A 55,803-nucleotide genomic window follows, 5' to 3' on the forward strand; every position below is an offset into this window, starting at 1 on the left:
CATTATATATTTTTGTGATAAAAAGTACTTCACGTTCTTCTGTGTTGTTTTTTTCGTTTGTACTCCTCCATCTGTGGCTCATTTATTTATTTTTATAAAAGTAATAATAATTGATATCTTTATATATTTAATGAAATTATTATATTAATAATGCAAATCACAAATCTAGATGTTAAAAATGCGTGCATCAATTGTTAAATTTGAACTTTGTACACACAAAATACGTTGTATATGATAACATGAAAGCATGTTTTAGTTTGATAGCAAATCAATCACCTAAAAAGCAAAAGCATGTCTAACGCAAAAGTAAAAAATGGTGGTCCACTGCATATGCAAAAACAGTGTTAGATAGCCATGCAAGAACTTTGTTTTCATGCCAATGGGTCACAACATGTGGAGAACCAAAGATAAATGACAACAACAATGTCCAAATCAAAATGTGGATTCTTCACACAATCCTTTTAACTTATTCTCGGATAACTATCTTCTGTGCAACTTTCGTAAACAACAAAAAACTGAAAACCATGAGAGTGAATTTCTATTTACATGTACGGAGTATTTTGTTTTCCTTAGGATTATCTCATAGAAATTGGTCATCCATTTGTTTATTGTTCTATTTTCTCTTATAAATGTAACGACATCAATGTCCAATTTACCATAACATTGCTTTTATTCTCATTCTTTTAAACATTTTTTAATATTATTTTTTAAAATAAATTAAAACCCAGTTTAGATAATTTTGTATAAAAAATGTTAATATAAAAAATAATAAAACTTTTTTCATAATTTAAAATAATTTATGAGTAATCTAACGACTTTTCTAAGATTTTATAGAATGAAGTGCCAGAAATTGTAATCTCTCTCTCTAGTCATGACTCTTCCCCACCCTTTATGAGACCCACATCTACTCAAACACAGCACTACACCCTCTGTTCATCTTGCTTAGACCTTAATGCATGTGGCTGCTAGCTAAATCATGAACTTGGATGCTAGTCATCACATCACAAATAATCTTGGTCACTATACCTAACAAATTGGTACATGCACACAATCAACTAATTATTTGCTGATGCTTCTGCCTTAAACACCACTCACATTAATAAAATTAGTGTTGAACTAGGGATAGGAAATCTATTCATCTGATTCAATATAGTTAAAATAAAAATGTTCTAACTACTTTAGTTTAGCTTGTAAAATTTCAGGTATATATTATTTGGAAGAGAGTTTTGAAGGAAAAAAGAGATTAAGACATACTTTTTAATTTTAAAAAATATTAATTTAAAATATAAATTTTGTTTTTCTCAAATAATTTTGTTCCTTTTTCTTCTTCTTCTAAAACTCCATTCCCAAACAATAAGAAAATTAGCAACTCAAGAAAGAACAGATCGAACTTTTAAAAATCTCAAGAACAAAACTTCCTAAAGTTATTTATATGTATGAACTTCCGATATATTTTCAATTAGTTTTTCAGTATGTTTGATTGTACACTTCTACTCATTAAGAAAAGGTTTGATGTCTCCATATAATTTCCAATTCAAGTATTTTTCATTTGGGAGGGGGAAATCAGTTACTAATTGTTTCCCCAATTGTTTCAAGTCTCTTGTGATAAAGAGACAGTATTTTAAAAGTGCAATTTAATCATTAAACTAATAAAAAAGTAATTCATGAGCCATTAGTTTGACCATGGTCAAATTAACAACATTTAAATATACATTTTAAATACTATGTAATAATTTAACTAATAAATTGCCATGAAAAAAACATAAAAATGAAATTAAGTAAAATTTATAATTAGCATACAATAACCATGTCATATGTTCCTTAAGACAAAATAAATATTAAAAAGCAAAAGAGACATTTTAAATTTTCTTTGAACTTATAAAAATTAATTACAGTCAATAATGGGTTAAACCTGAAGTTAATATGTATTTTTTAAAAAGATTATCCACAACGAGTAAGTGAAATCGAGTCTGACTTTAGTTATGGTAATTATTAAAAAAAATTGTAATAAAATTCTTGGTTTAATATTTTTTTAAAATAAAAAAAGGACACAGACGAAAAAAATTGACCCAACCTGGTTAATGTAATTAATTTCATTAAAATATAAGATTTGATATACACAATTTTTATTTTTTACATAAATTAATTCGATTTATTTACCAGTAAATTATGAGTTTAGAGTTTTATTTTATAATCAGAATAAAAAGTGAATTTTTACTTGAATTAAAGTTTTAATTAAGCAGTTGATTAAATATTCGAATTTATTATTATTATTATTATTATTATCTCTAACGTCTAATATTAGTGAAAAAAAAAGGTTATAATCAGGCTCACGAGAGTTGAGAAAAATACTCCTTTTTTTCGTCTCTAAGTTTTAAATTACTTTTCATCATTATAAAATTTTTTTTATGTATTTACTTAAAAAAATATATTTAAAAGAGCCAAAACTGAAAGAATAAAACAAGACATCGTTTTCAGAATATTGGGGCGTTTTTCATTGGCATTGGAACATGACTGCGTAATATCTGGCATACTCCTCTTTTTTATGCTTCAATTGTTTCATTTCTCGTTTTTTCACTTTCAATCCACCAAATTCAAACTTTTTCTTTTTCGATTTTGGACTTCCAACCAACAGTGCCTTTAACAACTTCTATGCTCTCCAACTCCAATGGAAGCAACTAAAGAAAGAAAAAGTTATTCACTTTCCCTTTCACCAAACTGAGGGGAAAAAAGAAGAAGCAAAAGTTAGTTAAAGTAAAAATTTTTCTGTTAGATTCCCCTCCACTTTGATCTCTTTGGCCCTCTTCCCCTGCTGCAAATCCTTCATTGGTTCTGCAGATTGAAGTCACAAGTGAATTTTCTCTCTCTCTCTGACATTTTATGCGCTGATTTGGATGAATCAGCTATACTGTAAGTGGTCACTGTTTTTATTTGTGTGTGTGCGTGTGTTGGAATCTTTCGTGGCCATTTTTCTATATATTCCTTGGTTTATGCTGAGCTGAAGGGAGTATAGAGTAGGGTGGAATTGTTGAATGCTTTTCCTTTTTCCAGGAATAAAAATCTTGAATTTGATTTTGTTAGTGGGGATAACCCATTAATCTTTTTTCATTTTTTCTGGGAAAGACCGTTGTTTTGAGATTGACTATTCCGTTTCTTCTAAAAGAGGGACACAAAGGAAAAAAAAGAAGAAAAGAAGTGATTTTGCTTTCTGGGGTTGGGAATATTTGAATTGAAGGTCGTGTAATGTGACCTGCAGGTAGAGGCTACTGTTTTCTCTTTTGGTAGGTCTGCTCCTTTTATTTGACCCCAATTTGTAAAAGTTTAATTTTGAGGAGGAAGCATTATAGTGGAGATCTGGGACTTGTTTCGTCTCTTATGCCCTATGAAGACTTTCTTTACTGCAGAATCCTGTAAAGAAGCACACCCTAATGCTTTAAATCCACAGTCCTGGCTCCAAGTTGAAAGGGGGAAGCTTCCCCAATTGTCATCATCCCAGTCCTCCACTGCATCAATGTAAGTTTCTCTCTTCAACATTTTTAATTCAAAGCTTAACTTTTAGCCAATTCACTGAATTTAGTTGTTTGGTCATTGGTGTTAATTGCTATAGAGAATCTCTGATCAAGGTCCCGCAACCACCTATACTTCCATTCTTTAAACCTGTTGATTATGTGGAAGTTTTAGCCCAAATCCATGAAGAACTTGAGTCGTGTCCTCTGCAGGAGCAGTCAAATCTGTTTTTGCTACAATACCAGGTCTTTAGGGGCCTTGGGGATGTTAAACTAATGCGCAGAAGCCTCCGGTCAGCTTGGCAGAGAGCAAACACTCTTCATGAGAAAATTATTTTTGGGGCATGGTTGAAGTATGGGAAGCAAGGGGAGGAACTAGTTGCTGACTTGCTCACGGCTAGTGGTAAATGTGAAAAGGAATCTGGGCCCATAGATATAGAATCTCATATTCCTTTTGGTATGAATGTAAATTCCCAGGAGAGAGCTGCGATGAATGGGAACCTCACTTCACAGTATGTTACTTTTACTATCGGAAATGAGAAGATAATCTGTGATAGACAGAAGATTTCTGAACTTTCAGCACCATTTCATGCAATGCTAAAGGGGTATTTCAGGGAATCACTTTCTGAGACTATAGATTTATCTGAAAACAATATCTCTCCCTCGGGTCTGAGGGCAATAAATTCCTTTAGCTTGACAGGCAGTTTACCTGATGTCCCTTCAAATCTTTTGTTGGAGATATTAGTTTTTGCAAACAAGTATTGTTGTGAAAGACTAAAACAGGCTTGTGATAGAAGACTTGCATCCTTAGTTTCCTCCAGAGAAGTTGCAGTGGAACTCATGGAATATGCTCTTGATGAGAATTCTGCTGTCCTTGCTGGGTCTTGTTTACAGGTCCTTTTACGTGATATTCCCAACTGCTTGAGTGATAATCAGGTGGTGGAGTTATTTATTCATGCTAATAGGCAACAGTTGGCAGTCATGGTTGGACCTGGCTTATTTGCACTTTTCTGTTTCTTAAGTGAAGTTTCTATGAACCTTAATTCTAGTTCAGACACAACAGCTCATTTACTGGAACGGTTAGTTGATTTTGCTGAAAATGACAAGCAGAGACTGCTGGCATTTCATCAGTTGGGATGTGTTCGACTCTTAAGAAAAGAATATGATGAAGCCTATTGTCTTTTTGAGAGGGCTGTAGATGCAGGTCATATTTATTCTGTTGTGGGTTTAGCTAGACTGGACTCTATAAAGGGAGAGAAGTTTTTATCTTATGAGAAGATCAGCTCAGTCATTTCTTCTGTTACACCACTTGGATGGATGTACCAGGAAAGATCACTATACTGTGACTGTGATTTGAGGTGGAAAGACCTTGAGAAAGCAACTGAACTGGACCCTACTCTTGTATATCCCTACATGTATAGGGCTGCCTCATTAATGAGGACAGAGAATGTTCAAGGTGCACTGGGTGAAATCAATCGGATTCTTGGCTTCAAACTTTCATTAGAGTGCCTGGAACTACGGTTTTTTATCTATCTGGGCCTTGAGGACTACAAAGCAGCTCTCCGTGATGTTCAAGCAATTCTTACCCTGTGTCCATATTATAGAATGTTTGAAGGGCGTGTGGCTGCATCTCAGCTCTGTACTCTTGTGCGTGCACATGTTGACCATTGGACAACGGCAGATTGTTGGGCACGATTATATGACTGTTGGTCTGCTGTAGATGATATTGAGTCTCTATCTGTTATCTACCAGATGCTTGAATCTGATGCAGCAAAAGGTGTTCTATACTTCAGACAGTCATTGCTTCTCCTCAGGTATATTATGAATGTTTGATATCTGTTTTGCATAGTTGTAATAAATCCGTCATGCCAAAGCAATGTGTCATTTTTGTTGTTTTTGGACCAATGATGGATATTTTGTGAATAAAAGTTACTTTTACTGCCGTACTCTAGTTAATTGTAAAAGGATCTTAATTCTATGTAACTTCACCATTGAACCATATAGAGAATCTGGCGCGGTAATTGTTGTTTCACATATACATGTATTGAATCATGCTGTGAGTATCATAACTAAAAGAATAGGTAAATAATAGCTGTTTTTAATCTTGTTATCTATATATGTAGAATTCTATGTTCATTTATAAGTCACTACTCTGTCAATTAACATGACTGCAAAGGAGGGAATACCCACAACATAAAATTTTATCCTTTGACACCTAAGTTTGCCCTGTGGAAGAATATCTGGAAATGCAGATTCCCCTTCTTCAGGATACTCTTTCTTGTATTCTAATTCTAATGCTGACAGGAACTTATGTACACTAAGGAGTCTATAAATCTTACATTTATTTATAGGTTAAACTGTCCAGAGGCTGCTATGCGGAGTTTACAGTTAGCTTGGCAACATGCATCAAGTGAGCATGAAAGACTTGTATATGAGGGGTGGATCTTGTATGATACAGGTCATTATGAGGAAGGGCTCCAAAAAGCTGAAGAGTCTATTAGTATTAAGAGGTCTTTCGAGGCCTATTTCCTGAAGGCGTATGCATTGGCTGACTCTAGCATAGATTCATCATATTCTTCAACTGTTATTTCACTTTTGGAAGATGCCTTGAAGTGCCCTTCTGATAACCTGCGCAAAGGTCAGGTATGGTTCTTCAATTTGTATCACATTTTGGAAATATTTTCTTAGTCAACAACCGGTAACTCAAATCATATCTGTATAGATATGCTACTTTGGCTACCAACTATCAGCTTCTTGTTTTACTATTGTTTTCTTCCATTTAATTGACCAGGCCCTAAACAATCTTGGAAGTGTTTATGTTGATTGTGGGAAATTGGACTTAGCAGCTGATTGCTATATCAAAGCCCTTAAAATCCAGCACACCCGTGCCCATCAGGGCCTTGCTCGTGTTCATTTTCTAAAAAATGATAAGGCTGCTGCATACAAGGAAATGACCAATCTTATTGAGAAAGCAAAGAACAATGCATCGGCCTATGAGAAAAGGTCTGAGTATGGTGATCGTGAACTCACAAAGGCAGATCTGGAGACGGTGACTAGATTAGATCCACTTCGGGTGTATCCTTATAGATATCGGGCGGCAGGTTGATACTTTACTTGTTTCTCACCTGCATAGACATAAGAACTTGCTCTATTGATCAGCTCAACTATTACAAACTTGTATGTTAAAATTTCAAAATATTGTATATTCATTATTATTGTCGCTGTTGTGGATGCTATAGCTGTAGTCAATTTACTCATATCATGGTATTGCAGCTGTATTTGATATTGTTGATAATATGTATATGGTGTATGGTTGCAGTTTTGATGGACAGCCATAAGGAAGAGGAAGCTATTGCGGAACTCTCTAGAGCAATTGCATTCAAAGCTGATTTGCACCTTTTGCATCTGCGTGCAGCATTCCATGAACACAAGGGGGATGTCCTAGGTGCACTAAGAGACTGTCGAGCTGCACTCTCAGTAGACCCAAACCATCAAGAAATGTTGGAACTTCACAGTCGAGTTAATAGCCATGAGCCCTGAATCAAGAACATGATTTTTGTGAGATGGAAATGCAGTATACCTGTGGCTGGCAGAAAACTCCTAGGCACTTGAACCTCAGCCACACTACAAAGAATGAAGAGGGACCCGGCATTTTTGCAACAGCCATCAGCAATCACAGAAAGTAAATTTGTAAATGGAAGGTATAGTTAAAATGTGAGATGTAACTATCTGTAGACTCTAGTAATGAGCATGTGATGATATTAATCATTTTCATTTTCCCTCCTAAAAGGGTGCCAAAATTTTGTAATTAATATTCTATCTATCATTTGGGGGATCTTATAATATACTGCTTTTCATCCATTAGTTTTTCATTTGTCCCCGGCTAAAGTTTTGGAGTTAATGCTATGCTGCCAAGGCGCATGCTTATTCAAAACCGATAGCACATGCTACTGCCTCTATATTGTGTTCTTCCGTTTTTTTTTTAAGGCAAAACTAGTGATCTAATCCTCCTAACATTATTTTTGGTTTTGAATTTGCCTTATAATTTTTTTATTCAATTTAAACTTCTAATTTTTATTTTTATCTTAAATTATGTCGTCTTGATCCATCTATTTCTGTGTATAGGTCATCAAATGTAGTAAAATTTTAGGACAAAAGTCGTATATTAGTAATGAGTAAAAGCTGTGAAGAAATTTGAATAATCATTGTCAAAATATATAAATTTTATTATTGTAGCAAAAGTAAGTCTTGAAAAATAATGTTTTTATCTCTTATTTTAGTTAATGAAATTATGCAAGAAGTTTGTTGAATTTCAGCATCTTGCAGAATCCCCAATCAATTTTTATAATTGTTAAACAAACTGAGTTTCCAAAAAATGAATTTGATGAAAATGACCTTTTTTTTTTTTTTTAAATACCAATATCTCATTTTAAACATACAATGACTCAATTTTTCTATACACTGTAATACCATATTTAGAGGAATTCCTTGATTAACTTAAACAATTATTGAAGATAAAAATATCAGATATCCAACGAAATTTAATGATATTGTAAAGAACGTTAGACTTGATTACGGTGTTCACAACTTTAAATATAATTTTCGGTTGTACATGATATATAAATAAATTTTATTTAATATACATTGACATACCCCTTGCTTAATTAAAATAATAATAATTGTATTGTACAGTATTGGATACTTAACCAAATACATCCTTCTAAGAGCTTGTATGCAATTGTTAGATTTTTCAACAGCCGCATCCTCTTTACCTAAATGCTTTAGATTTTGGTCCTGTAATCCAATGGAATTTTTGAAAGCTTGACAACTGAAGAAGTCCGTGCCTGATATGGCATCCAACCAGGGCTCATACTCGGCATCTCCGACCGAATTTGTGGCAATCGCTTTTCTAAGCAGAGGCAGTATCGATTTATCCGTAATAGTTTCCTTATGATGAACTTTCATGAAATTGAGGTCCTTATTTAGCATCAACTGCCTTGCTTGGGTCCAGCTTCCATGCACATTATAGACATGCTGTTGATGTTGCCCGTCAGAATTCCACGTTTTTGGATGTCCTTGAAGAGGCAATACTTTCAGAATGGAGTGTGCGCGGAATAGAAGGAAATGGAATGAGGTGATATAATAGTCATTAATAACGAGTCCACCAACCAACTAAAATTAAGGATAATGATGCATTATTCTTCATGTCAAGCCTAAAGAAAAGCCCGGAATATTTAGTTCTTTTTTGTACTATAGTTTGTCATAATACAGGTAAAATCAGCAAAGTTCGCTGAGAACTTGTTTTTTCCATTTCCAGAGGGAGAAGAAAACGAAAAAAAATATTTACAGAACCTGTCATTGATATTGTTTCCGTTCTCTCCCAGATTGTAATATATTTATCACCTCATCCCATAAAAAAAACTACCATCAGAATATCAAGTTTTTTTATATTTCAAAATAAAATATCAAGTATGCAAGGTTCATCTGGTGCTCAGGGTCAGTCCTAGGATTTTGGCAGCTGTTAGTAGTTCATACTTTTGGTACGGTCAGTTATTTTGGCATAAGCTTGTCAGGCTTAATATATGAACGTCAATGTATTTTGTATATACACAACGTACCTTATTCTGCCCCTTTTCACCCCAGCATCTACTTCTGTTTGGTGGAACCAGTTCAGGGACAGAAGATATAGTATGTTTGGTTTTGTGATCAAATGCAAGTGGATCCACATTTACTTCAATGGTACTAGTTGTTGTTTTTGCATTGGATCCATGTTTACAGGTTTTTAGACGTGTTTTCAAACACACGCATACAATTTTAACTATGGATATTCATTCTTTAGGGAGGTATTAAGAAAGTTTTTACTGAGCTTATTTGGATTTATGAAAATGACTTGTGATCCTTACAAACTCTTTTTTAGTTTATTTCAATATGCTTCATAATCAAATTTATGACATAAGTTATTGTGTGATAAAAACGAATTAAATAAGCAAATTGTTTACCCAAATCCAAATGCACTTTAAATTTAATCTTGAACTTACTTCCAATAGAGCCTCATTGATTAGGAATTTTCAAAATCAGTGACATGGTGATCAGACTAATTTACCTGAGAATGAATAAATTAATGTGGATGACAATGCGGTTGTTTCCTTAAAAATCATCCTCTTGGGGTAGGTTGGAAATAGGGGTGTTGCAAAGCCTCATCAATACTTAGCCGATCCTCCTACAGTTTCAACAGAAGCCTTCATTAGATAGAGCACTACCCAACCCTAGCAGTGATTACCATTAGCCGTATCCCGTATCTATTCCCTTCGTCCCCCCCGTGGGGTGGGGGATATATAACAAATTGTAAATTCGAGTAAAAGCTCAACTCATGAACTTAGACAAGAATATTTCAACCAAGTTTGAAAAATAAAACTGTCTCGTACGCATTCATTTCTCTATCAACAGGCTTGTTCACAGAGACTATTAAGAGCCTGTTTGTTCTAGATATTTTTCATGAAAAATCACTTTTAAATATTCTGTCTATATGTTTAAGCTTTTACAAAAAAATGGAAGTCTAAAAAAGACCTAATTATTTTAAGAAGATAATTTGAGTATCTTCTAAAAAAACTAATTATAACTCACTTTTAAAATAAAAATTGCTTTTTTGTAATTGTAACCAAACAAAAAACAACTTACATTTTTCATAAAATCTCTAAAAGTAAATCACTTTTTAATATATTCTTAAAACTATTTAAAAAAAAAAAAAAAAACCTTAAACAAACAGACCCTAAATTGACAGTGGAAAGTGTACTTTGAAAAATGACAAAAACTAATTTTAATCAGGCAACTTACTGGATCCCAGTGTAACAGACGACGCACTAGTCGTAAAGCCCAGATGTTTGAAAAACTGCAAGACTAAGAAAAATATTATAACAGGAAAGCAATTGCAGAAGACTATAGGTATGTCAAAACATGATAAAAGTGAAAGCATCAGAAATACGAGCTAACCCTATTTTCAGAGGATCTCGATTCTTAATTTGATGAGAAAAGAATTCTTCAGAGCATTTCCAGGAAGCAGGTGAAACTCCAACCTACATTGACACGGATGAAAATTTCACTAGGTCAATTTATACTCAAATAAGAAAGTTGGAAGGAGGCATCTTTCCAAGAACCAATATTGTGAAATCCATTTGGCCTAAGGGAATGAAATCCAATAGTGTGATCCATGTGGTTAAAATTGGTGTTTAAGACAAAGATGAACAGATTGCCATGAACATGAGGATATCAAATTATGTTTTATTTCTAGAGAGGAAATTGCGTAAGACAATATATCATATTAGCTATATCTCATCATTTGTAGTAAACTGAATGTTCGTTTCATATTCCTAAAATAGCACAAGGCAATATAGCTGCTACTAGGAAGTTGAATATCAAACCCAGTTATGGAATGGTCCTGCATTGTCATCAAACCCAGTTATCAGACCCAGTTATTTTCTTTGGCATGTGAGAGGATTTGATGCAGGAGATCCTTCTTCTATGCTCCTTTTTTTTTTTTTGTTATTTGTTTCAGTTTGTTTTGTTTTAGTTCTGAACGGTTTTCTGTGTAGTCCCTTTGCTCCTTTTTACAAAGCACCATCTAGTAAGGAAATTATAAATTAAAACTAGCAAGAGAAGAAGCAAATTTTCAGAATTAAAATATTGATAGTGGGGTTAAGTATAATAATATTAAACTAGGGGAAATTGACATGTTGTGGTATATTTTTAAAAAATCAAGAAATGTAACTTTAACTACTTTTATCGGTCTATATAAATTTGTTCAGGATGTCATGTAAAAAGGAAGAGAATAATAAATAGTCGCATACTCGCATTCATGAGGTCTAGAAATCTGAGGTTCGAAAGATGGGGCTGCGCATGGCATGGTAATATGTTAATAACATTGAATGGTCCTAGGGGTCTGTATTCAGCCACCTCTAAACTGCATTATGAAAATTCCAAATCTGAGGTTTCTAATCCCTAGAAAACCTCTTATAAATTTCTGCTTCAATCTATCCTACTTCTCTTCCCAAATTCTATTTATCATCTACTTTCAATCATCTGTCGTATTAGAATTGGATTAAGCATCTGAGCATTAGTTAGATAGGGAGATATCTTTGCCATTTGAAAATTAGCTCAGTGTAGAAGAGTCACTAAAACCGTATATTTATTTATAAAATAGAAAAATATTTTCCATTAAGAAAAATATCAATCAACAATGTGTATTTAACACAAGAAAAATTTTGAACAACATAACTAGCTTTTGACAAGGTCAAGGACCAAATGTTAAAACTGTAAACAAGGTAAACTCACTTGGTTCACTGGGTGATACTTTTTTGAGGAACTGCCGGAAATCCCAGGGATTAAAATGCACAATTCCATGAATGATCTAAGTCTGTAACCACATTAAACAAACGACAGTTACAATTATACAGTACAGAAGTTCAAAATTTTGGCTGCATTTCTTGCTTGAGAGATAGAGAGAGAGAATATCACAGAGGCCATCTTAAGTTCATGCCTTCAGCTTCAAGGTAATAAACAAGAGTAAGATTACACCTTTCTAAAGAAACATGCTTACTTATATGCTAGCTCCTTCACACCCTCATTCCAACCTTCAAGATGCCGGTCCAAAAGAGCACGGGTTAAGGCATTTATCTGAAAAACATTTGGTGTTCCTAAGACCAACTCTAACATCACAACACCAACACTCCACATGTCATATCTGTGAAAGCAAAAAGACTGCTTCAACAGTTGCAAGTAATAAAGTCTAAATCTATGAAAAGATCAAGCCAAATCTTGTAAGGTAAAAAAAATGAGAACAAGATGTTGACTTCATGTATAATGTTACATACTTCAAAGTTGAGCTTGCTGGCCCTTGATACCATGTAGCATTTAGTAAAGCTTCAGGAGCTGTATACTCATAAGTTTGTTCAGCTCTGAAAAAATATAAAGCATATATTTACCACAATAATCACAAATAAATAAATTGAACATATAAATAATCAATCTGTAGAAATAGTGAGATACCTAGACGGCCCAGTGGAACCATATAAATGCTTTAATGTGAATTCATCAATTCCACTTCCAAAATCAATAATTCGCCTAAAACAAACAGCAAAAGGCATCTAATTCATTACGCAACACCAGTAAATTATGCACAAACAAATAGATAGACAAATCAAGTTTTTAAGATAAGCGCAATAACCAAATTTTCTCTCTATCATTGTCAACTACTCAAACCGATCTCACTATCAGTTAAATAATAGATTTAAGAGAGAGATTGCTCCTAATGCCAGCAAGAGATAGCTAAGCACGGATACCTCTTATAGCCCTGTTTATAGGTCCTAGAGGGTGATGAAGAATAAAATTAGATTTTTTCATGCTTCATATCACATGGCTGAATTTAAACTCTGTACAGAATAATAAGAATGGCTTCTAAGAAAACCTCCAACACTTTCGGAGTGGAACATTTTGCAATTCTACTACAAGCAAATCCCATACTGAGAGTTATCATAACTAAAAGGCACATCACATATGGAATTACTATCTAAAAAGGTGAATAACAGATTGTCACAGTGAATGAATTATTTTGTATATCAAAATGGCCTTAAATACCTATCTTTATCTTTGCTGAAAAGTCACTCACCATATATAGCTTACTTTTGGAACAGAAAAACAGTGCATGTGCATTGAAGTTGCCGAGAATTTAACAGCAGAACATGGTTAGACAGAAATGGATGAAGATTTAATTATTCCATAGACAAGAAGGGAACTTGGAAAATGGATGCTAGAAGATCAATGTTTCAAAGGGCACGCAGTAGGTAGCTATTCCATTAAGATCATTACGATAAATTAGTAGATTTACAAATATATATTCAAGTAGTTTTTAAAATATCTTAGCAGAGACGTAGAACTGAAAGTGTGATATGCCAGCACTCTCCGACTAATTGCAAATTATGAGAGAAAAGGAGAAATAAAAAATAAGAGGTCATTTAATTTAAGAAAATATTTTGTTTTCACTTTTCATTACAAATATGTCACCTTCTTTTTATTTTATTTTCTATTTAAAAAATTTGTATAGGAAACAATGAAAACAACTTTTAATTACTTTTACTGTTTTGTATACAAACTTTTGAAAATTAGAAACAAAATGACATTTTTTGTAATTAAAAGTGAAAATAAAAATGAAAACAGAAAACATTTTCTCAAACCAAACAGTTCCCAAGTGCTCCTCATTCAATTTGAATATCAAACATTAAAAAGCAATGTTACATAAGCAAGAAGCCCTTACACCAAAACTATGATAGAAGGAATGATCAAGACCACAAGAGTTTGGTCATTCTATTAGATGATTGTAATCTTAAATACACAGTTTTTATGCAAAATAAAGATTAAACCATAATTGAGTTAATCATATTATAAATAGAAGTAACTAGACATATCTATAGTTCAAATGTACAACATGGAAGGTTACACTGCTTCCTCTCAATTTTAACTCCTATAAAGATTAAAATAAAAGCAGGGTACTAAAATACAACTAAGATACTTCACCATACATTTTGGTAGAAAAATTATTAGTTTTAGTTGGAATCCCTTTCAAGCATCTCCCTGTCTCCTGATCTTCAAAGCATATCACCATATTCTCTTCAAAAATCAAAATATCCCAAGTCAGTTAATTTTTACAAATAAACAAATACTTCCAATTGATCATTGAATTATAATAAAAAGACAATTCAATCCCACATACATTAAAGGATCATAGATGTCAATCTTGTTATGAACAAAGGATGAAGGCACAACATAAGTATAGTGTTTTAACAAGTCAGGGTTAAACATAAAATAGACCGAGATTCCAAGACACTAATATTCAAGATAAAAATTTATCAAGTTACCAGATTTGACTTGAGTTTAATTAGTTGGAGTAAATATAGGAACCCAAAATGCAGGACAGATGGATTAGGTAGATTTACCATACAGGAAAGTAACTAGTGTGTTTACCTAAACAATTTGCACAAATAAAAGTGAGCATTTACACTAATTTCTGGAAAATTAATGACGTGAAATTCATGTGTGTACGAATTGATATCCTATTGATTTAGGAAAAGAATATGTAAGAAACTAATTCAATTCTTGAAGAACAGACAGAAGAAAAAGACTTTTCTTTATTGAATATTCTGAAGTGAGACTGAATTACCGACACAAGTATACAGTGAATATTCATAGGAATTTGAGAGCCTAGTCTCTCACAGCCCAAATGCCAGTGTCTAACCAAAAAGCCCTCGTTCTCCTTTGTTTTTTTATTCTCAGTTATTTACAACTGCCTCAACTAATTGGACTTCTCTAAATCTTTTGGGCTTGGGTTCCTTTCTCTCCTTACATAAACTTGTCTAACTGGGGGTTCGGGCCTACTACTAAGTACTAACACAATATTCTGTTCATCTAGAAATCAACATAGATACACATCACTTAGGCACAAAAAATTACACCATACCAGGTTTAATATCCCTGTGTGTGATGTTGCGATCATGACAGGACTTCAGAGCTAATAACTGAGCAGATAAAAAGAGAGGATTTGTCAAGAATATATTGTAAAAGGTAAAATTCAGAATAAATTATGGGAAATTTCATATGGCCATATCCAGAGAAACAGAAAATTTTCACTTTTTGTGTTAATAGCAATGAAATTTACTAAACATAAGCATAAAAATGAAGATATTCAAATACTGAACCTCCAAAACTCTTAAAAATTAATATACTTGAGTAATGCATATTTTCTGAGAAATTTATACTTCTTAGTAAAACCTGGTAGCATGCTAACCCTTTTCTAGTATTAACCACACACTGTTCACCTGAAAACATATGCAGAGGTCTATAATGCACCACAAATGAACAAAAGAAAAATGGTGGATATCTCAGGATAAGAAAAAGCTGTGTAGCCAGGTAAAAGTGATTCTTATTTTAGTCATGGAAAAAATGTAGCATCTATATAGGTTTCAAAGTCTTAAATACCACAGAATATGCAATAAGTCACAGAACCTACATTTAAGACATACCAGCTGCCAGATAAGGTTGCGCATTTCCTCTTGCCCTTCTTCTGTCGTTTTCAACCAATGCCACCACTTTGATGGACGTATTATTTGAACATGTTCTACTTGCTCAACTCTTTCTTTCTCAGTAGTACCAAATCCATCTTCCACGGTATATAGAAGTTTTGTCAATGACACGCCTTCATAACTAAATACAAGCCATATTTCATTGGCTTGAGACTCAAAAGACTCCACATATCTTGCAATATGGTTCAAACCTTCTTCGTATGAGACTCTTTGCAGCCAAAATTTGTTTGGAAATGAATTTTCAGAACCAAATTGTGATGTTTCCAAGACACAGTTTGATTTTCCATCCGAGAAAAGATTCTCAATGCATGTAGAGGCATTTAAGAAAATTTCTCCAAAATATTTCTCCCTCAGCCCACTTAAGTAAACAGCAGACCCTCTCTCTACCTGTTTAGGGCATTTAAGAGTTATTTGAGCTATACACTATCATTTGCATAATTATATATACAATGCTTCCTGAAAACAAAACTTACTAAATCTAGGCAGAAAATATAAAAAGCAGCAAGTCTAGGCAAACCACCTTTCTTTTGATTGGGATTTATGTTTATCAATAAAAAAGATAATGTTAACAAACTATAGTTAGATAAGAAAAGAAGGTATGAGACAAGGAGACAAGGAGACAAGTGTAAGTGACAGGTGAGAAAAGACATAAGTTTACCCAATATCAAATCTACCATATTGAACTTGGACTTTAAACTTAGCTCAACCCTAAAGGCAAGCTCATAAGGTGAGAATTGTTTTAGCCTTTATAAGCTCTTATAACCATATCTATAGTCAATGTGAGACTTCAAGAAGGAGAAAGGAGGAAAGATCAATGGATGGAACATTAGACGTGTTCTAATGGGATGACAAAGTAAAATAGAGACTAAATGCCTGGATAAGACATTATACACATGGTATATAAAATTTAAATTGTGATAATTTCAGGGTTTCAAATTTATTCAGATTAAAATTATTGAAATTAAATATAATATTATAACAGGTTCCATTTTTTATTTTTGGTGTTACCTATGGAAACAGCACATCTAATTTATATATATTTTCACTAAGATAAACAAGCATCACATTAAGGGGAGAAAGACATAGAAATGGAGGAACTGTTGTGATTACCATAATTAAAATAGATACTGATTACCATAATTAAATCAGATTTTTTATTCTGTAATTAGGACAAATTTGATTAGCTATAATTTGTACGGCTTTTTTATTTAATATGATCTTTTTGTAATTACTACAATTAAGACATAATTAGCCTATAAATACAGTTTAAAACTCCTATAATGATTTAACCAAATACAGAATTATTCAAATTCTTCTTTCTATAGTTATCTTTCAAGTTGGTATCAGAGCTCTTGATCTTAGGGGCTTTGCTTCCGCACTAAAATAATAGCCGCCTTCATTGAGGGCTCCCCCAATATTGCCTTCATCATGTTCTTTTAGTATTTGGTGCCTTTATTGCACCTTGTAACAGGTGTTTCTCTTCTTAATTCTGCCTTCATCGCAGAACCTGTTGTTTGGAGCGCATCATTGAGATCGGCCAAAATCCAAAGCTGCATCACCGGAAACTGCCACACGCACAGTCACGCGCTGTCACAATTCCTGGTGCATGTCACCACACGGCATTGTAACAGTCTCTATTCACAACGCCTCTCACCTTTGCTTTCGCACTAAAATAATAGCCGCCTTTATTGAGGACTCCCCCAATATTGCCTTCATCATGTTCTTTTAGTATTTGGTGCCTTTATTGCACCTTGTAACAGGTGTTTCTCTTCCTAGTTCTGCCTTCATCGCAGAACATGTTGTTTGGAGCGCATCATTGAGATTGGCCAAAACCCAAAGCTGCGTCACCGGAAACTGCCACACGCACAGTCACGCGCTGTCACAATTCCCGGTGCATGTCACCACACGCCATTGTAACAGTCTCTATTCACGACGCCTCTGCAACCACACGAGTTGTTGGACCTTCTTGGTTCTGTTCTAGTAATTGGTGACCATAAAACAAAATCGTGCTGTTGGTTCTTACATTTTTTACCTCCCTCGCTTTTGTCTGATAGTTAATGGCTAATGAGAACCCCGTCTCTACTCAAGCTATAGGTCCTAATGACCTTGTTTTACAGGGATTTTACCGACTTGATGGTCACAATTATCTACAGTGGTCACAGCTTATTCGCAGAACCTTGAAGGGGAAGAAAGAAGTTAAGCCACATTAAAGGAAAAATCCCAAGCAAAAATGAATTGCAGTATAAAGTCTGGGATAATGAAGACTCTCATCATGACGTGGCTATGGCACTCGAAACTTCCTTAAATTAGTTGAAATTGTATGTTCTTCTCTACCACTAAGGAGATTTGGAAAAATCTGTAACAAACTTACTAAAAAAAAAAAAGGACACGTCAACCTTTAATGAGTTGGAGAATCAAATATTCAACACTAAACAAGGATCTCTGTCTGTGACTGAATATTATGGCATTCTGAATGGTTTGTGGATTGAGTTAGATCAGTACCAAGATTTAACAGTGAAATGCAATGATGATACTGCCATTCTGACAAAATTTATTGAGAAAGCAATGATCTTTAAGTTCTTCTTTGGCCTAAACCATAAATTCGATCTCATCCGAGTTCAAATTTGGGGGAAGAGAAGCTTCCTTCCCTCTCAGAAGTGTTTTACTCTATTCATCGTGAAGAGAGTCGAAGGACAATAATGCTAGAAGATAAACTCATTGAAGGATCAACCTTGGTCTCTAGAAAGGGGTCTTTCGGAAAGCTTTCCATGAAGTCTAACCGAGAGGAGAGTTGGTGCACCTATTGTAAGAAGTCCGGCCACACTAAGGAAACCTACTTTAAACTTCATGGGAAGGATAAGGTCCTTGGACGCACTGAAGGGTATCTAACAAAGACATGCCAATCAAGCAACTTCTGACTCTAAGATTGCTAATGAAGATCCTCTAGTGTCACAAACTAAAGAAAAAATCACAGCCCTTATCAAGGCAGATTATGCAAGGTCTATTATGGATAGGAGATTCACCACAAGATATTGTATACTTCTAGGAGGAAATTTAGTAACTTGGAGGAATAAAAAACAAAATGTAGTTGCAAGGTCAAGTGTTGAGGCAGAATTTAGAGCTATGGCTCAGGGTATGTGTGAACTGTTATGCGCAAAGATTATTTTAGATGACCTTAAATTAAAGTTTGAAGTCTCTATGAAATTGTTATGTGATAATGAATCCGCTATTAGCATAGCTCATAATGTGGTCCAACATAATCGAACTAAGCATAAAGATAGACAGATACTTCATTAAGAAGAAATTAGACAATGGTCTTGTAGCCACGTCATATATCTCCTTTGGACTTCAATTGGCAGATACATTCACCAAGGGATTCCCACGGATTAGTTTTGAGAACTAACTTACAAGCAAGCTGGGAATGATAGATATCCATTCACCAATTTGAGAGGAAGTGTTGTGATTACTATAATTAAGACAGATTCTAATTACCATAATTAGACTAGATTTGTTTTTCTGTAATTAGGACAGATTTGATATGTTTCTATAATTAGGACAAATTTGATTGACTATGATTTGTATAATTTTTTTATTTAATATGATCCTTTTGTAATTACTACAATTAGGACAGAATTAGCCTATAAATACAGTGTAAAACTCCCATAATGATTTAATCAGATACAAAATTATTCAAATTCTTCTTTCTATAGTTATCTTTTCAAGTGGAACAAACTAATTAAAAGAATAAAGCAAGCAGCTTCCTCAGGCCAAGTAATTTATACAACTACACAATGATCCAAGTTCTAGAATATGTTTATCTGTCCTCTCGAAATATATAAAGAATAAGGACTGGGGTTTTGTACTTTGTACAAATAAGTAGGGCAGAAGACTTGTTGCATTTTAATTATGTTGATGCACGAAAATAAAATAGGTATAAACTCCTTTCATGCAATACATAATGCATTTTGACACCCAAAGAGATCCTAGTACACTGAAACCATTAAAAGCAGTTCTATTTCACCCAAACTTTTTACCATTATCCGTTTCAATATGTACTGGGTGTAGTTAGAAGGACCATCCTGACAATTAGAAGCAGTAGAGCTGCTGTTTTTGTTATTGCCATCCTTGCTCATTTTTGCAGCATTACTATCCTGATTACAATTCCAGTGAAAAGCCAACCATACTTCACCATATGATCCACGTCCAAAACTCTTCTTCAATACATACCTATACACAAAAATGCACGTTGGCTTAATAGTTGGGCTAAAGAAAAACATTTACAGCATTAAATTCTCAAACACAAATTTTCCTCTTACACAATGAAACATAACGGCAATCATGATAGTACAGACCATCCATAGCTAATGGAACCTCAAAACTGTATGAACTTTAAAAATGATTTTTCCACAAGATATTAACCTACTAACTTCAACTAGGAATTTTATTGGCTTCTAGACTTGCGAATGTATACAATATCAAAGCAGATAAATTTACCTCAAATCAGGCATTGAATCAGAAGATTCATTACTGGAACCAGCATCATGTAAAGGAATTGATTCAAGAAGACCGATAAAACTGGCAAAGCCTTCCGGATTTATGCACTGGTCTTTGGCTTTGTTAACATTTGGACCAAGGTGAAAGCAAAAGTCTTGGTTATTGTATAAATATACAGGACCACCTGAATCTGAAAAAGGAATCAACCAAAGAGCATTTGATTGTGAAGAGATAAACTAAAATTCAACTAAAAACAAATGCAAGATATCAAAAAAATTAAGAGCAACCACCAAATGTACCAAGATTATGTAACTAAATAATATGAAATCTTTGCTTACCAGCATGTTGATGAAGAGCATCTAGAGGCTGAGGTAGTTCATATAAATAGTCTTCCCATTCAGGTTTTTTGGCAATAGGCTTAGAATCCACTGGTTCATCAAGATTTTCAGATAAATAAAAACATCCAAAATCACCATCTTTCACTTCAACCTATCATAAAATGAATCCAAGGCATTCATTCATTCAGATTGATTTTGACCCAAAGGATCTCTATTTTGAAGTGAAGCAATGATTTATTAATTTAAAAGATACTAAAAGAGTACAGCAAGAAAAATGAAAATATAATCTTGAGGGCACATGTATAAGGATGACAAATCCCCAAAAATGAAACATTTTTTTGGTAATGTATAAAACAAATACCACCAAAAACGCTTATAAATCAGCCCTGTGCATGTGTGCATGCACGTGTGATTGTGTGTAATTATTAAAAAAAAATACATCTCACCACCTTGAGATTGATAATTCAAATATTTTATCCCCCTAACCACAAAAAAATAGTGCCAATTTACTTGCAATTTTTGTCATTGGTTTGCACTATTGCATTAGGGAAACATCAGTGACTAGGAAAGAGGACAGAGGGTTTGCATCCCTCAAAGAAAAAAAATGCCTGAAGTTCCAGTAAAGCAGGTTGGTTGGTCCTCATTCAATTCAAAACATACAAAGCACTCTTCTCAAGACATTTTCAATAACACCGTGCTTCCTCCTCCAACAACAACAATGTAAAAAAGTCAAAGCTCCCAACTGACCCGATCACATTTTTAAGAGTCACAACATACGAGTCTTCTTACTTTAACACGCATAACAATTATCTTATAAATTGACAAAATGCTATCAGTCTGTTCAGAAAAACCAATCCATTCCTTAATTCCACCCAGACATTCAATTTATGATAGAAAAACAAACAAAATATGGAAGAAATTGACAATGAAAATTTCCAGAGCTTTCAGTCATACCAATATTCGCTTAAACTTGGTATCTACCAGATGAGGATGCTCCAATTGCATTAGATCAGATTTGATGTCATTAACTGAGCCAGTTCCAAAATAATAAATTAGATGATAAGCATCAGTAACAAGAACACAAGCTACAAAATGGAGTAGCCAAATTAAATAACTTCTGCAATCATTTAAGTTCCCAACAGAGCACAAACCAGGCAAATTTGATTTTCTTCATCGAAGTTAAACATGGCAGCAATTGTTACATACAAATTCACATCAAATGTATCAACTAGAAAAGGTTAATTTCGTAAAACTTTAACTAAACAAGCACTTATTGCCAAGTATGCCAATTATATATATATCTCCATATGCTATTACATGCCACTAAACTTTCTTTGAACATTTGTACACAAAAACTGAAGATAAACAAAGAACAGAGGGGCATATAAACAAGCTGGTAAATGACACCCAAAAAAATTGCATTTTAGTGGTAAGCACTTAAAATTTAATGAAGGGAACTGAGCAAGGTAGTCAAAATCGCGTTTTCGATCGTAGAATCTACGATCATCAGCCATGCCTCTGCTGAATCGGTGTTGGGAACACGAAATGGTGGGATCGTTCTTGCTGGGACGTAAAATTGTTGAAAACGCACGATTCCGATTTGCAGAGAAGAAGATATTTTAGGCCAATGACCCGCGACCCGACCCGACTTCATTAAAGGAGTTGGAACCTAAAATCCCAAAAACTCCGCACTGCAACTTCTTTCTTTCTTCTTCACTCTGTTCTGCAAGACTTTAAGTCTCTATTGTGCGACTTCTCTGCGTTTTTCCGGCGACTATGATTTGGCTCTGCGACTAGATTTTTTTTTGCGATTTGGTCTGGAATTTTCTGCTTTCTGTATTTTGTTTTGGTCTGCAATCCTTATTAGCTTTCGCTCTTATGACTGTGTCTGCTCTGGCAACCTTGTCTGTGTTGGCACTCTGCTTTGCGCTGGCGACCTTGTCAAAGCGGAGCATTTTGCTGTGGTGGCCATCCCAACTATATTTGCAGCCATCGTAGCTTCATTCGCAGTGCAACAGTGCTGCTAGAGTATAAGTAGTCAACTTTCACTTTCTATCCCCAGAATGAAGCAAATTTTAGAATTTTTTTAAGAGTTAAAAAGACTTCTTAGTTTTTAAAAATAATCTAACTTTCCTTTTTAGCCCTTAAAATGACTTTGTTTTAACTTTTAAGTCTTTTTTAGGGGTAAAATAGTCTTTCCAATGTAATACCTTACCTGATCCATCTTTTCCTTCTCCTCTTCTCTATCTCTGTTTTTATAGTATGTCCCTGTCTCTGGTTTGAATTGAGTGTTGCTCCCTTTCTTCATTTGTCTTTGTTTTGCTTTCTTATCTTTATATTTATACTATTTTACATGCATTTATACAATTTTATAAGATCTTATGATCCGTGTTACGATCCTACGAGTTATGATTTTTCTTCTCCTCTCCGATCCTATGTAGAATCTCAAATTTGACTACCATGGAACTGAGGAATAGTAGAAGTAATTAGCAATGACAAAAATATAACCTGATTTGAATTTTAAATCATTTAATAATATGTATTTCAGTCAAAATCATATACAAGTTCTTCCAAAAGTATCAATTTATCATTTTTACATGCCTTTATTGTCTTTCTTCTGCACATAAATTTTATGGTGTTGAAGATCCCTAATTTAAATAACAGAATTTTCTACATTGGAGTTCTTTTTGGGCCTCCTTGACTCTATTAATTTGGTCTTCTCGTTCAGATAAAAGAATTTTGTCCCTTGATCCTTCTTGGGCATTTTTTTATAATTTCTATTCCTCACTCACTCCTTGGGTAGGGACACTTCTTGATAAACCCTTTTGAAAATCCAAAGCTCCCTTAAATTCAAAGTTTTCATTTGGACTGCAGTATTTATTAGAATCAATACTAATAAAATGTTGTAGGGTTGTAGACCATGAAAGAGTCTTTCCCCATATGTGTGTATGTGTGGTGCTTGATCATAATTTATTTCTTGCCTGTTCTAATATTGTTCCACTGGTTTCATTATGGCACCTCTTATTTGGAGTTTTGAGCAAATTTTGGGTGTGTCCAAGGTCCTTGGACTTGTTCTTCATGATTAGTTTCATGGCTTTGGTAAAAGTAATCAACAAAGAGGTTTTTTTTTTTTTTTTTTTTTTGTGGCAATATGGAATCTATACTACAATATGGTGCATTTGGTTGGAGTGAAATTCTGATATGATCATCACTTGATTTGGGATAAGATTGGATGTTTGGCATCTCTTGGCTCAAGTTTTTCTAATTGTTTTTCATTAACAGATAAGTTTATAGAATGCGAAAATTTGGTTACACTGTAATTTCTCTTCATCTTAATAAATTCTATTGAAAAAAAATTGACATGCACTGTGGTTTGTGAAATTTAAAAAGTCATCCCACCCAAGTTGTGTATGAGTCTGTGAGGAAGGGAGAAGGCACGTGGAAAAATTAAAACATGAGAGGATTTTTTAGATAAAAGGTCAAGATAGGGGAGGCCTCTCTACCATTCAAAACATGAAGGGAAGGAAGTGCAGGTTTAAAAAACTGCCAGGAAGGGCAGCAGAATATAGTATTTATATTATTTTCCCATCAAAGAAGAAAAGTGAACCCAACCTTGCCAATACCCCCATATTCCTTAAATTAATTATGTACAAACTACTATGGAAAAACAACAGACATTAGGAGCACATGTTGAGGTAATGAATCTAGATATGTGTAGTTTCATCATTTAAACCTACAAAAGGTACCTGAGCTTGAAGCAGGTTCCTGAAGACCAAATAATGAGAAACCTGCATCCCTCTTTTCAATATAGCTTCCCCTGAACAAGTTTGCAGAAGATTTGGCAGACTCCAGAGGAAAAACAACAGCTGCCACATTATCCATACTGCCCTTTTTTACGGCAGTATTAACAATAAAATCTGCCAATGAATATGAAGATGAAGGGGTACACTCTGATCTCATATTACTGAAACGGTGAACTTCCCATAAAATATCACAGACATCTTGCACACTCATCTTCTCAAATACACCATCAGATGCTGCCACCAAATAGCTATCATTAGCAGTCAGAGGCTGCCAATCAGTCACTTCCGGTGCAGATATAACACCATAACTGTCAAAAATTCATCATAAGAAATGCAATAGGATTTCAACAAGAAAGTTTAGATTGTGAAGAAACCAGTCATCCTAAAATATTAAGATGTTAGCCCTCACACAAGCACTTTGGGCTTGAGGCCTAGACAAAGCACAGGACCACCCCTACTTTTACTGAAATTATTTAATACAAGAACGGAGCTGGTTTAATATGGACCACCAACTCAAAATCATTTGCGCATGATACAAGGCTAGTGTGTGAAATATACACATGCTCTGGCTATAAGCTTGGGTTTATGAAAAGAACTTACACTTAACATACCTTTTAAAGTGTACATCACCAATAGCTCGTGTAACAGCCAGCTGACCATTTATGCGAGGCACACCACCCCAATTTTGAACTTGACCACCAGCTGTTTCCACCCGAATTCTTTCATCATCTCTATCCGGATGATGATCACTGGTCAATTCCTTTACTGCAAAATGAGTGAGTCCATGGGAGGAAGCTAATCTGTACTTTTCACGATCCCACACAGAAAGAGAACTGTCAAGCTCTTTCTGCCTATATAGCTTTAATAACGAGTCTACAAATCACCAGGAACAAAAATTAAAAACCTTATAGTCATGTTCTTTTAAAATGAAAAGGTAAGCCTGTCACCTTGTCATAACCAAATATCACATTTAGACAAAAAAAGAAAGTGCAACAGAATAATATATAATATTACAGTTATGACATGATAAACTTGTATCTTGAGAATTGAGTGTTTAATTATATTTCACAATAATTCTCACTAACCTTTAGCCTCTTTGGGAGACTGAAATTTTTCAGAGCACAAGAATGCCTTAGAGTCTCCAATGTTGGCAACCAAAATTTTATCATCTGCGACCAAAACAACAGTTGCTGTAGATCCTGAATGAAGATTATTTCTAGAGGCTTCCTTCATAGTTCAATTACAAGATATCAATACAAGAACAAGTATGAAGAAGTATCATATAACGTTTTGTAAACCGAACAAAAAGTCAAACTTACCTCTGAAAAATTAGCATCTATGTCATGGATTGCTCTCAACAATGCTTCCTTCAAAATTTCCAAGTGAAAAGAATCATCAAAATTTGCTGAAAATGTATTCTGAAACCTGGAAAATTGTTACTAGTTGAGAATTGAGATGAACATACATAAGTGAGAAACAAAAGGAATGTAAATATTTAAATGCTATTTGTTTAGAACACTTAATCTACTTGTAAACCAATAAAGCAACTCCAAAGCCGAACCAAATGTTAGTATTGACTAGTGATTAAATTGGGCATTCAAAAACTATCCTCAATAATACTGGTACGTGCCTAAATTAGCATTTGTAACTGACATATGTTCGTTATAAGTTCATAAGGAAGAAAGCATCGTCAACTTTGGCAATCATTACTCTGCATAAAACCAACCTTTTTTCATTTGAAAGAGTTATGTGCAAAGCATAATTAACTATACTCAACATTTAATCAATAATGCTAGAGATACAAAGGCACCTTTCAAAATGCAGTTCTTGCTGCTGCCAGCCTAGAATTTCTTTCCATCTATGCAGCAGGTTTACATGATCACGGTCTCTCTTGTGAAGCACAGTTCCGGTTGACGTCTTGGATATAACAGAAAACGTGGCATCAAGAAGAAAATAAGTATGCAGAACGAAATACTCCACCAAAAGTTTCGATGCCATCTCACTAGCTTCTGCACCGTTATGACCATCGAAAACGGCCACGATCCCTACCACAACCTCCTTGATCCCGTTCGCACCTGTTCCAGCATCAAACACAGAAAATTACAACGAATGCTTCAGACGAAGCTTCTGAAACACAAACCAGAGCAAAGGAAGAGACAGAGAGAGATCGTACCGGGGAAGGGAATGCGAACATCAAGGACGCAAAGAGTGCGATCCTCTTGGGAGTTTCTGCGGCCTTGAAGCATTGCGGACTGGCAACGCGCGGTGGTTTGGGGAGGGGAATCGTAATCGGAGAGCTTCCAGCGAGGGCATTTTGGAGATTGGAACACTGCGGGAGCACCGCCGTTCTTGTAGACCGTCAAGCACGTAGACGATTCGCCGTGCGCGAAGGGGATTGTGGCTGAGAGAAGAAACCCTAACGCGAATAATAGGTGCTGTGACAGTAGCTTCCGAATCATGCCTGGTAATTAAGAAGGTGACGAATGATGTCCATTGCAGTGCTGACGCACTATTCGTGAAGTGTGCCGCGTTTCCAACTGCTACTTTGCTTCTTACCAATTTTCGTTTTCTTACAATCAGAAGATTTTCCCAAACCGCCACTGCAGATAACAGCCGCGCCAACTTCTTCTTCTTCAATTGAACAAGTTACGGTTGTATGTGCAAGAACATCGAAATGGTCCCTATTCTTTGCGTTCTGTTTCATATACTCAATAAAAATATAATAAATGTATTTTAGATATTTTTTATTCAAAATAAAAAAATATTTTTGACATTTAAATTTAATTCTAAAAATCGAGGTTAATAAAACTACGTAGTATAAGATTTAATAAATATTATCACGTTACAGAAAGAAAAATAAAAAATAAGGGCTTCTGTTATAACAACTTTGCGGTTCATAGTTAGTCTTTAAACTATTAAAAAAAGTCAAACATAGCATTCACAAAAAATAAATTTATATTTTGTTATTTCTTTTAACATTTTATATCTTCTCTAACTATCTAATCAAGTATCAAAAATATATTTTCATGGCTTAGTTTCTGGTTGAGTTAATTTAACCACTAAGGGACACAATTATCATAAAGACAACAGCTTTGAGATGAGTTTTGCTGCTAAGATAAAATGGAAAGTTTTAGAGTTTATTTCAAGAAATAATTTAATTAATAACTTTAATAAAATTTTATTATATCAAAGTTTAATGATATAATTTTGTTACTAAAATTAATCATAATAAATAAAATTATTTTAATCCATTATTTAAAAATGTTGTTGCACGATTCTTTTTAATTGATTTCAATACATAATTTTTCTCATTTTATTTTAATTAATATTCTTTTTACTCCTTTGATTTTGAATCATATGATGCAACTTGTTTACTATTCACTACTTTTCTGCCGTTTAACATACTCTTCGAACAATATCATACAAATTTTATTTTATATTATAATAAGAAAGACTTCAAATAATAATATGATATTTTTGTTTTATTATACTTCATCGCTTATTTAAATAAAAAGTAAAATAAGAGACTTAAGTCCTTTTAATTTGGACTAATAAATATTTTGTATTTGAAAATAAAATTGTTTAAATATGACTTAATTTGAGTGGTGTACGTACATTTGTCCTTTTTTATAATTAACGTTGAAATTGTATCCAATTTGAATTTTAGTCTTTTTATTATTCTTATGTGAATATTCATCTTTCAATTTTCACCCATTTAGATTTTAATTCCTATAATCCCTTCTCCTTTTCGATTTATTCAATCTTATTTCTTATCATCTATAATTGTAATTAAAGTATTAATAATAGATGAACCAAATTTCAAACAAGCAAAATCACAAGAATTAATATCCAAAAAAATTATAATACTAAAATTAAAATGAAGTCAAACTATAGAGCTTGATATTTATTAAACTATTTTGTAAAAATTAAGTGAGTATGCATTTAAGCAAAATTAATGTCATTCAAACATGCATTAAGTTTGATTTAACGTTGAATTGTAATATAATCATGTTTACTTTAAATGAACGTACTTTTCTAAAAAAGTATGTTCGGTTATTATTAAATATTTTTGGTTTTTCTTTTAAATTGCGTTTGACCTAACTAATAAACTAAAACTATTTGTATATATAAATATATACATATATTAAATTGTACTATAAACTTATCTTTATTTTGTCTATATATGCATTATGTCTTTGAACTCGATTACAGTTTCATTTTGTCTATAGTTTCATTCTATTTGCAGAAATAAAGTTATATATACATTTTTTCTCAAGGAAAAATAAAAACAAGAGCCTATAAGCCACATGCATGGACCATGGAGAATATGAATTCCACAGTGAAAACTGAACCTTGTTGAGAGGCTATGATAGACAAAATACAAACATGGAGAGAGTGTCAACTCCAGCAACGTATAGTGGTAGTCATCGTTGGAGCACAATGTTCCGATATTACAGGTTGAGTCAAAGATCACCAAGCACTTTCAGGAGTGGGTTCATCGATCCATGGTTGATTTTTCATTTTTCCTTTTCGGACATATTAGGATTTTAGTACCGGTTCTATCCAAAGGTGAGAGAGAGTGACTGAATTACAAGTTTGAGTAATTTTGTTGTTTAAAATATTCTAGACAATTTTAAAAGGAAAATTTTCTTATTAATATACTTTTAAACATATTACTAACTCATTTTACATCTCCTAACATGACATAATTATCGAGATTTAAATTGATTCATATTCACTAATAATATACACTGTTTTATTATATGATTTTTATGTCATTCTCAAATAATGCAATAAAACATTTTTTTCAAACAAAATATGTGAATGTTACAATAATTAATATTTTTCTTTCCCTCCACAGATACTAGACCTATAACGAAGTTTTATATATACTAAAAATGTTAAAATGAGAGTATAGATTTATAATAGATCACATGTTAAGTTGAAATACTTTGGTGTTAATAAATTTAGTGCTTAATGGTAATATTTAACTGTTAATTAAAAAATATTTTTAATAGATAAAAAAAAACCCCAATATCGTATTTACTTCAACAAAAATAACTATATAAAAATGAGAATAATTATATTTTTATTGAAAATCAAATCCAGGACAATTTATTTACAAGGTTGTTATTTACTCATTTGTGTATCCATTGATTGTTATTTCTTCTCACTCACGAGCCCTCTTCTTGACGTTGATGAATATGAATTAACAAATGAGCTTCAATGGTAGTTAAGACAGATGCAAATTGACGTGCAAATGTGTCCCAGTTGCATGACAGACAGGGCCCGGCACGAAAATTGCATCACCGTCACCTTCCAAGAGGGCAAAGAAAACAGAAATTGTCCTTAACAATAAGAACCAATAACCAAATTAAACATAAGATGTCATGTCATTCAAATACAAAATCTAGTACATTCGAGAACGTTACAGAACTTGTGTACGATACAGCCACCACCGTATTTAAAGGTTCTGTAATTTCTTCGTTAACATGAATATAAGGATATACGTCAAAAGAATAAACAATAATAATTTTTTATGTGTAGTTCTAACATTTAATATTATTAATATATTAATTTTATAACATTTATTATTTAATAAAAAATATGATAAAAAAATCTTAACTGTTTTTTATTATTGTTACGTGTCACTGTGTGATTGAAACTTGACATAGCTTGGTAACGACTTTATTCTGACCGTAGCAAGTTGCCCGTGGGCGTAGTATTCTAAATCCTTCTATTCTCTATTTTTTGAAAGTATCTTACATTTTTATGATAAAAAATATTTTTATTTAATGTTAACCTTATAACATGACAGTGCTGGCTCACCGCTCGCATTCCTAGAGCATGGACTTCAATGCACTACGATGCCACGTCACGCTAGTAGCTGCCAAGCTGCGTTGTTGCAACGTTTCTGCCTTTGCACGATTTTATTTAAACTTTTTTGGAGTATCGTTGATTTCCTGAACCTTATGGAGCATTTATTGACATTGATGTGCTTAAATTGTTATTGCTTGCTAAATTTATGTCTTAAAACACGTTTTTATCATAAACAATGTATTATGTAAGGAACATGCATCATACTAAGAAGAAGAATGCTGGTAATATACTTTTTTTAATATATATTTTATAATATGTTGGATGGAGATCAAGATATACACGCTGGTAATAATTAATATTAACTCGTGCTAACTTTTGTTTCCGCGTCCTGTTATAAGAAATAATTCAAAATTTAAAAATTGTTCTCTGTAAACGAATAATCAATTTAAATAAATCATGACAGCTTTTATTTCAAAATAAAAGATATATATTTTACCCAGTTGCTAGTAGAAACAAAAACCAGAAATACAAAACGAAAGCATAAGCTCAAGACCCTATCAAATGGATATTTTTTAAAGAGAAAACAAAATAATTAATGTCAAACTATTAAATTAATAAACTACACGTAAATATGTAGAACATTAATCTTTGAATCGATATATTTTACGATGAAAAAACAATTAAAAGAATAAATTAGTAATATAAATCCTCCTTAAACAATAAAGCATCTGACACTCTGAGCTGATGATATCTTTGCGCAAGTATGTATGAAAATGCTGAGTAATGCTATTCTTAAAATTTTCGTGCCATGAAATCATGAATTTAGCTTAACTCCAACCAATCAGGTACAGCCAGAAGGAAAAGCCTGCTCTTTCTTGCTTTCTTCCCTCTATGCTAACAATTATTTGTGGTTTTGAATCAATTTGACTTGCAACCAATCAAATAATATATATAATAAAATCAATGTGACAGCCAAAACCAATCCTTTTATGCCACTCCACCAAGCTGGCCTCCGTAACTTCCAGAATTTTCCAAACCTAGGGACCAACCTCTCTCGCTATCCCATCCAATTGCTTCACGGGGGAGGGGCTAAGATATCTAGAACTTTCTAATCAATTATTCCTTTTTCAGCATACTCCAATTTTTTCTCCTATATAATCCCCCTTAAACGACTTTCCAAAATGTTCTTCCTGTTTCATTCATAATCTTTCTCTTCAACCTCGTTTCTTATCATGTAATAGACTTTCCCTTTCTCTATACCTTTTCTCCCTTCTTTCCTCACTGTTGCACTTAGCCTCAACTCACTTGTGCAAGCTTCCCCTTTAATACTATTCAATTTTCCACTCTATGCTGTCTAGTGTAAGTTTTCTTACTGAAAAAACCACGCTGGTATTAATTATTAAGATAACAATCTACCTTAGAAGCATAAATAAAATAACAAAATTCACGTATCAGAACAAGCAAAAAAATTGAGAATGGATTATACATATCCAGTAGTGAAAGAAGAATACTTAGAACCCTCATCATCATATCAATCAGGTGGTGAATATACACCAATGATTCCCCCTCCACAGCCAATGGAGGGGCTTCATGACACGGGAACCCCTCCATTTCTCACCAAAACTTTTGATGTGGTGGGCGACCCAACAACCAACCATGTAGTTTCTTGGAGCAAAGATGGCACCAGCTTTGTGGTTTGGGACCCACATGCCTTCTCCACTGCTCTTCTTCCCAGATACTTCAAGCACAACAATTTCTCAAGCTTTGTCAGGCAACTAAACACTTATGTATGTATTATTTAATCATAATCTCTTTAATTAAAAATTTTCCATCAAATTTAATGCCTATGTGGTTTAATGTTTTTCTTGTTAATAAAGAAACTAATTCTATGCTTTATTGAATAACTAAAGCCATTTGTTATAGCAAACTATTCTCAGTTTGTCCAATTTTAATATTTTTATTTTTCATAGTCATGTGTAGTGTTCAATTTGACAGGGTTTTAGAAAAATTGATCCAGATAGATGGGAGTTTGCAAATGAAGGATTCATGAGAGGGCACAGCCACTTGTTGAGGAATATAAGGAGAAGGAAGGCACCTTCCCAACTAGCACAAGATCAACAGTGTGTCGAAGTTGGACGTTTTAGGGTGGATGAAGAGATCGATCGTTTGAGGCAGGACAAGCGGGTGTTGATGATGGAGCTTGTGAATCTAAGACAGCAGCAACAGAATACCAGAATGTGCATGATGGAGATGGAGCAAAGGTTACAAGGGACAGAAATCAAGCAGCAGCAAATGATGGCATTCTTAGCTAGAGCTATAAAAAATCCAGCCTTTGTACACCAACTGCTACAGCAGAAGGAGAAAAGAAAGGAGCTTGAAGAAGCCTTGACCAAAAAGAGGAGAAGGCAAATTGAGCTAGGAGATTCAACTACTAGAAGTGGGGGTGAAGGAAGGAGCACTGTTAAAGTTGAGCCCGTAGAATTTGGAGTGTCTGAGTTGGAGATGTTAGCTATGGAAATGCAGGGTTTTGGAAAGGAAATGGTTGGCCAAGAGGAAGGAGTTGATAGAGAACTTGATGAAGAGTTCTGGGAAGAACTACTGTTTAGTGAGAAATTTGAGGGTCGATTAGACATTCCAACAGCTGAAGATAAAGATGAAGATGAAGATGTCAACGTGTTGGCCAATCAATTGGGTTGCTTGGATTCAAGTCATTGAGTGAACCACTGAATCAAGATTAACCCCTTTTTCATTCTGTCGATTAGGTTCAAAATTCAAGTCATGTCAAAGTCAATATTTATCCATAAGAGGCATCACACTGGTGGAGTCAAAAGTCATCCTAATTGGCAATACAGTAAAATTAGAAGCAGAACGGAAATAATTTGCTTTTGGTGTTTCTAACTCTATTATATGTCCTTTTGTAGCACTTGGTGTGAAACCCCCAATTCTCACTTTTCTCAATGTTTAATGGGGTAGCTTGCTGCTAGTGCTGGTGCTTGGACAAGAATCTTTGGTAGGGATAATGGTCATTATTCACCTCAAGGTTCAGTTTTTTTTTCACCCCCTCAAACACCTATGTAAATGTGTACCGCATCATATGAACCCAGATATATATGTCATGCTTCTTGTAATTTTAATAACTCTCAGTGAATGTAGATCACTCAGAAGGTGTAGAATGGACAAGAAGTAGCCGAACTCCAACAATCATAACTGAATGTTGCTTATCAAGAGCCAGTGGGTCGTTAATTAACGTTGTCGGTTTGATTTTATTCCCCTCCTAATTATTTTTTTGGTGTGTTTATCCTTTGCTGTTGTGTGGTCAGAAAGAAAGGAAAAAAAAAAACCGCCGCAGATAGCTTTATGGTTGGATGATGGTACATAACTGTAGTATGAATAAAGTGTCATCACATGCACCTTCAGGTTCCATTCTCATTAAAATAATCATTTGCACTTGCAGGCTCTCAAGATGTCTAGTGTCAGTCTAGAGTATGATCAGGTAATGATAAGATTTTATTTCATTTTCTTTTCTGTCTTCCCCTTTAGAGTAATATAACAGAATTGTTTCCCTTTCTCTCTTCAAGTTTCAGATTTGGGAAAAACTATAGTGGTCTGTATTATATATCAGGTTTGGCATCTATTTGAGTTGTTAACATGCCTAATTTTTTGAATTGATTGTTACCCTGGACGGATAATCTAGGACTGGTATAGTCGGAGATTCAGGTGAAGGATATGAAGTGATTGGAGGTGATTGTTTGGGTTTTCTGAGCCACTGGTCATGTCGTCATCTACAAATATTATTGTGGTGTTGTTTCAACAGATACACGGAATGAGGAGTGTTTAGAGAGAAAAAGGCAGATATATCCTAGAGAGATTTATCTCGAAAGCAACTTCTACCCTTCTGCTTGCTTATTTTCTTGTCGTAACGGAATATTTAAGGTCTAGAATATTTCACTCACTCACTAAAGTGAAAACATAGGTAAAATAAAAGTTTGTTTACCCTGATTTAAATTTAAATATTTTATAAATATAATTAATTTTAAATTAACAGTGGATAAATTTTTATTTTCTTATTTTATATTTTTCTTTATTTTAGAGGAGTTAAATTTAGTGTTTGATTGGTTGTTCTCAATGTTAACCTTTAAGATAATTAGTTAAAATTTTAAAAGTAAAAAATGTTAAAAGAAAAATAAAATCTTTCAAGTTTTTTATGTATTAAACGTAATATTTTTATAAATTATTTTTTTATTTTTTCTTAACGAGTATTATTAAAGCATTAGGTGCTTAATAAAAACTGTATTATAAAAATTAGAAATGAAAATAGCATAATATTATAATAAAGTGCATTAATATTACAATAATATAAAATAATATTAAAAATAAGTAATAGTATAAACATCAAGGTAAGTATTAAAAATAAAAAGTTGTAAATTGATATTATCATAATGAAAAAAATAAAATAATATTTTCAAAATGAAACGGTAATACATTATCCTAGACAATTATAAAAATATTCTATCGTATAACATAAAAATATAATAAAATAACTTAAAGAAAAATATGATATGATATAAAACATTTAAAAATTTTAAATAGTAGTTAAATAAGTTTAATATAATAAAAATAGAAATATGAACACTTTATAACGAAGATAATAATATATAATTATAAAAATATTATTAAAATAAAATAAAATTTCTCCATGTGTTACAAATACTATTCAATTTTTTGAAATTGTTCTATTCTTAATAGAATGGTATGAAAAGTTTTTTGGTAATATTATTTTTAGTTATATCATAATAAAAATGTGTAAACAACTGTGGGGTGTCAAGGTCTGGTGAAACTTTTTTCTTCTATGTAATTATTTATTGTAATTTTTGGTGAATGAATCTTGATGCATTTTTATTTAGATTGGGTGCTTTTTAGTTCTCTTTCGTATGTTCACGGATTGCTGCTCTAGTTTACAATATATGTAAGAATTGGTCCCAAGTTATAATAACTCTTGTGCTAAAATCAATGGTATAGCAAACAAGAAGTAATGGTTGAATCCTTCCACACAGCAATTAGACCTAACACAACAATACTGAAGAACTCAGAAAGTTGTAGCATTGTTAGACGTAGTTATATATATTCGAAACAAATTTTATATTTCCTGCTCTGCTCGGTCTTTATAACAAATGCATATTGATTATGGTTTCCGAAAATAGTGAGATCTCCTCGGAAAAATTCTAATATGCATACACTAGAACCACACGAATTAAATTTCCCAAAAAGGCTCATCAATAATTGATTTTACTTTCCCTGTTGGACTAGAATTCAAATTGAATCACAACACAATTATAAATGCATTTGGCGTGGAAAACATTAGAACTTAAAAAGCAATTGAGTTGTAAGGGCTAAACACGCAGTACTTGGACAATGAGATAAGAGCAATTCCCAAATCTATGTTTGCTAACAGCTCTCCTAAGTGTTTTGGCAATCTCTGGAATAATTATATATATGTTTTGGCAATCTCTGGAATAATTATATATATGTTTTGGCAATCTCTGGAATAATTATATATATATATATATATATATATATATATATATATATATATATATATGCCAAAGGAAGAATGTGTTTATTAACGTTAATCAAAATCAAATCGATTCACCAGGAAAAAACAAAAAAAAAAAACTTAACTATAGTGCAAAACAAGAGCCAATGAATATTCAAGCAAAACACTTTGCTCCAAGAAACAAAATTTGCTGGAAGCCTCTTACTTATCACATTTGGTTATTTGTATGCTTATTAAATTTAAAATTTAGTGAACTAGAACATCAAATATTTCATTAAAAATAATTACTCAAACACCCTCCTCAGGTATCAATTTGCAGAAGTTACTTTTTTTTTTCAGTGATTTTATATCAAATTAAGCTTGAGGAGGAAGAAAGTTACTAGATGAATTGTTAGCAACGTTGATAATATATTTTTAATTATAACTCCCTTCGCTAACAATTTAATTATACAAAACTATCATCATCGCTGACAGTCCATCTAGTAATAACTTTCCTCCTCCTCAAACTCAATACTTTTTTCTGCTATATCAATCACAGGGGAGGGTAAGTTTAATTTGTTGTGCTGATCTTTGTACAGAGTTGCAAAGCCATACTAATAGACTTGTTTAGTGCAATTGCATAGAAGGAACAATTTAATTCAATTGTGAACCTACATGAAGTAAGTTTATGAATGATGCTTTCAATTTTTGATTTTGCAAGTACACAAAACTGAGCAAAAGTATAAAACACAAATACCAAAAGGAACAATAAGTGTCCCACAGTTTAATTAATGCATCTCTTGGGGTTCTACACATTTTCTATCTTAAAAAATGAAAGCAACTAATCTTGATACTCGTAACGAGTTGGAGTTTTGGAAGAGGAAACAGCAACACAGCATGCATTAGTCATTTATTTATACTGCAACATTGATTGATAGATGTTGGCAATGATTGTTCTAAGAATAGAATCATGCATGTCTTCTACTCTGCACTCTATTGCCTTACGCTTCTCTGGTCAAAACCATTTGAAAAGATTCCATTCAAAACAACTGTGTGGGACCATTTGCAATTTTCTCATCCCTCCTCGCCATCTGTTGTACACGCCAAGAGCCACCATCTTCTTCTTCTCCTCCACTTCTTGTTACAATTTTCACTTAATTACATTCTTTACCTCTATGCATGATAATTATAACGTCAATGATTTTGTATGAAATGAAATTTTTATAAATTTAAATGTTAAATTATAATTATATATTATCTTAAATTATACTATAAGTACTTTCTACTGAAACAACAATTTCTAAGCTGGATAAGACAATCATGAGCATATCTGTTTAATTATAAAGTAAAATATCATTACATTCTTTAAAAAATATTCTAATAATTAATAATAAGTTTAAGGGTATTTGTGCAAAACAAATATAAGCTCGATTTAATTTTAATATCATTACGTTCCAAAAGCATATGCTAGAACAAAACTTAGTTTCAACCTTAAAGTATCTAGAAGTTTATTATATAAATTATTCATAACTACTAATACTAAATATCATTGATGTAGTATATGCTTGTAATGTTCAATTCTATGAGAAGATTAATTTGGTCAAGGCTGTCATGCTAACTTGTAATGACCAAATTGGATATATGACAATTTGTACGAAGCACGGCTTGGTTCAAAAACATGGAATCATTTCATTTTAATAAACAAAATCTTTTTTTCCCTTTGAATTAAATTCAACCAGCATGAGCCGACATGATTTTGAAAAGATATCAAAACCAAGCCATTCACTCAAGTTTTACTCTCGACATTGGTTGCATAGGCATATTTTTGTTGGAACATTTTGTGCCCTTCATTTCCTTCAACTATTTGAAACATAAGCCAATTTGGATTGTTGTTAGAACTTGGGACCCATAATTGTCAATCATCTACAGAAAGGAGGCCTTTAATTTTATGGGTTGCAAGCTTTGGATCTATAGATCCATAGCCATTGACCATTTGGGCCTTGTAAATGCCCTAATGTAGGCTCTATGAATGACAATAAATGATGTCAAGAATAAACAGTAAAAGAGCAACTAAAAAAGAGATAACCAGTACAAGAAAGGAAAGAAATGATTGAACGTAACAACAGCAAGTTGCCAGGTTGTGTTTACCTCGAAATAGAAAATTCTCCAACGTCTCTTTTCTGTAATTTCATCAATTAGATATTTACTTTTAGAAAATTTTCAAATTTTTTGAAAAAATGAATATAAAATTCATACATATATGTATATATAATTTTGATGATTTATTACAATTAATTTTATTAAAATCTAATTTTACTAATTCGTTTTAGTTTTATAATTAAAATTAGTTCTTCGCATGATTTTACTTAATACAATATAAGGGTGTTAGTGACAAAGTTAATATACGGGTACAAAGAATTGTCCATGTGTGATGTTCTAAATGTGTTGATTACTTGAAATTAAAATTTTATTTGTGAATTTTAAATTTAAACTTATTTATTTAATTAAATAAAAATTTTAATCAAATATTTAATGTGCTGAGCTCAAATAACTTATGAATAGCTAAACTCATTTTTGTCCTTACCTTTTAAGTATCTCTCATTATATCCAGTTAATATGTTGGCCTCTCTTTTTTTCAGGGTGGCTTGACCTTTGCCTTTTCTTTTTCATGTGACATCATTTTAATGTTTTTAAAGTGAAAATTGTATAAAATGAATAATTGAAACACTATTTATCCTTAATTTAAATTAAATATATATTTATAAAATGTCTTGATTAAATTAATGATAAATAAATATTTTTATTTAAAAGAAATAAATATTTTGTATATATATTTAGACTCAGTTTAAATAAAATTTTAAAAAAATATATAAAGGAAAAAATAATTTGTTTTCATATGTTTAAATTAAATTAATTTACGCACTACAAGTTTTGAAAATTTTTAATAAATTTAAAAAAATAAAAATAATTTGATTTTAATTTATAGGAAAATTTTGATTTATTTTATTTTTATGAATATTTTTTAAGAAAATTATATAAACATACCTTTAGTCTTATTTTCTTAACTTGCCTTTAATTAAGAATACCACATAGTATATTTTTTTAAAGGGTTGATGAAAAGGTTTTATTTCTTTATTTTTTTCTAGTGATGAAAAGGTGTTTTAAAAGAAGAGAGTGTGAATGATAATATAATTATTTTTAAATTGAAAAATATATACATTATTTACGATGATAAATAAATTTTTAAAACATTTAATATATGTTAATTTATCATTTTATATTTATTTTTAAAAATATATATTTCCTTCTTTTCAAAACATACCTTAAAAAGGTAATTAGTAATTTCATGGATGATGATAAACTTAATTAGTAAATTAGAAAACAGAAATATAACTGAAACACACATCCACACTCACTCAATAGATTATTAATGAATAAAATAAAGTGAAGTAAAGAACACACGAGAAAAGAAGGGAAGAGTAGACTAGGTGCTCCTCTTACTCATCTTCATGTATAAAACAAAACATAAAATATCTAACCATCGAAATTAATAATATGTAAAGACTGCGATACTCCTCATGTACTTCCCATGCATAAAATGAGATTGTTTGCTAACAAAAAAAATAATATAATGAAAAATCTGCAAATTTATTTTATAAAATTGATTTATATACCTTAATGTCAGCGGTGGAAGACCAGATATTTTGAGAAGATCAAACTAGTTAACATATTTATATGCGTTAATTTAATTTCACTACAAGAAGCATACGTATATACATAATATATATATATATATATATATATATAGAGAGAGAGAGAGAGAGAGAGAGGCTATGGCTCCTTCTCGCCCCTAAGATATGTCACTAGCAGTTGTATATGAACACGTTTTCAGCTGCAACCTTCAATTTTTATTTAATATAATCCATTGTAGCATATAATTTAGTGGCGATCCTTGCAGAAGAAGTCCCATGGAGACAAAAAATAATTAAGGAGATTATGATTTGATTGATTTTCTTCTAGAAGAGGGGCGGCGATTAACTTAAATACAAATCATAGGTTATGATTTAGAAGGGGATGAAAATCTAAAAGAATTAGTTAAATCAAATAATACACAATCTTACATTTCTTAAGTCACATATTTAATTAATTTTTTTTTCTTAGAGCAGAATGAATATAATTTCGTAAAAAAAATATTTTGAGTCCAGTTGCCTTTTTTTAAAAACATGATGTTATCTTTTCTCCTAAAATTGTCAAAATCAGTGAATGAGGATGAACAGGGAATGCTCTAACCGAGAAATTACAGAAATAACTTTCATAGAAACCGGTATATGAGAAAATATATGCAATTATTTGTTTTATCAGCAAAGTCCAACACATGCTGTTAACATATAGTTGAGACTTTCAAGTACAAAACTTGAGTTCCAAAAGTTTAAGATGACATTATTAAAGAAGCACAACTCTTACTTTTACATTTTGAAAATAATTAATATTTAATTATTAAGTGAAGATATCTTTATTGCATACACACACACACAAAAAAGTAGGATGAAAGCATTTATTTTTGCGAGTTCAATATGTCACGAGTACAAGTTAATTATTACTTTTATCAAATGCATCACTTCGTTTTAATTAATTAAATAACTATATATATATATATATATATATATATATATACATACATACAATTTTTGCATAAATATGAATTACTATGACTATACACTTTTAAAACTATTTGTTTAAACATAAATTCATAATCATTATAGTTTTTGAAGAAATATCATGTAAAAATATAATTTTTTTTCTTTTGAAAGATACATGAGTCCTTAAACACTTTAAATATTTTTATTAATTTATATAAATAATTATTATATTAAACTTTTACTATAGCTTTATTAATAATTGAATTTGGGGGTGTATAAGACCAGACCCATCTCACCAATTTAGTGATAAATCATTATATCTTATTAACTCAATAAAAATTAAAAATAAAATAAATTATCCTGTATATTTTTGTATAGTTGTCAAACGAATCCTGAGTTATATACGAAGGAAAAGAATACAATAATCTGAAAGCATGGTTGCATATATCTAATTATATCCTTATTTTAGAACCCTTGGTGGGTACGTTAGGGAGCTACAAGTTTTGGTTTGCGATGATGCGAGAATCTAGTAATAGAAGAACCCGTGAATAATGTCTGGCCCGCATGGAGATGAGGCATTCTTTTCCACTCATCATCAATATGCCTCTCTCTCTCTCTCTCTCTGCATGCAGAATATTGCAGAACTACACAGTAACATGAGGAATATATTGTAAGGGAATTAGATGAAATTAGAAAACCAAGACTGAAACACTATTATGAGATTGTTATCATAACCCCATATGTATGTGTGCATCAATCACTTAGAAAGAAAACAGAATATATCTATTAATCGATCGACCTGATAAGATTCATATATGTTCTCATCATCGTCTTAAAACGTCATATTATGTGAAAGCGTGCACCAGTCATAAAGTAATTTTCTGTTACTCTTAACATGTTACATCCATGGCATGCATGATCGAGTGTGTGCTGATCTAAGAATGCGTCAGCTTTTACTTTTCAAGTTCAGAAATGCTTGTTGTTAAAAAAAATTAATTTATATTTTAAAGGCACTTATTAGTATAAAATACAGGATTTTCTACATAAAGCGTTAAAAAGGTAGGCGCCCACATCTCAAACAATTATCTTATTTGATTAATTGGTCAAAATTGAAAGGCCATCCATCAGCCACATCATAATCTTCAATAGTATGCAAGTGTGCTCAACAAACTTACTCATCCAACTTTCCAAGTCTATGAACAATTTCCTGCAAGAATTTAGGGAGAGAATCGATCCAACTCAAGGCTAATTTTGAAAAGTTAATTTTACAAGAATTTAACTGAGTTATCCCATAAAGTAAATAATTCCATCTTTAACTCAAATCAATTTAGCCGTGAAGTCTCTTTAAATTAGGACGTCGTTATCTATCTATATGCATGGATACTAACTTTCATTTAATAATCTAAGCATATGTAATCTGCATATCTTCCTCTGAGAAACTAACTAAAGCTAAATTTGAATCTAATCGTAATATTCCTGCTGATTCCTTAAGCTAGGATGAAAAGAACCCACATTGGATTCCAAATTATATACATGTACGTATACCTGAAGAGTAAATCTGAAACTGGCCGTGTGTAGTCACAAAGATCTAATTTATGATGATGGGTCCTATTTCATACACGCCTAAGGTTCATGTAATGGTTTGCATGGCTGCTGCTACGGTAGTAGCCCACGCATGGCCCTAAAGTTAGCGAATGCCAATGTTTATGCCCACAAAGACAATTTTGACCTTTAAGCCAATGCAAGTTTAAACAGCAACCTATAGCTGATTTTAATCAATGAAATGGCTAAAATGGACAATTTGTGCTATCCTTCCGTAGCTTTAGATTTGGGTTTGGAATAAAGAGTAAGAAAAGAAGAAAAGAAGAAAACTTTGCAAATTCCCCTTAGTGGGGTTTCTTTGAGCACTTTCTCTACAAACTAGGATGCAAGAGAATAACACTCTAAGATAGAGTGGCAGAAAATCCTCAAGAATATAATGGTTCAATTATTTGATATTAAATTCCACGAACCAAATAATAAGCTTGAGGAAAGTATATATATACACACACATGATCGAGAGAACATGCTATTTGGATGAGTTATGAATTATTGTATATATCATCGAAAAGGTTTAAGACTACGATCGAGAACTTTTTTATTTTTTTATAACTAAAACCATAAGAACTTTAAAAAGTATATTTAAACACGTATACATTTTACAGGTTTTTTTCGTTGTTGTGCCATATTTTTAATACGGTGTTAAAATTTTATGTTAAACCAATTGCTACTTAATTATTAATTTTTGAAATGCATAAAATTGACGGAAGAGCTATGTTCTCTGACAAAGTTTTATATTTCAAGGAATTTGGAATTCACTGATCTGGCCCTTATATTGCCATTTGCTACTTAGTTTCATATATGTATAATATAAAGAAACGGATGGATATGTACCTGTTATTATCCTTTGCAAAATATATGATTATTGCCAGATTATCATTCCATACGTGTACTGTATAAGTTGGATGCCAATTAGTGAATCAATCATGTTAGTTGTGGGGTTATCTCGGCCAATATGCCTTTCACAAGCTTTTCTAGCTTCTCCTTCTTCTATTATATATTTCTTAATTATCGTGCAATGCCTCTTTTTTAAAATCATTCCGAGGCCCTTTTGAGATTTGGGTGTTTATCACATTAACAAAAGAAAAGGTAGAAGTGCCATCAGACCCTTGCCAAAATGAAAATTTCTAATCTTATATATATTTTTCCTATAAATACTGAAAGAGACGTATAAATAATAAACTACAAAAGTGTTCAAGAGACTAACAAAAGTTGACTTGATTCTTGTTAAATAATTTTTGGAATCCAAATTTTGTAAATGATTTTATTTTTACTAAAAAAGCTAATTTTATAATATTATAAACTTTTCTGACTTAAATAAGATATCTTACGTAAAAAGTGCTTATAATAAAAAAAAAGTGTGCAAGCGATTTTACTTATTTATTTGTCATAAAAATCATAAAAGTAAAAGGAAAATTTTACGAGTCAAATGGGTGAGGATACTTCCTGGTCTTTGCCCGGTCACTCCCGTCATCCACCTCTATCTTTTTCTCTCAGCAGACTTCTTGGCCTTTTTTAGTCCCATTGGCTATTTTTTTTACCCAAGTTTCCTTTTTTGTTTAATCTAATTTAAATATGTATTATAATTTGCCACCACTTCCTCCTTAGGCTACCACTGTCATCATCACCTTCTCTTCTATATACTCTATTATTATCTACAAATACCCAGTTACTGAATTTTTCTTTGTACATTCAAATAGATACACTAAGAAAAAAACAGGTTATTGAGTACTGATGAGATTGTGCATGCTGAGGAAATATCTTTTGTTTTTTTTCAATGTTTTTGATTGCATGGTGGATTCTCTTGATGAATATGATTCTCCGTAGATAGACACACGCACACACACATACACAGAGAGATTGGAAAGAGATATATGTGTATATGTCTGAAATAATTGTGCAGTGTTAGTTCAGACAAGCAATCCATGGCCTAGACAGCGACTTGAAAAATAACCCACCATCATCATCTCCTCTCTTCACGAGATTAATTATTTAATTTAACTTTTTATTTATTTTTATTTTATTTTATCACAAAGTGAATGATGCCTTTCTCTGTCCATGTGTCACTGCCACCTGTTCACTAGCAAGACTGCTTATAATTATTAGTTGTGTCCTAACCAAAGTTAGGATTTTGCATTTCTTGCCTCTCTAAGGTGCAAAAAGTGGCCATCACGAAACCAAAGTAATAAATATATAGCTGCGATTTGTAGCAAACAAACAAACCAAAACATTAGAATATCGTATCTTGCTTTTCTTCTCTTTTTTCCTCCAAGTTGGAGTTTTTCTTCAAAGGCAATGTTCCCTGCAGTTATGTCCAATTCGAATTCTTTGTCCGAAGAGGCCAGTGTTTCCTCTGGTACAAGAATTGGCGGACTTAATCACGTAGTCACAAACAATATTTATCCACAGCAGCCTCAGAAAATCAAGAAAAAGAGAAGCCTCCCTGGAAACCCAGGTAACTTCTATTATTTATAATCTCTTTGGATTATTAATACAACATATATTTGTGTATATCCCTTCAATTGATTATTAATTGATCATTATTTATTTGATGACGTGCTAGTTTCTAATTTTGTTACATGTTTCAGACCCAGATGCTGAAGTGATTGCTTTATCACCGAAGACTCTTCTAGCTACTAATAGATTTGTGTGTGAGATCTGCAACAAGGGTTTCCAGAGAGATCAGAACCTTCAGCTTCATAGGAGAGGGCATAACCTTCCTTGGAAGTTGAAGCAAAGGAACAGCAAAGAGGTGAAGAAGAGAGCATACGTTTGTCCAGAACCTTCATGTGTTCACCACAACCCCTCAAGGGCTCTAGGGGACCTTACAGGAATTAAGAAACACTACTGCAGAAAGCATGGAGAGAAAAAGTGGAAATGTGACAAGTGCTCAAAGATCTATGCGGTTCAGTCAGATTGGAAAGCTCACTCCAAAACCTGTGGTACTAGAGAATATAGATGTGATTGTGGAACCCTTTTTTCCAGGTACTCATATATATCACGTCTACTGTTTATCTAGTAATTTTTAATTAATTGTTCATATATCGATATAAATCAAATCCATTTTTTCTCCTGTTGATGAGTTTTTACTGTAGATGGGGAGTCTCATGTTTATATATCAAAAGGGCTTCTTTTATTATTTTTTGTTTTGGTGGGTCTTTGTTCTTACATAACAATGGTAAGTTTTATTTCGCCCTGGAATTTTTCTTTGCTTTAAAAGTTTAAATGCCATGGCAGGTTGCATGAAAGTAGACACAGCTAATATACAAGTGTCAATTTGCAAGAGAGACTGAAACTTTACCTGTTTCTCAATCCTAAAACTGCCAAATGAATGAGCGGCAATTAACAACAAAAAACACAATCCACACCTATTTTGTTTTTGTCTACTGTATTATCTGTGACTCAATAGCATTTTGTTGGTGTTAATTTTTATTTTTTTTCGCAATTTACCTCATGATGCATGCACATGCATGTCAGCATGAAGACCATGATATATACTATTTTTACATTATGTCCAAAAATTTGAAGTCTTCAATTCATAGGGTTTTAGGCTACACAAAAATTCCAAGTGTGTCAGAGTGTGCTCAATTGTTTTCTAGACTTCTACTCTTTCTCTCTCTATGCAAATATGTGCGTATATGGAGTGGCTGCAGTCTCTAAGAAAATGATGGAGATCTATTTTTGTCTACTGAAAAGTAAAAGAAGTATAATTAATATTGTTCGAAAATTTGTGATGATTTCTTACTTTTTCTTAATTTTATTTTATTGAAAACACCATTTTTTTTGTCTGAACCTTCATCATTGTGAAATCTGATAAATCTGCAAAAATATCTGATATGCTAAGTTACTTTCCTCTTGCTTCATCAATGGATACATGGGATTCATTTCAATTGCTCATCTGTGAGTCGTGCATGAGCTCTGGTTTCCCAAAACTTCCGTCATCATAACAAACATTACCAATAATCCTTCCACTTTCTGAGTCAATAATGATTTTTGATAAAACTTAGTATTTTTTAAAATTAAAATTGACATTTTATTTTGATAATAACTATTATTTTAATGCCCGTTTTAAGTTTTGTACAATAATTTTATGCCCATTTCTGCATGCATAAAGCATAAGGGCATCCATCAATTGTCATTCATTTCTGCGCCTCTCTCTCCTACTTTAAATTTGACCTGCGACATAACTCATGTCCCATTTTGTATAAGCCTTTTGCACTTATTCAATCCGTGTGTGGAGTGTGGACTATTGCCCCCTCTCCCATGCATGATTTTCCTCACCTTTTTGCAAACGGGGCACATTCCACAAGGACGTAATAAGCCCTCCTTCGGTTATGCAAACTTCACATTTCCATGCACAATGCACTTCATCCACAAGAAAAGCAAAGCAAAAATCCATTACTTCCATTCACACCTTTTTTTAACGGTTTTGATAAGGCTGCTTTTTTTATTCAACCTTTTATATTTTTAATATAATACATATTTTAAATTTTATTTTGTCATTTTAGTTCTTTAACATTAATCATTGAGACTAATGTTAATACAACTCTATAACTAAATAATAATAAAATGCTCTAAACCCTCAATTTCTTAATTAATATTACTAATAAACAAATTTAAGATAGAGATCATTTTCCCCTCCCCCATGTCAAAATTCAGCCTTCCCTAGTTATTACACCACATATTGAATAAAACAGGAGTAACGAAACCCTTTTCTCCCAGTTAATTAATTAACTCATCTCGTTTTTTTTTTTAGTTTCTTGGGTAATGCCACATACATGCAGGAATAAAGACTTGTCTTCTCTGCATTGCAGTTAATAAAGCAATTTCGTGTTTGTTTTATTTGTATAAAAAACTGCAGGAAGGACAGCTTCATAACTCACAGAGCATTCTGTGATGCATTGGCTGAAGAAAGTGCAAGACTGACGGCAAACCAAATAGCCACAACCAACACAAACCCATTAGTCCCCTCCCTCTTTCTCTTCCCAACCCAACACAATAACTTCCAAAACCACATCACTCCTTGGGACCCATCTCAACAAAGCCCTAACCCTAGCAACCTTACTTTGCTCCACCCCAACATCAAGCCTGAAGCTCAAAACTTTCACATCCCCAACAACGCCCCATTTCTTCATCAGCACCAAAAGAACATGATAACCTCACCCTTCCGTGATCTCCACGTCCGCACCTCCACCGCTGCCACGTCAGCACACCTCTCGGCCACTGCACTTCTCCAGAAGGCTGCAACCGTCGGTGCCGCTGCCATCACGGGCCCTACTCAGCAGAGTCACGTGACTCACCTCAGCATGTCCGAGTTCGGAACCATGACTCAGCTCGACTCGGTGCCACCCGAACGCTACATGAACATGAGAGGCCTAAATACTACTTCCAACCTTAAAAATAATGACCGTCTCACGAGGGACTTTCTGGGCCTCACCGGCGATACCAACGGCGGCGCGGTTGACGTTAGCATCGACATGAAGGATATGCTAACGTTTACGGGGGGTAGCGTAGAGTACCAACAACAACCTTATGAGCACCATCACAACTCAATTTTCAAGTCCCAACAAGGATTTGGATTCCTTGGTACGACAACTGCCCCCGAATCGTGGGGAAATTGTTAACATAAACAAAAGAGTGATTCCAAAACTATGAGCTAGGGTAGATTGGGCAACTCAATTTCCTTTGTCTTGAACCTTGTACGAACTTGTATTTTAGCAAAACTTGAATACATGCAGTATCATGGTTTTTTTTTTTTTTAATTAGAATCGACATTTTATTTCGATAATTGCTGGCGATTCTGATTATCGAGATAAGAGTATCAATTGCAAATGTCTATTTATAAACACCAAACATAGTACTTGTGGTACTGGTATTGTATTTAAGTTTTGGCTTATTTTTACTCCTATGAACTACAATGTTAAACGCTTTATATATGTTTCTTAGATGAATCATGAATGTGTTTTAGGTTTGACACTGTTTCCTTTTTTTCCTTTGTCCTTATAGAGTTGTTTTCTGAAAGTACACTCCTTATTTCTTTCTAGTTTCTGTTGTTATACAAGTATACACTAAATGCTAACTTAATTAATTAATGAGATGAATATAATATAGATGCATATATAAGTATGTCTGCTAGCTATACATGCATTGGTGAAATGTAGAATATGTTTCTTCAATATGTGAGGAAGACTGGTAGCTCCATGTGTATTGCGCAGATGGAGTTGAGAGGAAACTACAGTGGCCTTTCTTGTCAGTGTGCAAACAGAGAAAATGTCACATGCAAAATTATAATGATTGGTCCTTTTGTTTTTATCACTACCAATGTCCTATCTTTGTATTGACAGCTTTTGATCTGGTGCTACACTGCTACTACGAAAATTGGTTTGTTGGATATTTTATTTTCCCTTCCAATCTAAATGTTTATTAATTATTTCGTAAAATTTTTAGTTCCCTTTTATATATATAATTTTAAAATGTTATATACCAAAATTTTAGAGAGAGTTAAAAAATATGAAAACTCAAAATTTGTCATTTAACAATTTTTATATAAAATTAGTTAAATTCAAAAATTGTGAATGACAACTTTTATATAAAATTAAATAATTTATAGATGATGATTTTTTTAATTTTTATAATATGTAAAGATAAAACAAAAAATATTTATTATATAAGAAATGTAAAAATTATTTAATATTTACTTTTATAGAAAATAATTAGAAATATTTAATAAAATACATTTAATGTTTCTTAATATTTTTTAGGAAAATCATTAACAATTTTTGAAATAATAATAATAATAACTTCTTACAATATATGTACTGCAGCACAATGTCAAATACGTATGTGCACTTTCACAAATATGTTATATATGTTATGTTGTAAGTTTTTAATAAAAAAAAAATGATTCTCTCAATTCATTTAAATTACACAATATTAATTTAAATTTTTTAAGCATCACAAGAGATACAAATTAAGACCAGCCAAATGGCAATAAGAAGAATAAAGGGAGTTCCGATTGAAACAGTTGGGCATATCTCACTTGTGTATGTTGTCTCATTTTAAGAGCATTACGATTATCCATATATCTGGCATATTAAACGTTTTGTGTTACCTCATTTCTCTCACTTTTTTAATATCAAATTAGCTTTAAAAAGCCATGGCTATGATATGATTTATATACTTTTTAAGTTTTAAATCTTCGGAATAAGTCTACTTCTATTTTTTTTTAAAAAGAAAATATAATCAAGATTTTGGACCTTCCATCATCTTGTTTGTGTTTGTTAATTATAAATATTTTCATTTTTTTTCATGTCACAAGTAGAGCCAAGTACACGTTGTACACACGCGTTCAATTGTGTATTAGACTTGTCTTTGTTAATATAGATTTTTTTCTCAAAAGAATAGAAGTATTATGATAAATATTTTCAATCTATACTAGCAATCATGATGTATTATATCAATAAATAATATATGTGTGCTTCTTTAGTGCATCATAATGTTATAACGATATTGTATACTGTTAACACAAATTTATAATATTTTTTAAATTTTATCAAACGAACTATATCAATGAGAACAAGTCAAACAACTAACCTTTAATAATTATGAAAGTTTTTTAGTGGTAAAGCATGGTCCACAGCTTTGTTATTTTTCAAATACAAACTTGGTATATTTTATTGGTGGTCCCTCTAAAAATTTGATACATGAATGTTCTCATTCCATCTCATTTAAAAGAAAAATAATTAATCAAATGTGGGTGAAAATTAAAAAATTATATATTAAAGATTGGTGAAAAGTGAGAAATCATATGTTCCTCCTTTGATTAATAGACTAGTTTGACTTAGTTTGACGTAATCGATTTTCTTGCATCAGTAGCAATTATATATGTACGCATTGACCAAGCTTTTTAAATAATCAAAATTATTAAAACAAATGAAATTGGATACAATAATGTTCTTTATGCAAATTACTTGATTGTTTAATTAAAAATAGATTAGCGATACCACAAAGACAACTTTAATGAAAAGGTTATTTTATTCTATGAATCAAACTGCGTAGCACATATCTAAAAAAAATGTCAATATTACTCTATAGTTGCATTTACGTTCTAATTCTAAAGCAAAGTCAAGTCGTTATGAAGGTTCCAAATTCTAAAATTAAGTTATTACATCAAAACCTCTAAAAAGATTTTTATTTTTTTTCCCAAGGCAGTAATCATACTCAAGACACAGTCAATCATTAAATGTGAATACCTCTTTCAGTGAAAATATTTCAAACCATATATAATTTTCAATTTTATAGAAGACTAACCCCTTCTAATAGATACAAAATCTCATCATTATTTTAATAAGGATATGTATGAAATTAATTTTATAATTTTAATTAGTATCTTAAAAAATTGATATTTTTGTTTGAAGGTTTAACGATTCTATTAATGTTGAGCACTGGTTTCTGACCAAAAAGAAAATAGACCGATGAACCAGCCCACAGTTTACTTTCCACAAGGTATATGTCTTGTGCTGAAATTTAATTATAAAAATTGAAGTATTTTTTTCTGTTCAGCCCACCTAATTTTAACGGATTTATGGGTCAGCTCGATAGGTTTGACTCGAATTTACAGCATAAGATATCATAAATTGTGACAATAATCACTAGCTTTTTGTATCTACTTTTCTTTTTCAAAACCCTTATCATATAAAAAACTTACATAAAAATAAATACTCCCAAAACTTTCTCACACTAAGTTTTTTTTTTTTTTCCTGTGTCATGATCTATTTTAAGCTTTTAAATAACATTAATCCGGATAAGAATATAAAATGGCATTGTTATGCTTGTAATCAAATAACTAGCTGAAATGATTTATCCAATATAGACAAAATCAGAAGAAATGGAACGCGAGAAAAAAAAAGAAAAAAGTTACAGATGTCTAATTAATTTACCCTATTTGTTATCATACGCACGCCGGTTGACCAACGTGACTAATGAAAAAAAGAGTTGAAATTTTACATTAAAATGTAATGCAGTTAGATATCTAATTAATTTACCAATTATGCTCAAAGGTTAAGATCATAAATAAACCAGAGATTTTCTGTCTTCGTTCTTGAATTTCATAAAACCCATGATAACTTATATAGTCATTGTTGTCTGCATGACTAGAGATGCATTTACTGATAATATTAAGAAAAATAACAGATAAATATGTATAATTTTGTATGTATAAATTATGTGTTCCTAGACTGTAGATAAATAAAGAAATGATATGATATTCTATGAATTTAAAATTAGTAAATAAAATTACCAGAAACTGTACGAGAAGAACAACCTCTATTCAAAATCGGAGGCATATTCCTCCTAATTAGAAAACTTGTTGAGGCGTTGTTTTTTCTTTTTACGAAGGGTATGTATTCCAAAATTTTAAGATAAAATATACTTTTTTTTTAAAAGTAAAAATGTGCGCTTAGGTTATCACGTAAATGAGGTGATCGCATGTCGGCAAAGGTTATGTGTCACAAGTGACTGAAATGTCCTTGTCCCGACCCACATTGTGTGGACGAGCAAGTAATGTTTTGGACAAACTTCATACGCTCAACATTCAATAAGCATGTCAAATATAATTATGTAAAAGAATTAACACAAAAATGATGGTTGTACTTCTAGTATTTTTTATTTAAAAAACCCCTCTATAATCGGTGAAATTAATAACCATAGCTTGTGTTAAAAATATTGTGATAGTTGATTTTAATTAACTTGAACATTATTTGTATAATAATTTAGTTTAAGTCTCTGTCCGGATAGCGAATGATGTGGATTGTCTAGGTCGTGCTTAAGAAGTGACGCCATTTTGGATTTAGTAGCTAAATGCCAAAGGCCTTCATGTCCCTAGCTTTTGTCTCTATCTGTGCCATGCAAGACTTGGCTCCATAAGGGTCAAGAAGGCCATTATTATTTCAAGTTAAATTCACCTAAATATTTTTTTGTGAATGATATTTAGATGGAAACAGCTCATCACTGCTTTTTTGTGAATTCCAAATCATAGCCCGTGAATCAATGAGGTCTCTAAGTAATTGTGATTACCATCCCACATATTACAAACCATGATAAGAGCTGTGTCTATATGGGTCCCCAAAACTAATTTAAGATGAAAAAGGTGCAACCATAATGCAACCATGAAGCTAGCAATTCGAACAGACAAGTCAAGAAAGAAAGCATTTCCACATACACATGTGTGTTCCATTCCTAGCAATTTTGAATAAAGATTGCAAACTATGGTTTAGTAACTTTGGGAATGCTGGGGCTGGCCACATTTATTGCCTAAAGCATTGACCAAATTCCAAGAAATTCTTTTTCTCAACACTTTTTCTTTTGAGGGATGAGGGGAAAAAATGGATAATTTTGAAGAAAAAGAGGCGCTCCGAAACATGCAATCTAGCTTATAAGCGTGAGTGAAAAGGCAACATAAACTCAAGGTGTATGTATATTTGTGCGAAGTGTTATGGTGGTCCGGGTCACATAGGGTGGTAATCAATTAAAAGGAAAAGAGAAAAGATGCGGACAGAAAATAAAGGAAAAGATTAAAAGAAAATGTCAACGGTTATGAGAAAATGCTTCATGTACCTTTGAATTGCCATTCTTGGCCATCTTTCTGTGTACCCTTTATCAACTTCTGTGCCACACACAAATTGTATATAGGCTTTGGTTGGCTACTAAATGCACAAATGCAATTCAACGTTAGTTTACATGTGTGTGGTGTGAAATAACCCTGTTTTTATTCATGTAAATTGAATTTCATAAATGAATTAGAATATATCGTACTCTATTATAATCAAATCTTTTTTGCGTATAAAAAAGTGCTCACATGAGCCATTAATTTGTCAATTTTAATTTAACAATGATCCTAAACAAGAGTAAATCCGGTAAGCAGTAAATTTTGTTGTAAATGGATAAAATTGATCATTAACTATTGATTATTTTTCAAAAAATGACTCATTTAAAGGGGGGAAAAGGTATATTTTAGGAGGTAAAATGTGGCAATCTCCAATTAAATAACTAATGACTAAAGTTTAACAATTTTATAATTTATTGTGTATGTGTGTACAATCTCAATTGTTGATTCTCTAATGAGTACAGCTCTTCTTTTTTGTACTTCCTACTTTAAAAGAGTTATATCCTTTCAAAGCAGTAAATTCTTTACCCGACTCAATTTCCATTCTGGATACTATAATTATTTCACACATTGCATATTTTATTAGGTACAATGTCTATTTTATTGATTAACATATCACGTATCTATTAGTTAATGAACTCACATCACATCGTCGTCATCGGCATCATTATTATAACATGTTATCGATTTCTTGATCGATCAATCAATCAATACAAAATAAGATATAATTTAAGGATACAAAAAAATAACATTTCTCCAGACATAGTAAAGCTCCTCAAAATGGAAACCCAAAGAAGTTTATTTAATTGTTGGAAATTATATCATGGTTGGCATCAAAGTTGTGCTGCCATGCTGAGCATATAAGATAACAAAAGGAATGAAGAAAGTTCCGTGTAACTAAATCATGGTATATTCACTGCAAGAGAGGAGAAGGAAAAGAGCATGGGGATTAACAAAAGAAGGTGGTGTCGGGTTTTATAGTATATTTAGGTGTGGGTGTTATGGTATATCCAAGCTTTTAGAAAGTATATTTACAAGTTGCAGGTTAAGGTACAATTTATCCCATTTGCCTACTTAAAGAGACTTTCTCTTTTCATATCCCTCTGCGGTAAAAGGAGAAAAACCAAAAGCCTCTTCTATTCTCTCCCCCTTCTTTATCTCTCAACATACTTGCATATGTCATCTTCCACAAGGGAATCTCATCCCAACCAGCCTTCCTTTTTTCATCTTTTTTTTTCCCTACAATGCTAATAATTACCTAAACTTTAGTTTCGTCCTATTCTACCTTTTCCTTCAGCTGCAAATCTCCACCAGACGGTGATATTCTTAGATTACATTATCCTTGGACGGTGACATTCTTTGTCTACCCACTTGGAATATTAATCTTATTAGATATCCGAAATTAATTTCTAACTCGATTATAAAAATTTAAATAGAACGCTCAGAGTCAGATTTAGTGCCCATTTTTTAATCTACCAAAATTGATTTTTTTTTCATTTCATGGCACATGTTCTAATGTACAATCTAAAACTGAAATTGAATTAGATTTATGTACTTCAATCAAATTCAATATTCGAGATCAACTCTACCAAAATCCAAACCAGCCAAATATGTTTTCAGGAGCAACAACTTTCACATATGCTGGAAATTTCAAAACAACGCTGATGTAAAAAGATAGAAAGAGTACAAGTGAAAATTGGGTGCAAGAAAAATGGAGCATGATATTACTATCTACTATTATATATTACATGTGAATTCTTGATTTCAAACAAAAGCATTTTAAGAATAATCTTAAATAAAAATATTTTAAAAATTACTTTCTTTCTCATTAGACCATACAAGTTCTTTTATATTGAACATTTAGTTTTATTATTTAATCTTAGTTTAAAACTTTCATAATTAAAAATTTTAAATCTTTAATTTAATCTTATTTAATTTATAACTTCTTAAAATTTATAAAATTTACTAAATTTAAAAATAATCGTAACTCTAATTTTGTATTTAAAAAAATATTTTAATATAGTACATGTTATATTGATAATAGTTCCTCTTTTTTAGTGGAGAACGTTAGCAACAAACAAAAATATTAATTTATTATTTACAAAGTCAATTTAGTTAGCTAACAGAGAAGTCATTTTTTACGTGGTAATTTAGAAAATAAACTAATAATAAAAAGGGTATTCAAAAAGCATTTTACTAATCTTTCTCTTTTCAGAAATTAATATGCGATGAGAAAAGAAGAATGCCGCAGAGTGCAGGTATTAATGACGTGAATAAAACTAAAATATAAGTATGCACGGTAGTACGGTACCATCAGATTTGCACGCGATGTCGGAAATTCTTCATCAACTGATATTAATGCCAATAAGTTGTCCAAGTTGGTCATCTTTAGGCTTTAGCAGGTCCCTGCTTGATCTGGTCCTTGTTTATCAAGACAACGCTTTCTTTAACCTCATATAATAGTGCCTCACTCGAGGTAAAACATATTTAACAATGCCGCAGAGGGCATGTTTGGCTACTCCGGAGTCCGAACTGGGAAATTTTTCATTTCAGAAAGGAAACGTTAATGAAGGGGCCAAAGAATCAACCCAATAGAATTTCGATGTGTTAATTCAACGTATTAATCAGATAGCGTGTATGCAACTGATGTTGCCTATACAACCCAGAATACAGTTCAAATTAGTGATGATTTATCCACTAAAATCTACACTGTTGAAACAAAAGCGCAGACCCAGACGAAGAGAAGGTTCAGTTTCAAATCCTCATCAATGTACTCTTTGGAGGTACCCGTGGGCCCAATTCATTCATAAGTTTCACTTCACTTGGCATCTACAGACCCGGAAGAAGGAAAGCTTTAATTCAAATATGCATCAATTTACTCTCTGGAGGTACCTGTGGGTCCAATTCATCGATAAGGTTTACTCCACTTTGCATCTCATCTAAACCCTAACTTTGAGCTTTCCAGATTCACTCCCACAAATTTATCCAATACATTCTTAAATGCCTGAATCACACAGGAAAAGGAAAGGAATGAAAACAAAATGAATATTTTAATTCCATGCACTTCAAAATTGAGTTAATATTTAATAAAATTAGCTTTGATTAGTTTAATTAAAACACTTCACATTTAAATGAATATGCATTTGTCTGAACTGCAAAAATCTCATAACCCAAATGCATATTCTCTTCCCTCTCATTTATGAAAGTGAAACTAAAGTCTCAATGCACATGCAGGGCAGCCAATGCCAGAGACTCATGCACTGAAATAATGATGAGGAT

The 55,803-nt window shown here is 32.4% G+C and overlaps 5 protein-coding genes across 19 annotated transcripts in view; 3 read left to right on the forward strand and 2 right to left on the reverse strand.

Annotated features, from left to right (window-relative positions):
- Positions 1-2,545: 2,545 nt before the first annotated feature.
- LOC113872734 (ETO1-like protein 1) lies at positions 2,546-7,456 on the forward strand. 5 transcript variants are annotated; one of them, XM_027510518.1, is made up of 6 exons: positions 2,546-2,910; positions 3,257-3,513; positions 3,608-5,320; positions 5,858-6,149; positions 6,298-6,607; positions 6,826-7,456. In XM_027510518.1, exons 2-6 carry the CDS (start codon positions 3,383-3,385, stop codon positions 7,044-7,046), a joined length of 2,667 nt encoding a protein of 888 aa, XP_027366319.1. In that variant the 5' UTR covers positions 2,546-2,910; positions 3,257-3,382; the 3' UTR covers positions 7,047-7,456. The 5 variants fall into 5 exon arrangements, 4 of the variants coding, with proteins under 4 accessions (XP_027366319.1, XP_027366320.1, XP_027366321.1 ...); XR_003505909.1 differs by having other exon boundaries at positions 2,567-2,910; positions 5,858-6,144; XM_027510519.1 differs by having other exon boundaries at positions 2,567-2,910; positions 5,858-6,144; positions 6,353-6,607.
- Positions 7,457-8,145: 689 nt separating this feature from the next.
- On the reverse strand, positions 8,146-26,922 carry LOC113871100. 5 transcript variants are annotated; one of them, XR_003505755.1, is made up of 21 exons: positions 26,443-26,922; positions 26,080-26,344; positions 25,589-25,694; positions 25,355-25,496; positions 24,881-25,142; positions 24,213-24,577; positions 21,421-21,551; positions 20,467-20,617; positions 20,129-20,318; positions 19,669-19,861; positions 15,575-16,021; positions 15,013-15,070; positions 14,078-14,165; positions 12,549-12,623; positions 12,374-12,457; positions 12,100-12,243; positions 11,835-11,916; positions 10,497-10,579; positions 10,341-10,395; positions 9,610-9,726; positions 8,223-8,540 (listed from the first exon to the last, which is right to left on the reverse strand). XR_003505755.1 is itself a non-coding variant. In XM_027507876.1 (20 exons), exons 1-20 carry the CDS (start codon positions 26,726-26,728, stop codon positions 9,661-9,663), a joined length of 3,216 nt encoding a protein of 1,071 aa, XP_027363677.1. In that variant the 5' UTR covers positions 26,729-26,922; the 3' UTR covers positions 8,146-9,660. The 5 variants fall into 5 exon arrangements, 3 of the variants coding, with proteins under 3 accessions (XP_027363677.1, XP_027363676.1, XP_027363678.1); XR_003505754.1 differs by having other exon boundaries at positions 8,223-8,596; XM_027507876.1 differs by having other exon boundaries at positions 8,146-9,726; positions 21,421-21,494.
- Positions 26,923-31,269: 4,347 nt separating this feature from the next.
- On the forward strand, positions 31,270-34,128 carry LOC113872069 (heat stress transcription factor A-7a-like). Of its 6 annotated transcripts, none has more exons than XM_027509304.1 (5): positions 31,270-31,876; positions 32,085-33,129; positions 33,234-33,344; positions 33,544-33,582; positions 33,674-34,128. In XM_027509304.1, the coding sequence occupies exons 1-2, from the start codon at positions 31,565-31,567 to the stop codon at positions 32,802-32,804; spliced, it is 1,032 nt and encodes a 343-aa protein (XP_027365105.1). In that variant the 5' UTR covers positions 31,270-31,564; the 3' UTR covers positions 32,805-33,129; positions 33,234-33,344; positions 33,544-33,582; positions 33,674-34,128. The 6 variants fall into 6 exon arrangements, with proteins under 6 accessions (XP_027365105.1, XP_027365106.1, XP_027365104.1 ...); XM_027509305.1 differs by having other exon boundaries at positions 33,234-33,340; positions 33,784-34,124; XM_027509303.1 differs by having other exon boundaries at positions 33,234-33,340; positions 33,674-34,123.
- Positions 34,129-44,072: 9,944 nt separating this feature from the next.
- LOC113873029 (protein indeterminate-domain 12-like) lies at positions 44,073-47,807 on the forward strand. Its single transcript, XM_027510980.1, has 3 exons — positions 44,073-44,316; positions 44,450-44,846; positions 46,723-47,807. Exons 1-3 carry the CDS (start codon positions 44,157-44,159, stop codon positions 47,483-47,485), a joined length of 1,320 nt encoding a protein of 439 aa, XP_027366781.1. The 5' UTR covers positions 44,073-44,156; the 3' UTR covers positions 47,486-47,807.
- Positions 47,808-54,932: 7,125 nt separating this feature from the next.
- The window catches only part of LOC113872152, a 7,099-nt gene continuing 6,228 nt past the window's right edge, over positions 54,933-55,803 (reverse strand). For both annotated transcript variants that reach the window (XM_027509468.1, XM_027509467.1), the window contains one exon: positions 54,933-55,528. In XM_027509468.1, the coding sequence (XP_027365269.1) occupies positions 55,460-55,528 (69 nt within the window). In that variant the 3' untranslated portion in view covers positions 54,933-55,459. The remainder of the gene's footprint in view (positions 55,529-55,803) is intronic.

This window comes from Abrus precatorius, unplaced genomic scaffold, assembly GCF_003935025.1.
Source record: "Abrus precatorius isolate BTA unplaced genomic scaffold, Abrus_2018 Scaffold7, whole genome shotgun sequence".
NCBI lineage: Eukaryota > Viridiplantae > Streptophyta > Magnoliopsida > Fabales > Fabaceae > Abrus > Abrus precatorius.

What these genes read in the sequence shown, in the direction of transcription:
- LOC113872734 (XM_027510518.1), top strand. Translation starts at nt 3,383, where the DNA reads ATGAAGACTTTCTTTACTGCAGAATCCTGTAAAGAAGCACACCCTAAT. An exon ending in CAGTCATTGCTTCTCCTCAG is followed by an intron (nt 5,321 to 5,857) that starts GTATATTATGAA and finishes ATTTATTTATAG; the next exon opens with GTTAAACTGTCCAGAGGCTG. An exon ending in TTATAGATATCGGGCGGCAG is followed by an intron (nt 6,608 to 6,825) that starts GTTGATACTTTA and finishes GTATGGTTGCAG; the next exon opens with TTTTGATGGACAGCCATAAG.
- LOC113871100 (XM_027507875.1), bottom strand. Translation starts at nt 26,728, where the DNA reads ATGATTCGGAAGCTACTGTCACAGCACCTATTATTCGCGTTAGGGTTT. An exon ending in CCAAGTTTAAGCGAATATTG is followed by an intron (nt 20,618 to 21,420) that starts GTATGACTGAAA and finishes ATTTTATGATAG; the next exon opens with GTTGAAGTGAAAGATGGTGA. An exon ending in AGTATCACCCAGTGAACCAA is followed by an intron (nt 10,580 to 11,834) that starts GTGAGTTTACCT and finishes GTGTCAATGTAG; the next exon opens with GTTGGAGTTTCACCTGCTTC.
- LOC113872069 (XM_027509304.1), top strand. Translation starts at nt 31,565, where the DNA reads ATGGATTATACATATCCAGTAGTGAAAGAAGAATACTTAGAACCCTCA. An exon ending in TCAGGCAACTAAACACTTAT is followed by an intron (nt 31,877 to 32,084) that starts GTATGTATTATT and finishes TCAATTTGACAG; the next exon opens with GGTTTTAGAAAAATTGATCC.
- LOC113873029 (XM_027510980.1), top strand. Translation starts at nt 44,157, where the DNA reads ATGTTCCCTGCAGTTATGTCCAATTCGAATTCTTTGTCCGAAGAGGCC. An exon ending in AAGCCTCCCTGGAAACCCAG is followed by an intron (nt 44,317 to 44,449) that starts GTAACTTCTATT and finishes TACATGTTTCAG; the next exon opens with ACCCAGATGCTGAAGTGATT. An exon ending in TGTGGAACCCTTTTTTCCAG is followed by an intron (nt 44,847 to 46,722) that starts GTACTCATATAT and finishes AAAAAACTGCAG; the next exon opens with GAAGGACAGCTTCATAACTC.